We start from the raw sequence: 72,089 nt of genomic DNA on the forward strand, positions 1-72,089 counted from the left end.
ACACATAATCAATATAAAAAATATTAGTGGTATATTTAATAATGCTTTATATTTTCATGTCAAGTCTTGGAAATTTAGTATTTTACATTTACAGCATATCTCAATTTGGACTAGTTCTGATAGGGAAAAATCTGATATACGATGGCCAACAGGACTGATAAGGGAATTTTCAGTCCCTGCCTGAAGACTTCCCTTCCGGGTTCTTCTTCCCACCCTGCTTGCCTCAGGTGCAAAATTACTAATACTGAGGAAGGTGGGAGTAACGGACTGTAAATTGTCCCCTCTGTTGATGCTCTGGGCTCAGACCGCTGGAGAATGATCTCCTCTGAGCCCACCGGTGTAAAATAAACCTCCTGCCTTCCAAGATCTCTGAGTGCCGCTTGGTTCTTCTGCCGAACGATCCAGACCAGTTTCCGTAACAGTTCTATTTCAAACCAATATGGCTAGTGGCCACCATATCAGACAGTGCTAGTCTAGACCATCAAGTAACTTTCAGGCAATTCTAAGGACAGTGACATATGTCCTAGCAACATTGGCATAACACTGAATATTTTAAGTATAGTGTATGTGGAGTACAGGGATGGAAGTAGCATGATTAAATCTTAAACAGATCACTAGCTTCAGTGAGGACAGACAGAAGCAAACAGTTTTGAGAGATACATACATGGTAAAGCTGGCCTACGAGGGATTAAATATCAGGATGCAGTAAATAACCCTTAATTTCCTGAACCGTTTAACAAAAATAAATGAAGATGGTCATGGGAAGAAGATGGAAATAAGTTCAATTTCTGACATGCTGAGTTTTGATTACTTTTAAAACATTTAAAAAGAGAGAGAAAAAAAATTAGTGGCTGGCTATACCAGTTTTAGAAGAGAAACAGTGGGCTGGAGAAATAATTTTATAAGTCACTTCTCAGTGATTGGCAAAGCCACAGGCATGCATCAACTAGCCTAAGGAAAAAGTATAGAGTAAGAACAAAGGAAAAGTTGACTTTAAAAAGAGCTTAAGTGTTTTATATTGTTTTCTTGTCTTCAGCTGCTTAACTAGAAGCATTGTCTTGAATTAGCATTCTCATTAAATCTCCTAGGGTAGAAGCACATAATTCTGAAATGGGGAAAAGAATGAAGGACTCTGAAATGCCATTCTGTTGCCTTCCTTAATGGGGAAAGACGGAACATTCAGCATATGGCTGCACCCTCCACTTCCTTCAAGAGTGATTGCTTATAACTAGTCTCAAAATGTTCTCAAACAAATACAGAATAAATCTCTCGGCTAAGTGCTTTTTGTAGGCCAGGTTAGAAAGAACAGAAAATACAAAACGATTGAAAATAATGGAATTAAGAAGGAAAATGATAGTTTTTATGAGTATTAATACTGAAGTGTGAATGGGGATATTTGTGCTTTTATATTTTGGCAAAATGCAAGTGAATAAAACTCAGGCTACTTAATTTCCATAAATTTCAGCCAATGTGATTCGTTTCTTCTTTGAAAATTATAAACTCCAATATGCCTTAAAAAGATGGATAAATCTAGAGGAGATGATAAGGGGCAAGACTGATGTCCAGACCCCTAGGCTACCTTCCTGGAGGTACCCCATAAAAGATTTCATCTTGCCATGAGGATGATATGGGGAAATACGGGCCATTAGACTATGCTCTCCAAACTCAGTTGTGGCATTTTCCCCAACCACCAACCACCATTGTGGACCCTCCACTTTTTGTAGGTGATTGTTTTCTGTTATCATTCAGATTGCTTCAGGTAAAAATGACAGAACACCTGACCTAAGGCAGCTTATCAATAATGGGAATATATTATTTCACTTAACTGAAAATTCCGGCAACAGGATTGGCTTTAAATACAGTCTGATCACTGGCTCAAAAATATCATCAGGATGTGATTTTTCTCAGTTTCGTATCATGGATACCCCATTTTCAGATCTGCTCTCTCTAAATGGGTGAAATGTTATTGCAGAGACTTCCTGTCATCTTGGCTTCATTTTCACAGGAAGGAGTTAAGCTTTTTCCCAGAAACATGGTGATAAGACTGCTGGCCAGTGCAGAGAGCCCCTTGGCATTTGAAATTTACAGAGGAACTGTTAAGACTCATTTCATTTTCATTCTCTGTTTCACAAAATCTTATTCTTTTGTACTTAATAATACTATAAGAATATATAAGGGGAATGACTTTATGACCTGTGCTATAAACATACTGGCTTATTAAAATACCTTCATTTGTTTCTTTAAGCATGGTACAGGCTAAAGGAAATTAACATTTTATCATTATAAATCTATCACTGTGAGGTATGTGAGGTATGGTCAAAAGTTAATGACACTATTATTCAGATGTGCAAAGAAAATGTAGCATGTCTTCCATAACTGCTCATCTTTTTCCCACAACTCTCTACCATTAGAAAAAAAAAAAAAACTTAAGCTCCCCAATTAATATTATCCCAGCATCTTCACACTTAAGTAATCTATGCTGTGAGTCAGCCAGTTCAGTCTTTTATTTTTTTAAATCTCCCTCATCTGCTTAGACATGGCATCTGAATGCGCGGGAAGAAGGTCGCTATATAATCTCAAGCAGTGGGAAAAAGTAGGTGTTGAATTCTTGAGTGCTTTCTGGAATTTCAATGACCTGTTGAAAGATCGTCCTTGTCTAGTTCCACAAATAGTAACAGTAAGGCATTATGGTCCTACAGTGCATGCCGCTTTAAATAAGGGTTAAGATCACTCCGAGAGAGTCCATACCGCATAGCATTTACTTCCAGTCACAAAGCCAGGCAAGCAAGGCCGCCTCCTTGTCCAGATTCCAGCCACTCTGTAGCTGCTTAATGGCCATGTAGAAATTCTGCACCTTGCGTCCAACACACGCTGTCACAGGAAAGCAGGAAAACCATCTCGGTCTTACCTATCTGGACACCACTCAAGTTGACAAAGGACACATATCTCCCAGAATTCTACAGAGAGCAGTCATAACCCCCTTTTTTTTTTCAGATTTCCCTTCAAGTTACTAACAGTCCTCACTTCCCATCCCCCATTCAAAGAACTTTGGATTAGGGCTGTGTCTTACGCATCTCTTTGCCTGCTTTGCCTCAAAATGGCTACTTTATCCCTTCCCTGAAGCTACCTAGCTAGAAGGCAATGAGCTCTTCACATATTACTTCTCAAGAATTCCTATCAGATCATATGTTCCATTTTCCTTGGTCATGTTCAATCTTAAGGGTGGTGGAGCCATCCTTTCCAAAGTGAAAGAAACATATAATTACTCCATTTGATCTTCTTCTTAATCAAAAGAAAAAAATCCTTTCTTTCTCAAGGCTGTATCTCAACAGAATTTTCACAAAAATGATAATAAAAGAACAGCTCCATTGTTCTTCAGATTAACAAAGTCAGATGGTTTATACATATACATACACATATACACATCATATATATCATAATGAAATATATATTATAAATATTACACATAAATATTATGTGTATATAAGTCCTTATATATTCATGTATATATATATATATATATATATATATATATATATATATTCATACAAATACACACACACATTCATTTAATGCTCTTAACGTCCTTTGGAGTTACTATTCTAATTTTATACATAAGAATCACAGAAAAACACAGGGAGTTTGAGAATCTCGCCCAAGTTCCCCAACAGTTGATATAAAATTGGAATTCTGAAACTTAAAACTAAAGCTATTAGTTTCAAAGTTGACTCCTCCTCTAAACTGCAAAATTTATACAATGACTTTTCCTCCTAACACCATGTGGAAGTTTTTAGGACACCCTAGCTAGGAATGAAATGTGACCCAGGGTACAGAGAAGTGGTTATGGTTGAACTTTGCAGACTCATGTGGAGACTTCAGGGGGTTGATGGCTCTGAAATGGGTCCCATGTCTTACACTCAGAGAGGCCTGGGAAGCTTTATGACCTGGCCTGCATAACCAGGCAATGTGCTTAGAATTCTACTCAGACTACCTCCCAGTTAAATCTTTCTCCCTTTAAAGCCAGTGTTTTTCAAACTGATGTGTTTCTCAAACAACCTTCATGATTCTGTCATCTCTTTATTGGCATAAATTATTCAATTAATATTTTTACTTAAATAGCATTTGTATATTTGAACAAGTTTATTTTTAAGACAAATTAAATATCACTACCACCAAGGGAAAACTGGTAGCATTTACCATAAATAGAAGATAACCATAAATATAAATACAGAGAGAAGAATATTACATTTAAAAAGCATAAATTAAAAAAAAGTAATAATTTCTTTATAATGTATTTTTTCATTGAGAAGAATACAGCTGCTTATAATCAGCCATACATTTATATTTGTTTAGACTTCCTTAGTTTTATTAATAGTCCTGCATTACTAAGAATTTATTACCCTAAAATGTTGATCCTAACCAGAAATCTAACATAGAGAAATTGCTACATTTAAGCCACAAATCTGATTCTTCAGTAATCTTCTCCTGCACTCACATTACCCCCACTTACAAAACCCCTCAAGTCTTTGCAACTCTGCACTGGAGCCTACTGGGTGCCTGAGTTCATGGCTAAAGTGAGGATCTTTCTCCTCCAAACAGGCATACCTCTCACTGCCCGGGCCACACAAAGACACCACAACATCCCACCTGGGAAGAACATTCTCTGGTTTTCTGGCCTGCTGTGCTCCATTTCTAAATGCTAGAGTAGGTTTAGAGGACAAATTCTTAGCTAGACGTGAAATACAGCACTAATTTGGGCCAGAGAATGGTATATGTAAGGTAAAGAGCCCCAGTGCTTTATTGTGACAATCATTTCACAATATATACGTGTATCAAATCATCATGTTGTACACTTTAAACTTACATAATGTTATATGTCAATTATACCTCAAAGATGGGGGGGAAAACAGTATACTGAATAGCTAATAAAACAGAATTAGGATGTTTGTCATACTACCCAAATTACATGGTCTATTAGCAGTGTTGGTTATTCCAACTAAAACCTACTGAAGATTGTATACTTATGGACAATTAATGTTTTCTTTGGAAATGTATGTATGCATATTTGTACAATTAAATTGATTCCACTTAAACTGGGGAGAATGTTTACTCTCTACTTCACAGTAGTAGCATCACAGATGTTAAAGGGAACTGAACCTGGCATAACAAAGCCCCACCCTGGAATGTTCTTTTGGTCATGGAGTGTTATACTTCACTGGGGATTGTCCAACTATGGCCAGTGTTCCCTCACAGAGCCTCCCACATCCTTCTTCCTACTCTGCACTCCATTACCAAAGAGTAAGATGAACTGAGCCATTCTGACCTTCAAGTACTTAAAATTGGTTGCTGAGGAACCAATTGTACCCCAATTGTAAAATGGATTGTACCCCAAGGCCAAAAGCTGAGGATAGGGTTTTTCTCCTGGATCAAGTGAAGATGAAAACTTGAGGAAAAATGAGCCTTCACTAGCAGATGCCTATGAGCGATACAACCTATGAACGGCTAACATGCTTTCCACTTGAACTACTCTTATGTAATATACACTCCAAACAAAGTCTTCCCCTTTTGGGTTATGTTAATTGTCCCCCAAGTTTTCAGTAAAACTGAAGACACTTGAGACACTGTAAAGAATTAAGTCTATCAAAACAAATGTGGCTTGGCCCATATTCAATCACCTGCCAATGCGTTCATGGAGAAACAAAGATTTCAGTCTAAAGTCCAACATAAGTCAAGAGGAGGAGAACTGGGATGGGTGGAAAATGGCCTGTGATATCAAACTGTAGCTGTCCAGGGCTCAAATGCTGCCCACATTTTCCATCTACAAAGGGTGAAAGGACCCACAAGGAGAAGAGAGTTGTTGGAATGACAAGGGAGATACCATGATAGTGCTAAATAATCCACCTTTTAAGTTTAGAGTGCTATATAGCTGCTTTGGGGTTTTTTTTCGTTTGGTTTTTGTTTTTGTTTTTTGTTTGTTTGTTTTTTCCCAGAAACAAATTACGATGTCTGTTCTCTTTCAGGTCAAACAGGTTAACTGTTACATAGTAATACATAGGAGTAACTATTAAACCCTGCGTCTAAGTTGATAAATTCGATTTGGCCTTTATATCTTGCTAAACAAGGAACAAATTTGTGTGGACTGCAGCAAAATATACTTGAGGCTAACTTCTATGAGGTTGATAATTTATAAAAGAAATCCTTCAAACATATTCAAAATTATCGACATTTTAACGATTGACTGAATTCTTAGAAATCTGAGACATTCAAACTTCTGCATCACAGGAAAAGAGTAGAAGTAACCTATTGATGAATTTTTTAAATAAACTTTTGATTTGGTATTTAGAATACATTTATTTTTATCACACTTTAGTGAGAAAGTAACCCAATATCACTTTAATGAATTTGTGGCTATAATTATAAATATATGCTATTTACAAACTATAAATTTAATATGTATGATGCAATATAAATGTAATATGGGAATTCAATTTTCAGTGTAATTTTATTTGGATAGTACAGTAACAACTAAATTCCTGAGATATCAACAGAGCAAAACATTCCAGCAGGCATTTTACTGTTCTTAGCTTTCAGCTGTTGGGAGTTTAAATGAGTAGCAAGTGAACTGTGAATAAATTTTTAATAAACTTTTCATTTAGAATTAATACTGAATTTGCTTGAGTAAAATAACAGAGATTCAGTATAATGCAAAGAACTTCATAAAGAGTCTCACTCTTTTATTAGCAGTACATAAAAATATGCATCAAGATATCTATGCAGACAAAACAACCCATGTTCCCCCTCGTGATCTGCCCCTGCCCACCCACAACCATAAGACTGTCTGAGCAACAAAATCTGCTTGGCTCACCTCACTGCCACCAACAAGACTTCTGTGTTGTGAAGTATCAAACAAATCTATTCTCTGAGACCAAGAAGGCAAGGCCGAAGCAACTTCGAAACTGAATTTGGAAAGAAAGCAAGGCCCCCAGAGGAGAGAGAACATATATGAACTTTTTAAACTTCTGGCATGGTCAGGAAGAAAAAAAGCAACCACCAGGGTATCATAGAAGGAAGAAAGATTAATTAACAAATGTATAAAGGCCAAGTTTAGGATAGAGTAAGAGTTTAAAATTCTCAAGAGCCCAGACATAACGGAGGTATCCACAGTTATTCACCAGCTCTTTCCCAGTGTTTCACTAACGCTCATGAGAAATACTGGAGGCAGAAGACCTAAGAGTGCCATCCTCATTCCCTGGAACAAAAACACAAAGCTCCCCAAACTATATCCTTCTTGCATACAAAGCAGTAACAGTAAGCTACTGGGGGAAAGGCAGGAAAACTCATGGGCTGTGGTCCCAGAGAATAATCTACTACCTCCTGGGGAGGAGTTTCAACAAAAGCTTCCTGGTGCTGGTGAAGCAGGCAGCAGATCCAGGCAAAGAACCACTGCTGCTGAGCAAACATTAAAACAAAAGTTGTCTGCTGCAGGAGGTGGTGGGGGGGGGAATGTATATTTGCAAATACATCTGAGCAAAAGGATCTTCCTAAGAATATAAAAAAAGCTCTGACAACTCAATTCAATAATAATAAGACCATCCATCCAATTAAAATAGTGGTCAAAAATATTTGAATACATATTTTATCAAAGAAGATACATGAGTGACAAGCACATGAAGAGATGAAGAGATGCTCATCATCATTAGTCATTAAGAAAATGCAAGATACACTATATGCCTCCTAGAAGGTTTTTTAAAAAGATTAACTGTATCAATACAAGGATTTTAGCAAGTAGAGATTCTATACTCTGCTGGTAGAAATTTAAAATGGTACCATTTGGAAAAGCTTTGCAATTTTTTTATAAAAGTAAACATAGAAGGTCCAATTCCATTCCAACATATTTATCTGTATAATGAAAATTTGTATCCACACAGAAAGGCCTGTATAGCAATGTTTATAGCTAATTTATTTCTAATTGCCCTAAACTGGAAATAATACATAGATCCATCAACTGGTCAATGTATAAACACATAGTAGTATATCTATCCCATAATACTTATTCAGCAATAAAGAGAACTACTGAATACATTCAAATATGTGCAAAATCTCAAAAGCACTGTGCTGAGTGGAAAGTGTTAGAAACCAAGTGCCACCTACCTGATAATTCCATTTATAAGACATTGAGGGAAAGGCAAAGCTTACAGGGACACAAGTCAGATCAGTAAGGGCTGAGAATACAGGAGTGCTTTGACCACAAAAGGGACATGAGAGGACATTTCATAGTGGGTGAGACATAGGTAACTGTGTAATTACTCCATACATTCATCAGATTTCATTAAACTGTACAGTTAAGAGAGAAAACGTTTTAGTTTATATAAATTATTCCTCAATAAACCTGAAATCGAAAATTAGAAAAGCATCAGCATATGGGACCAGAACAGAGATGTGTCAGGTATCACGAACAGCACAGACAAAAATCCAGAAGTGTGAAACCAAGGCACGTTATGATGCTTCAGCCCACCTAGTGTGGCTGGAGAATGCAGTGTGAAGGTGAGAACAGTGAGGGAGCTTAAAAAAACTTGAGAATTCCAATATTGGCGGCCCTCAAATGCCACGTTAAGTAACTCGGGGACTTCTGTATTTGGCAACGGAGTTATAAGCAGTAAAGAAATATGAAATAATCTGTATTTCAGAACAGTCACTTAAGACTGAAGCATGGGAATAAATTTAGGAAAACAATACTGAGTCACAAGTCAGTGTAAATTAGCGTTTGACTTCATCTTTGATGTTTGCTGACAACTTTCAGGTCTCACCTTTCTCTCTTCCCTCTTCCTCTTTTCACTCACATCTGGGCAAACTGGTGCCAGCAGAGGTATAAACCATGTGAGTAAGCCTGCACTCCTGCATGGAAACGCTGGCCCCAGCCCCACCCCCTCTAAGAACAATAAAATTAGGTCTCCTTTCCCTGCTCTCTGAAGCCATTTTTGTAGCACTTGGGAACCTGCCTCACTCTCCTTAGAAAGCCTCATTATGTGAGTTACAACCTTCTCATACCCTCTTGGCACATATTTCGTAGTTCCAGTCTCCACAGTCAAACCAAAGTTTGAGTTGGGGGGTTTGATTCTGCCCATCACGAGGGGACCAAAACCTAGTTAAGAGACCGTTGTTGCATTCCAAGTGACTATAGTGGAAGAGGATGGGTAGGTAGAGGGCAGAGTTCAGAGATGCTGAAGAAGCAACACAGAGAAAGCAGCATGGGGTACAACAGAAACTTCCAAGAATGTCTTGGGCTGAGAACTCCAGGTTGAATATTATTTTATTTTCAGATACAATAGCAAAGGATGAGGAGCATGATGATATTTAATTAAGTCTGAGACATTCTGAGCTTCAGGGGCCCATGGGATCACTAAGGGGAGATATATAGGAGGTAACTGTATGTTATGGTCTATAACCAGTTAAGTCTGAACACTGTAGCAGCTGGCCCCTGCCCACCTCTCAGATCCCATCTGTGGCCAATCCACTCTTCAGTCACTTCCTTTCATCATCCCAGCTTGTTTCAGATCCTTATGGCCCTTTCGTACATGATGCCCTTGGGAATGCTCATCTTCACACTCCTGTCCCTTGTCTTCCATCTCAGTTTAAATATAATCTCCTCGGGAAACTTTGTTATAACCTGTATTTTCTCTCATCATCCTTTTCACTTCCTTTAAAATATTTATCTTAATTTCTAGTTGCTTTGTTTTTACTTAAGCATCACAAGTTTAGCAATCATTGTCTAGTTTGGTTACTGTGGTATTCTCAGTGTGGACAGAAGGCCTACAACCACCTGGTAGGCTTTTGATAAATATTGGTCGATTGAATTAGTATTAATATTTGACACAGAGCCTAGCTGATACAAGTAATGTAATAAATTTTCAATCAGATTTTTTGTATCATAAGATAAAAGAGGACTAATTTGTTTCTTTTAGATTAAGGTCCATTTTGATACTCAAAAGGTTTTATAAATCACATATATATAGAAATCCAATAATGTGATTATCCTTTAATTAATAATAAGTCCTGGTCTCATGGATATTAGTATGAAACCTTTAAAGAAATCAGTGTCAAGTCTCTTTAAAATTTAAGTTCAAATCCTTGGGCTATAACTCTCAGCCCAGGGCTATATATAAACTTGAAATCATCCACTTGCAACATTCTGAGACAAAAACTGACTTGGGAAGAATAATTCACACTTCTAACCTAACAACAAGATGAATCTGCTCTCCGAAAAGCAATCACAGTTTGGCCATAAAATAACGGTCATTTTTGAGGGTGCCTTTATTTTTTCATGTCTAATATTTCAAAATATATTGCTTTCCAAATAACAAAAATGCACTAATTATTTTATGATGCTTCATAACGTTTTATGCTTTCTTCCAGACACAAATCTAATTAGTACATATTCCTCAGGTCTAAAGTAAGAAACTTTATTAAACACTTTCAAACTTGTTCCTGAACTAGTAGAATAGCGAGCCAAGTGAATTTCAAATGACATTAAAAATAATCACAGCAAAAGGCTTGAGAAAAGATGACACAGTCAGTTTTAAATATGTATTTTCTTACCAAATGCTAATCACACTTGCAAAAGTTGTAGAAATGCTTATTTGGTATCATTACTTGCTTGAACTACTTACTACATTCTTGAAGGTAATTAGTCCTTCATAAAAATGACTTCCACATATTCTTCTATATTAAGAACAGGTGGAATATACTTTTATATCTAGAATTAAAATTTAAAGAGAAATCTCTCTATAATAGCTAAGAAACAGAGATGCAGCACAACTACTGTATTCCATAAATACATTGTTTTCATTTTTAAATGAGTACCCAAACAAGAAATAGCATAAGTAATCATTTAAAAAATCACGGTAGACTTCAATGGCTCAAAAGAGGGTTAAGAAATTCTAAATAACAATAGGTCTTGTCACTTTTAAAGATACTTGGATTCTCTGACATCTTACAGCATATCTGTTCACCTGTCCATCAGTTCAGATGGTTTCATTTCGGTCTCTCATAAGACTAATCACCTTGTATGATCAAGAGAGAATTAAATCCACTAACATACTGTTTTCAATAGTCCTAATTCTGCAATAATTAATCATACATGCTAAAACTTAAGCACACATTGAACATTAATCTCTGAACACATGTTCTCTACACACAAAGATCTCAGAGAGGCAATTACAGAAGCACCTAAAAATAACAGGACAGTTAAAAGTTAATGAAATCAGAAAGAATATGTATAAAGGTTAGAAAGGATTTAGAAGTTGAGAAAGAAAAAGCATAGATTAAGAGCAATGAATTATTCGGCTAGCAGTTTCCTTTGACAAATGTAATTGGGTCTCAGCATCCTTAAGGATTTACAATGAATTCATTAAAAGTTAGTATAAAAACAGAAGCAAAGGCTGAAGTTCAGATTCTTTTTAGAATGTATCAATGAGTCAGAAGTCTTTCTTAAAATGCCTTGAGGAGTCAAAAGTTCTTGATTATATTGATTATTTATTCGTTCTCCATTGGCTCCTTAAATTTTGAGAAGATATTCGAGTAGTATAAGCAGCAACAAGAATTGAATACAATACCTGACTACTTATTTGGAAAATTTTCCTTGTATTACTGTCTTATATTTTTCACCTTAATTCTATTTTATGTGCTTTCATAACTTCCTCTGATTGCCAACAAATAAGCTAATGAGATTTTAAAATATAATCCATTTAATTTGCTTATTTTCCTACACATTTCCCTTTCTATTTCTTCTTTTTTACAATTATTTACAGTTCTTCTAATCTTGTTTTATTAAGCAATTTGAGTCTAAATATTGTTTGAAATAGATGAGTCAGGAGAGATGTTCTCATTTACTCTATAGTGAGTTCCCAGATGTTGTTCCCTCCTAGATAGCTCTAGGCAGACTTGTGAACTATTTCTTTGTCAACCACAATGTTTCTTCCTCATTTTTTAAAAATTTCTCATCCCCAAATCTTTCATACTGATAGCTCCAGTAACATTTGTCCCCACTGCAGAAACAATGGCCTCCTGCATCACATCATCACTTACATATGTGATACCCTCATGAAAGTGTAAGTAAAAAACGCCTAGTAGAAAAAAAAATGTTACTTTTTACCAACTATAGCTACCTTAATGAGGAAAACACAAAGGTTTTAACCAAAGGAACTAAATATATCCTCAATGACTAATTTTTAAAAAAATCAGTGAATCATTTAAGAACTGTTGACGTCTCTTAGGTGTGCAACAGAATGAGGGGAGAGGGGGTGAACACGGAAGTTTAGTGTTGATGAGGATGCTGAAAACATGACTAGTATTCTACTCCAATTCATCTACCTACAAGATAACCCACACACACACTCCTCGGATGTGTTTCTGCACTACTAACAGAGTAAGCAATTACCCCATAAACATTACCATCCCTGTGCCAGAATATCCTATATGCTAGTCATGTTGTGAGTCAGTGAACATTATTTTGTTTGTGTGGGTATTGCTGTTCTCCAAAAGAATCAGCTGAACCAAGAGTATATTCCACTAATACAGAGGGATAAAAGATTACAAGAGAGTGCCTGATATCGTCGGAGCAGTGTCTGAAACACTTCTCTCAGTCTAGTTAGAGAGCTTTGATTTCTGTTGTAGGATATGAGCCCTTATATTCAGTTCTCTCCAAGTGGGATAAAATAAAACATTTCAAAAATTATCAATGGACCATCAACCTTCTGCTCAATGCTCTGAAATATCCAAATGATAAGAGTATTTGAACCAGAATCCATGCTTCCTGAGTCACCTATGTGGTACATTACCAAGTATAAACATAAGAATTCTTATGTTATCCATTAAAAGTTTCAACAAGTCTCTGGAAAAGATTAAACTCACATCAACAATAACAACCTCCCTCCCCCCCCCCACCTACCCCCCACCGCCAATGTTTGCAGATTTTCTTCAAAATCATTTAACATTATGCCAATTCAGGGTGTCTGACTTCAGGCCTTTTGAAATAAATGGCATATTTTTCCATATAGTTTCCCAGAAGTAATTATATTTTTAAGAAATACTTTATAATCAAGTGAAATATTTCACATTCTCTTGGATGTAATTAATTACTGTCTGGATGGCATTAGCTTTGAACACTCCGGGGCATCATTTGTGAAATTACCATGACAATGCATCATTCCCATGTTAGTGACATGAGAATATTAATGTGTTTCTGAATGTCCCTCACTAACCTGGGAAAGCAATTATTCAGAAGCATGATTTAGAAATATATATAGGACTTCAGCATCGCCAAATGTATTGTTTCTGGGAAAAAAACAACACTCAGATCTAAGCTGAAAGTTTAATTGTAAAATCTTGAGAAATAAAGAGCAATCACTGGCATGTTTTCCAAATATCATCTGAACTAGTCGTAAAAATGCCTTCTGACTTTATGAATAATATATACATGATCACTAAGTTTTACTACAACCTAACATCTGCCCACAAATACTATTTTCTGTATTTTCATTTGTTTACATAGTATTTTCATAAATTATAGAAACGTCTTTACAAAATTAGCACTTACAATTTAAGCAAAGCTCTTTCAGATTTATCATGTAATAGCATAATACCCAGAGAAGCACAGAATTCTATCACCACACTTGTATCTTATTATCATGATTTTTGTAGCAAAGATGACCCAATCTTATTCATGGAGGTTTTGTGTCATATCACTTTTCTTAATGATGCTGTTGTGGGAAATGAATTTAGAGTTGTTCGAAACTTTATGAACAGACAAGATTTAAAATTCATCCTTCAAATGCAACAAAGTAAGATGGTCTAAATGAAAATAATTAGAGTATATATTTTTAATTTTTAAGCAATATACTGAAAACCATATGGTTTGAGTGTCCAGTGCTTCTACAGCCTCCACCTATTACAGATAATGACTTGACACAACTGGTTAATAATTTACACGTTTTATAGAGGCTTCCCATCATTCAACCTGAAAATACTCAGACTCAATATTTCTGACCTTTACATAAAAGTAGAAACAGGGGCGCCTGGGTGGCTCCATGGGTTAAGCGTCTGACTCTTGATTTCAGCTCAGGTCATGATTTCACGGTTAGTGGGATTGAGCCCTGCCTCGGGCTCTGTGCTGACGGTGGACAGCCTGCTTGAGATTCTCTGTCTGTCTCTCCCTCTCTCTCTCTCTCTCAAAAATAAATAAATAAACTTAAAAAAAAAGTAGAAACAAAAGTAGATGCTAATGCCATATGGTTGTCCACATACTTCAGGTCAGCTATAGTCTAAGTAAGCATGCAGAGAATAACCTCTAGACAGAGCATGAATTAAGAATAAGACACTTCTGTGTAGGCCTGAAGTTTCCTCTGATTAGCATGGAAATCATAGGCAATACCTACTCTTTTTAGGGTTTTTATCATTTTCAAATGAAATAACATATGAAAGCACTTGATAAATGCTGAAAACGCAGCACAATATAAGGCATTACTATTTACATTCTGTAATTAAAATATATTGCGTGAACATCAAAATAACATGTATATACTCCTGAACTAAAACTTGTTTGATATCGAATTTATGAAAAAGATAAATCAGACACATTTATTCACACATACTTCTATCATCTTCCACATTTTCCAATGAAAAGAAAAATAACTCATAGAGTGCATAGAGATGTGCTGTAATCACATTATTGCATTCCTAAAGATTATTGATTACTGTTGATACTTTCAAACAGCAGAATCTAAATGAGCCTAATTAAATAGAAAAGAGCTCATGGAAATATATTAAGTAGCTTGAGGACTCTCTAAGAGGTCAGACAATTTGACTTGCATACAACTAGCTAGAAATGCTGGCTACCCTAATGTGCAAGCACAATACAGAACTGTTCTATAAACCACCACCACTCCACCCCCACGGTTCAGGACCTATGGGATCTGGGACTGCATAACAGAAATTCACCAAAGCTGCCTTGGGACAAAAGGATGTTACAGCTGTCATGCTGCCAGAAGATCAGGTTTTCCAGTATGTGACTTAATCTCTTTGCTCACTTACTTCTCAACGTGTGCTATAAGCAAATTTACACACAGGATCTGATATACTCAGTCTACACTGGACTATAAATGCACGCTTTCTTTGGCATTTATTTACCTCTTACTCTGTGCCAGATACACTGGTAGGCATTGGTGATAACATGGGAATAACACAAGATCCTTGCCCTTGATAAGCTTACAACCTAAAGGAGACCAATATGTAGTAATTAAAAGTGAAAAACTTCACATGAGCATAGAGCATAAAAGACAGAGAAAATATCAGCAAAACCAAAGGTGTGTGTGTGTGTGTGTGTGTGTGTGTGTGCATGCAAAAGTATCTTCAATACTTACTATTTACTAAAAGTACTGAATGTAAAAAAAAACACATAAACATATATATTTTTTACTTGAGGGAGGGAGGGAGAGATGGCGGGGGAGAGAAAGACAGACAGAGAACGCACAAGAGTGCAAGTGGGGGAGAGGGGCAGAGGGGAAACAGAGAATCTTAAGCAAGGTCCACACTCAGTGCAGAGTCAGATGTGGGGCTCAATCCCACGACCCTGGGATCATGACCTAAGCTGAAATCACGAGTCAGATGCTCAGGTATACTTAACAGTAACTGATTGTAATCATAGACATGTCATATTTATCTGCATATAAAAGGCATACAGATACAACCGGGAACAATGCAAGAGAGTAAATTATCAATGTAATTAAACAAGGTGTTTAATAACTCATGCTTTATATAACATTTTAAAAAGAGCAAAGTTTTTTTAAAAGTACAAATCACTTAAGTTCTTCCAACACATTTATTTTTTAAAGATGGAAAGTTTTGATTCTAAATAGGAAATCTTTACAGCAAGATCATCAGTGAGTAAAAAAAGTGAACAATAAAAGAAAAAATAATTATTTTATGAACTCAGATCTTACCACGTGATAATATTTTTCCATTGAGAGAGACACAATTTGCTGACATAATGAACCATCAATTTTGCAAAGATACAAAAGGATCTTCTTGTAAGGTAGTATAATTTTAACAAGCCATCAAATCTAGAGTATTTGTATTGAATGTAATGAACTCATTAAAAAAAGAAAAAGTTAAAAGAGAAATGGAGAAGGAAGAGGAAGAAAAGGAGAAAAAATAAAGCAGCCTCTGAATTCCAAAATCAGGAGAAATGGATTTTTAGTTAACTCTGACTTCCTCCTTTGCTTTCTGTCCAGACATATTTTAATGGGCTCTCTTCTAAGTAGCAAAGTCTCCCAGGGCACCAACATGTTGCAGCAAGTTGAATAAAACTTTCAATTCATTCTTGGCTCTAATACCCAATACAGTTAGATGAAATATCTATTACATCTCCTGGAAAAATCTGATATTCAGTGATTTTTAAAGTGACACTTAAACTTTTTTAAAAAGTAGAATGTTTCCCTTGTGTTTTTCCCTGACACACAGGTCTGAAGTTTTTGTCTTTCCTGATAAAGCCAGATTTATAGGCTCATTTAAAATGTTCTTTGACTTTAATCATTCTTCATTTTTGGCAAAACTGTAGAGTTGACTATGAATGTAGCACTTTATATTTCAATTAAACACAGTATGTTTTCAGAGGCCATGAATGCTCTTTGCTGCTTAAATCCCCAGTGGGTTTAAAAAGCATATGAAAATATATCTATATGTTTATGAGAACAATTCAGGCACTGAAGATTTTAAATTTGCTAGAAAGGTATATCACTAACCAAAACACATTAGCTATGAATTTAGTTCCTAACAGTTCTTCAATAACATGTTTCTTATATTGCTTTTATATAAATAACATAAATGTCTTCAAGATTGCACCTCCAAAAGACATGTTAGAAAATATTCATTCACATCCTTAAATTATAATCTTTGTGTAAAATTTTATTAATTTCATATAAGTAGGACAAATAAATCCAATTTTATAATATTTTTTAAAAAATTAGAATTCAAGGTTATGAAAGAATTTGAATGATTTAACATTTTGCCTGTTGTCCTCACTCAATTTCTTGAATATCTAGAAGTTGCCTTTATCATTACTTATTGGTTCCTTTTCTTCACCATGCCTACCATGATATGGTTTTCCCTATAGAAAGGTAAAAAAAGCCAGGCGCCTGGGTGGCTCAGTCAATTAAGTGTCTGACTTGCTTTCAGCTCATGTCAAAATCTCAAAGTTCCTGAGTTCAAGACCCATGTCATCTACACTGACAGTGCAGAGCTTGCTTGGAATTCTCTCCCTCTCTCTCTGTCCCTCCCCAGCTAGCATGCTTTCATTCTCTCTCTCTCTCTCTCTCTGTCTCTATCTCTTAAAATAAACTTAAAACAAAAAAAGGCAAGAGGCAAAGTGGAGACAAAACTGTGTAGTGTAAGAAGTACTGACCCTACTAGAACCTTTTTTTTTTTTTTCAACGTTTTTTATTTATTTTTGGGACAGAGAGAGACAGAGCATGAACGGGGGAGGGGCAGAGAGAGAGGGAGACACAGAATCGGAAACAGGCTCCAGGCTCCGAGCCATCAGCCCAGAGCCTGACGCGGGGCTCGAACTCACGGACCGCGAGATCGTGACCTGGCTGAAGTCGGACGCTTAACCGACTGCGCCACCCAGGCGCCCCACTAGAACCTTTTTCTTACAAAAAACTTTTAAAAGCAGACCCTCATTTCCTTTCCCCAGAACTACAATCTCTAAGAATAATTCTTTCAAATTGTATAAAAGTAAGTCTTGGACTACGGGAAGCTAATACTAACTTGAGATAAGAAGATATGAAAGAGCTCATTAATTCCCTTATGGTCCCTTATGGTCATTGAACTTTAGGCACTTTATTTATTTATTTATTTATTTATTTATTTATTTGCTAGAAATAGAAAATATAAAAAAGAAATTATCTCAATGTTAAACTTAGAAAAAGTTTCTTCAAATTAGTAAAATGCTTACTTTAAAAGACATGCGTGCTCTCTGGTTCCAAGCGAAATGAGACTGTTACCCAGAAAGCAACTGAGTCATTCAGGATGAAAACTAATAGGGAAATTTACAGGGGTTGCTGGTAGATCAAAATTTTACTCTTGAATCCAATTCCAGCAGACCATAATCACTCACCCTGCTTCCAATTATGCATTTTAACTATTTTATTTCATTTTATTATTATTTTTTATTTTTTATTTAAGTAGGCTTCACACCCAGTGCAGAGCCCAATGCAGGGCTTGAACTCAAGAGATTAAGACCAGAGCTGAGATCAACAGTTGGGTGCTTAACCAACTGAGCCACCCAGGCGCCCTGCATTTTAATTATTTTTTAAGTAGAAATTTATTTAATAAACTAACTAAACTATTGTTATAACCTAACAATAAGAATAAGGAATGAACAGGGAATCCATGCTGTAGGCAAATTTCTTGTTTCTTCTTCTGGTTTGAAATACTAAAAAATGTGAATTTGTATCTCTTTTCCCCAGACACCCTCAGCCTCAACACACACATAGTATGATTGATAATATATACACTATGAACATTTGAGACTTACTGACATTAAGTCTTCAAATAGAAAACCAAGGAATGGTTCTGAAGAGTCCAGAATAAAAGAATTTTTCCAGCACTTTAAAAAATAATAATTCATCTGTAACCACTGAACATGCATGTATTTACATGACAAGAATATGTGATAATCACCAGGAATACAAAGACCAAAGGCACAATCCATGAACTCAAAGAATTCATGGTCTCTTGAAGGAGACAGACAAGTATCCAGTAATTACCCTGAAGTGTAGCCAAGTGTTATAAAGGATACAATCACAGGGAACTATAATGCTACAGAAAATACTTTATTCCTATGAATGTGTCTGCTTGCATACCCTTTGACTTTTAGCAATCCAAGTGGTATTGAATGACCTGAACTTCAGTATGCCTCTTACAGTCATAATTATCAGTTCTATAATAACCATTTCCTACCAGTAATGAAATTTCACCAAGCCTTGCTTTCCAGCCTTGACCTGCATGGATCTGACTGCATAACATCATGACATGCTCTGACTGTTCCATACCTCTTTTTTTTTTATTGCCTTGGAATATGGCAATAAGCAAACCATAAACTTGAGGGAAGAAGGGTGGCTGAGGATAAAACAAGGTCTACATGGGGCAGTCCAGAATGACTGGGTTTGTTTGATCAGGGGAAAACATCAGGCTTGTAGATTATAGAAGAGGACTGAGTAGTCTAAAGTGAACGTGGTTAGGAGCAGTTACCTAAAAGGAAGGGAAGGGTTGTTGAGACACAGTTTTGTTTAGTTTCAAACTTGCCCCCATACTGTGCTATTATTTATGTTTATTAATACGAGGATTATGTGTAAGTGGTCTTGCATTTAAAAAATATTAACACACTTGATATGTTAATATTTGAGGTTATTTATTATTTATTTTGAGACAGAGATAGAGAGGAAGCAGGGAGGGGTAGAGAGAGAGAGAGGGAGAGAGAATCCCAAGCAGGATCCTGTCAGCACAGAGCGTGATGTTGGGCTCAAATTCACGAACCGTGAGATCATGACTCATGAGCCGAAGTCAAGAGTCAGACACTTAACTGACTGAGCCACCCAGACACCCCTATGTTGATATTTTTTAAATGCAAGACTGCTTACACAAAATCCTCATTTACTTGCAATGTATTATGAGGCAAGGAGAGAACCTACAGCCTGAATTTCTCCCAGACAACTGATTGTTGTTAGAACTACACAATAAGAACTACTATTAAACTCAAAATGTTATCTGATATAATAATACATTATCACATAATTATCTTTATTAGACTAGTTACTAAGTTACCTCAAATGATCATAAGGGAAAGGGGAAAGGAGCTAACACATGGATAATTGGTTCCTCACAGAGAGTTGAGATAGAGACAAAAAGGATCGTGGGAGAACTGGAGTTCAAGCCTCTGAAGTTTAAAATATCTGGGAGTGTACAAAAACAGTGACAGGGAGGGTATTTTTTGCCACAAAATAATGAGACATTTAATTTCTACATACTATTACTTCATTAGACGTTTGGGGTAAAAGCCAGACCATGAAGTCCTTGGCACTATGATTTTTCAGAAGTGAGCAGGCCTCCAAAAGGTCTCAGTAATTAACATAGAGTCTTTTCTCCTTGGTTCGTTTCTTCATTTGCCCGTTCCACTGCCAGAAAGAAATCCCAAGAAAATAACCTTCTGGCCTCAGATAGAATTATGAAGGTGAAGATCAGAGCCCAGAATTCTTTTCATTTTCATTTAAACTAGTTCTGAGGCCCTGATTACAAATGTTTATTGTTATCCAATCACTCTTCCTATTAAAATAAAGCTTAGATTCCAAGTTCAAGATACTTTTAATGTATAAAAATACCTGAATAAGAATGATCAGTTTGGAAGATGGCAGAGTAGGACGGTGAGCTCTCCTGGTCCCAGGATCAAACTAGGTAACACTCACATAAGTGTAAATAACCAGAAAACAACCTGAACACTGGCAGAACAAACCCCACAACTTAAAGTAGGGAAGAAGCCACATGGAAGGAGATAGGAAGGGTGAAGTCGTAGTCTGGGATTGAGGTAGTCCATGGCTGTCCATGGTGGGGAGGGAGGTAGCAGTGTGGAGAAGGGAGGAAAACAGACTTTCACACCAGGAAGCCCATAAAATGAGGACAAATCCCCATAATATTTGCCTCTGAGGGGCCAAATTTTGTGAGTTCTTAAAACTAGCTGGACTTAAAGCTGGAATTTTAAAAATTGGCGGGCTCAGCTCTGGGAGTGTCCAGGGGGTTTTAGGAAGCAGAATCCTTGCACTTAAGAGACAACATGACAGGAGCGCCTGGGTGGCTAAGTCGGTTGAGCATCTGACTTCAGCTCAGGTCATGATCTCACAGTTTGTGGGTTTGAGCCCCGCGTCGGGCTGTGTGCTGACAGCTCGGAGCCTGGAGGCTGCTTCTGATTCTGTGTCTCCCTCTCTCTCTGCCCCTCCCCTGCTCATGCTGTCTCTCTCTGTCTCTCAAAAATAAATAAATGTAAAAAAAAAATTAAAAAAAAAAAGAGACAACATGACAAATGGCCCATGCAGATGCACCTTATAACTAGCAGTTTGGAAAACACCAGGGGCAGACCAGAGGGACAGTGGTTTCTTCATCTCGGACCGTGAGTCAGAAAGACAGGGATCATGGGAGACAAGGAACAAATGAGCTGGCAGGTGACATTTCCCTCCCCTCCCCCCCCCAAACAATGGCCAGCTGTGCCAACCAGTCTGGGGCCAATACTCCTTACCCCTTACCACTTGCTGGCCCCAAGCCACCACTGCCCTTGTCTCCTAGCTTCAGCAGATCTGCCTTTCCCAGTCACACTCTCCTCAGTCTGGGCACTGTGGACCCCTCCGCAAATCGAGTGGCTCTGCCAACACCACATCTCCTATTTTGGGCGGGGTTTGGGGGGCCTTAGTTCCAGGGGATCAGAAACGGATCTTGTTTTGCAAACACACATTATTAAAACATACGGTACCCCTGCTGGGAACCAAACACTGCCCACAATCGGCAGAGAAAGCCTTTGCAGACAAGTGGACGGAAGGAAAAAGAAGCCAAGACTCAACAGCAGAGCACACACACCACACAGGAGACACTCCCTCGAGAGCCAGGCCCTAGGGAACGAGCAACACTGCAATGCAGGGCACCACAGGACCTCTCCTTCTTAAGGCTATTAGTGTGAAGAGCAAGAGAAGCAGCTGACTTTTCTAACTCACAGAAACACATACATGACAGCAGACAGAATGAGGAAACAGAGAAACATCTCCCAAATGAAAGAACAGGACCAAACCACAGCAAGAGACCAAAGTGAAATAGGTACAAGTTATACGCCTGACAGGGAATTTGAAGTAATGATCATAAAGCCAGTGGATTTGAGAAAAGACTAGAAGACATACATCAGTGCGACCCTTAACAAAGAGATAAAAAGGAACCAATCATGGATCAGGAACACAATAAAAGAAATTAAAAATACATTTGATGAAAAAAATAGCAGGCTAGATAAAGAAGAGGAATCAGTTAGCAACTTGGAACACAGAGTAATGGAAAGTAACCAAGATGAGTAAAGGAGAAAAAAGAAAATTATGCAAATCGAGAATAGTTTTAGGAAACTCAGTGACTCCATCAAATGTAATAACATCCACATTAAAGAGACCACAGAGGAAGAGAGACATAAGGTAGAAAGTTTATTTGCAGAAATAAGAGCTGAAAGCTTCCCCATAATGCAGGGAAGATCAATGAGACACCAGAGAGTGCCTCAAAAATTCAACCCAAGGAGTTCTGCACCAAGACACATAGTAATTAAAATGCCAAAAAGTGGAAATAAAAAAAATTTTAAGTCACAAAAGAGGACAGTTACATATAAGAGAAACCCCATCAGGCTATCAAAGGATTTTTAGCAGAAACTTTGCAGGACAGAAGAGAGTGGCATGATATATTCAAAGAGCCTGAAAGGGAAAATCTATAGCCAAGAGTACTCTATCCAGTAAGGTTATCATTCAGAATAGAGAGAGAGATAAAGAGTTTCTCAGACAAAAAAAAAAAAAAAAAAAAAAAAAAAAAAAACCCAAAAAAACAAAAAACAAACAAAAAAACTAAAAAGGTTTATGATCACTAAACCAGCCATGCAAGAAATATTAAAGGGGACCCTTTCAGTGGAAAGGAAAAACCTTAAGTGGCAATATGAAAAATAAAAAAACACAAAGACAGTGAAAATACTATTTCTGGAAAAAGCAGTCAAAGTTCTCAGAAAATAAAAAGGATATAAATATAATACTATATACCTAAAACGTGGGGGGAGGGGGTGGGAGGGAAGTAAAGAATGGGTTTCAAACTTAAGCAACCATCAATGTAATATAGATTGCTACATACAGAAGATGTTCTATACAAACTTCATAATAATCACAAATCAAAAACCAGTAATAGAACAAAAACAGTAATACATATGCAAAGAATAAAGAGAAAGAAACCCAACTATATCATTAAAGAAAGTCAACAAATCATGAAAGAGAGAAAAGATCAGAGAAAAGCTATAGAAACAACCAAAAAACTCATAACAAAATGGCAATAAGTAAATATTAATCAATAATTACCAAAAATTTAAATAGACTCAGTGTCCCAATCAAAAGACAAGGTGACAAAATGTATACAAAAGCAAGACCCATCTATATGCTGCCTATAAGAGACTCATTTTAACTAAAGACACATGCAGACTGAAAATGAAGGGATGAAAAAACATTTATCATGAAACTGGATGTCAAAAAAAAAAAAAAAAAAAGCCAGCCTAGCAATAATTAGATCATACTAAATAGACTTTAAAACAAAGATTATAACAAGAGACAAAAAGGACACTATATAAAGATAAAGGGGACATCCAACAAGAAGATACAAAAACTGTAAATATTTATGCACCCAACATGAAAGTGCCCAAATATCTAAAACAGTTAATAACAATCCACAGTAATACACTAACAGTAGACGACATTAACACCCCAGTTAAATTAATGGACAGATCATCCAAACAGAAAGTGGAATGATTTTCCAAACAGAAAATGTCTTTGAATAATACATTGGACCTGATGGATTTAACAGACTTATTCAGTACATTCCATCCTACAACAGCAGAATACATAGACTTTTCAAGTGCACATGTAACATTCTCTAGCATACATAACATATTAGGCCACAAAACAAGTCTCAACAAATGTAAAAAAACAAACAAACAAAAACCACGAAGTCTTACCATGCATCTTTTCTGACTACAACACAATGAAACTAGAAATGAACCAAAAGAAAAAATCTGGAAAAACCACAAATACATGAAGGTTAAATAACATGCTATTAAACAATGAATGGGTCAACCAAGAAAACAAATTAAAAATCAAAAATTATATGGAAACAGAGGTGCCTGGGTGGCTTAGTTAGTTAAGCATCTGACTCCTGACTTTGCCTCACATAATGATCTTGTGATTCATGAGTTCAAGCCCTGTATCAGGCTCTGCACTGACAAGAGGCTTCATGTGCATGCATGCACACTCTATCTAAATAAATAAATAAATAAATAAATAAATAAATAAATAAATATTTTTTTTAAGTCATATGGAGACAAATGAATATGAAAACACAATGGTCCAAAACCCATGGAATGCAGCAAGAGTGGGTCAAAGAGGGAAGTTTACAGCAACCTAGGCCTACCTCAAGAGGCAAGAAAAGTCTTAAACAAGCCAATCCTACATCTAAAGGAGCTAGACACAGAACAAACAAAACACAAGCCCAGCAAAAGGAGGGAAATAATAAAGATTAGAACAGAAATAAGTGATATAGAAACTAAGACAAAAAACAAAAACATAAGACTGATCAATGAATTCAGGAGCTGCTTCTTTGAAAACATCAATAAAATTGATAAATCTCTAGCAAGTCTCATTTACAAAAATAGAGAGAGAAAGGACCCAAATAAACAAAATCAGTAAGGAAAGAGAAGTAGTAACAACACCACAGAAATACAAACAATTGTAACAGAATATTATGAAAACCTATATGCCAACAAATTAGACAACTAGAAAAAAATGGATTAATTCCTAGAAACATATCACTTAGCCAAACTAAAGCAGGAAAATATAGAAAATTTGAACAGACCAATAATCAGCAATGAACTTGAATTGGTAATCAAAAAAGCTCCCAAAAAACAAGAGTCTAGGACCAGATGGTTTCACATGTAAATTCTACCAAACATTTAATAACAATTCTATTTTTCTCAAATTAGTCCAAAAACTAAAAGAGGAAGGAAAATTTCCAAATTCATTCTATGAGGACAGTATCACCCTGATACCAAAACCAGATAAAGACACCAGAAAAAAAGAGAGCCACAGGCCAGTATCTCTTACGAATATAGATACAAAAATCGTCAACAAAAATATTAGCAAACTGAATCCAATAATACATTTAAAAAAATCCATACACCACAATCAAGTGGAATTTATTCCCAGAGGCAAGGGTGGTTCAATATGCACAAATCAATATGATACGTCACATCAGTAAGCGAACAAATAAAAAAAAAGTATGATCATCTCAATACATGCAGAAAAGCATCTGACAAAGTACAATATGCATTCATGATATAGATGCTCTCCAAAGTAAGTCTAGAGGGAACATATCTTAACAGAATAAAGGTCTAATATAAAAAACCCACAACCAACATCATCCTCAATCATGAAAAACTAAGAGCTTTTCCCCTAAATCTTGGGATAAGACAAGGATATCCACCTCTCACCACTTTTGTTCAGCATAGTTCTGAAAGTCCTAGCCACATAATTTAGACAACATAAAGAATTAGAAGGCATCCAAATTGAGAAGTAAAATTCTCACTATTTTTAGATGACATGATGCCATATATATGGAAAACCCAAAAAACTAGTAGAACTAGTTAAAAATTCAGTAATAATCCCAGGATACAAAATCAATGTATAGAAATCTACTGCATTCCTATATACTAACAATGATGCAGCAGAAAGTGAATTTAAGAAAACAATCCCTTTTATAATTGCACCAAAAATAAACAAAAAAAATATTTAGGAATAAATTTAACCAAAGAAGTGAAAGACCTGTACTCTGAAAACTATAAAATATTGATAAAAAAAATTGAAGATGATGCAAAGAAATGAAAAGACATCCCGTGTTCATAGATGAGAAGAACAAATATTGTTAAAATGTCTATACTGCCCAACGTGATACACAGATTTAATGCAATCCCTGTGAAAACACCAACATTTTTAACAGAATTAGAACAATCATAAAATTTGTATAGAACTAGAAAAGATCTCAAATAGCCAAAACAATCCTGAAAAAAAAAATGGAGTTATCACAATTCCATATTTCAAGTTATATTATAAAGTGGTATACATTAAACTCTATGGTACTGGCATAAAAAATAGACACATAGATGAATAGAACACAAAACCCATAAATAAATCCACCATTATATGGTCAATTAATCTTTGACAAAGGAGGAAAGAATATGCAATGGGAAAAAGAAAGAAACTGGACCACTGTCTCACACCATACACAAAAACAAAATCAAAATGGATTAAACACCTATATGTGAGTGCTGAAGCCATAAAAATCCTAGAAAGGAGCACAAGCAATTATGTCTCTGACACCAGCCATAACAACATTTTTCTAGTTATCTCTCCTGAGGGAAAGGAAATAAAAGCAAAATAAATTATTGGGACTACATCAAAATAAAGAGCTTCACAGCAAAGGAAACAATCAACAAAACTAAAAGGCAACCTATGGAATGACATATCTAATAATGGGTTATTATCCAAAATATATAAAGAACTTATACAACTCAACACCCAAAAACCAAATAATCTAATTATAAGTGGGCAGAAGGAATGAAAAGACATTCCTCCAAAGAAGACATCCAGATGGCTAACAGAGACATGAGAAGATACAAAACAACTCATCATCAGGGAAATGCAAACCAAAACCACAATGAGATAACATCTCCTATCTGTCAGAATGGCTAAAATCAAAAACACAAGAAACAACAACTATTGGTGAAGATGTGGAGAAAAAGGAACCTTCTTGCACAGCTGACTGGAATGCAAACTGGTGCAGCCACTGTGGAAAACAATATGCACATTCTTCACAAAATTAAAAATAAAATTACCCTATTATCCAGGATTCGCACTACTGGGTATTTACTCAAAAAAACACATGATCACTAAAAGGGATATATGCACGTCTGTTTACTGCAGCATTATTTACAATAGCCAATCTATGGAAGCAGTCCAAGTATCCATCAATAGATGAATGGATAAAGAAGAAGTGACATATGTCTACATATACACACTCACACACACACACGCACACACACACAATGGAGTATTACTCAGCCATAAAGGAGAATGAAATCTTGGCATCTGCAACAACATAGAGCTAGAGAGTATAATGCTAAGCAAAATAAGTCAGTCAAAGACAAATACAATATGATCTCACTTGTGTGTGGAATTCAAAAAACAAAACAAATGAGCAAAGGGGAAATGAGAGAGAGGGTGGGGCAAACCAAGCAACAGACTCTTAATTACAGAGAACAAACTGAGGGTTACCAGAGGAGAAGTGGGTCGCAGGATGGGTGAAATAGGTGATGGGGGTTAAGAGTACACTTAGCATAATGAAAAAAAAAAAGAAAAAAAAAGAACAAGCAACTTATTGTTTCAAATTTAACGTTAGCTTCTGTGGTAATGTCAGTGTTTAGCTATGCAAAGTGCTATTAAGTGTGAGTTTGTTACAAATATTTCCTAAAGGACAGAGGAGAAATACTAAAATTCTTCAAGCTAGGAATCTAATGGAAAGGCTTTTACTTGCTGATCAGCTTCAGGTACAAGCGTTTTTTTTCCTTAGTTAATAGTAATAATAATAATAATAATAATAATAATAATAATAATAAAAAGCTCCATGGTATTGGCTTCGGAATTGTGCTAAATATTAAAAAATAAAATTAAGAAAATGAATAGTTTGATGCAAATACAGCCTTCAAATCTCTGTAGGAAGCTGAACTCAAAATCAAGACATGAAATCATTTAGGGGACATTTCTGACAAGGGTAAACCTTCAGGACCACAATTCTCTGACAGAAAGAAGCACCAAGTTCAATTTGCAAACATCCACTCAGGTGTGAAATGTGTCTTTCTCCCAGAAACTTCTATTTCAGTGGTACAGAGCTCAGGCAGTATCCTGTATCTTGGCATCACCCCAAGCAAAACAATAAAATGTGTGCATGTTCTCTATTTTAAATGTATCCAGCCATGACTACATTAATTGTGAAGCTTCAGTGACTTTATTTTAGCTTTGAATTTTTTCAGGTGTTTTTATTTGGCAGTTCTTATTAGTGATATACTTAAGCATAAATCATTGAGAAACGCTACTTTCAGAGAGAAAATGGCCTGAATATCTCACATATTTACTCAGCAGCCAGTTGACAGGTCTAGTAATTTCATTGGTATTTACTGTATACTCTTCTGCGAAGAGACAAAATAAATTTGTTTTCCTCATTCACTATAATTTAGTTTTATAAGAATGCAGTCTTATGAAATAATTCAGAGCAGTTCATGGCAAAAAGTACAAAGGAAAGTAAACCTTTCCTTACTCGGGCATATTAACTCTCACACACAAAATGATTAGGTAAGAGTTTCTATTCAAGAAGAGGGTGAAAGAGAAACAATGCAAATTCATAAAGTGTCCCAAGTTGTTGGGTGAATAACAAAAAAAGGGGGACAATTTGTTGGGTAAATAACAGAAAAAGTCAGTTGTATCATCCCATAATATAATAAAATATGATATAGGAAAACAAAGTAGTACAGCAAATCAGAAACCCTAGGTTGGATAACAGCTTCAACACCATCTAGAAGGACCCGAGAACAGCATACAACTTCAGTTGGGTTCAGCTTCACTATTTGTAAAATGTTAAAGTATCTGTGTTTTAGGGATGCCTGGGTGGCTCAGTCAGTGAGCGTCCAACTCTTGATTTCAGCTCAGGTCACGATCCCAGGGTCATGGGATTGATCCCTCTATCGGTCTCTGTGCTGATCATGGAGCCTGCTTAAGATTCTCTCTCTCTCTGCTCCTCTCCCTCATTTGCGCACTCTCTCTAAAATGACTGATTGATAGATACATAGGAAAAGTATCTGTGTTTTAAAAAAAATATAAAGCTTAAGGGTGCCTGTTGGTTGAGCGTCCAACTTTGACGCAGCATGATCTCACAGTTCATGAGTCCGAGCCCCACATCAGGCTCTCTGCTCTCAGCACAGAGCCTGCTTTGGATCCTCTGTCCCCTCCCCTCTTCCTGCCCCTTCCCTGCTGGTTCTCTATATATCTCAAAATAAATTAATACACTTTAAATATAACATAAAGCTTAAATGATTATCTGAGCACTACAGCCTGGAACATAATAGTCTCTCAATTAAACACATAATGAGTATGAGTAATATAATGAGTAATGAGTATTTCACTTCTAATCTTTTCTGATTTTATTTCATTTTTCCCCTATTTCAGTAATATGCTATGTACCAACCAATGCACTTAAGGTTAATAGCTGTACACTGGAAACAACTACAAACAGGACCCTACACATGTTTTGTGTCATCTGTAATCATTTTTTCCTAAGAGCTCTCAAGTGAATTATAGTCACTCATTCCTGTCAATTAGCTTAGATCTTAAAAGTATAGTGTTTATACTTTTGTAAAACTTGCCAGCTGACTAGGCACAGAAGATGCTATTTGACTGCAGAAAAGTACAAATCTTTATTTAAACAAAGAAAGAGTTCAATGAATATTTGAATATTAGCTTCCTATTAATAGGCATTAGCCAAGCTACTAAGCCACATAATATATCTGAGGAAGGAGAAGGGAAGGCAGGAAAGAAAATCAAGCAAAAGTCAGGATTCATGTATATGATTACCATAGGAGACTATTTTCAAAATGAGATCTTGTTCGTGAATTGAGGATTACGGTCGTTACTTACTAAGGCCGTAGGTTGTGGGTGAAATACCACACTCTAATGGTCTAGCCAAGTACAAACACTCTCCTACAATGCTCTCATTTTACTGTTCATTTCTACAACCAGCATTGACCTCAGGCAAAATGATGAAGTACTTCCCCTTAAGTGACTCAAATCTTTTTCCACTGGAGGTGAACAAGCTGTCATACCATTCCTAGACCCTGACCTTTCAGTAATCACTCTGTGTCCCCACAGTCAAAAGTCTGCCTAGTCTTCAGTCAACATTTATGGAACACCTATTATAAGCCAAGCACAAAAATGGCCAAAACACCTGCCCTTAACATACCCCAATAAAAGCAGAGAGGTACCTGATGTTCTAGGCTGAGGAGACTTAAAATCAAAACTAGATTTCTTGAGCATGACATTAGAATATGATACCATCCATACAAAACCAAGCCTTTTCTGCTCTACTTCTCTGATATCCTTTCATAACAAACAACTCTCCAGCCTGTGTTTCTTTATACTTGTAAGGAATTTTCAGTAGATGTTGGGTCCCATTTTAGCCATAGGGACATGTATTCCTGCTATTAGAAAAATGTATTTGGATGCCATGGAGAAAAAGAATAATGTAGATAGAAAAGATCTGTAATAATATTTAAATGGCTGATAGTGACAATCAAGGTAGGTTCTCAGTCATAAGAAGGAAAAAAATGTCTGGGAAAAGCATTAACACTGATAACATGCCTTTAGGGACATATTTTCATTTCATAAACTTAAATTTTGCAAACCCGAAGTTAGAAAGATACGTTGAATTCACTAATTTTTTATTCATAGGACACAGGAAAGAAGAATTCTGGATAGAAGTATCTGAGTTTCTTTAGTCATCACCAACATGACAACAGCTCTGGACTTTAATTTAGCTACTATTTAAATGGCAAATTTCAGAAAACTGTTGTATTATACAGAGAGATACAGGAAAGGAAATATTTCAGTGTGAATTTCCCAAGGACTTATTATACTAGAAAGGCTGCACATCAATGGATAAATGTGAGAAATTAGGGATGGATCCCAAGTGACAGAATGATTTAGGAGAATACTAAGCTGCTTTAAAGCTTCATAAACTGAGTAACAGCAAAACATAGGAGCTGTGAATCTTAAGGGAACTAATCCAGTGTCATGTGAAGAAAACTTTAGCATAAAAGGATACATAAATAGCTAATTAATCATCTTTGATTTAAAAAAAAGATTACCATAGACTTCAAACGCTTGTATAGATTTATTAAAGGATTGTGTTAACTTCATTGTATTAGTATATATATTTTGACTTTATTAAAAGATTAAGAGCTCAAAGAATATTGATGAAAATTAGCCAAGCATATTAGACAAACCTTAAATATATCATAACCTAGACTTTAAAAATTAATTTATCTTCATGCATTGGTATACTGAGGGCCATATATATGAATCTATGTAGCTTTGCAAATACATATAAATGCAAAAATTAAAAATAAGATTTGTGATCAAAATATTACTTTCAAAATATTTAGCATTAATTCAATGGAATTTTGAGATATGAATGATATATTTACTAAGTAAATCTATTTACTACATTTGCTCATTTCCTTCCTAATTTTAATGGTATTTTTTGTCAAAAAAAAAAAAAAAAGGAAATATATGTTCTTCTTTCATTTTATTTCCTTATTACAAACAAATTAAGATATAAGATTTGGTTTCAAATATAGTTTCACATAACTGGGACTATAAACATAGCAAGGAAAGACAGACTATTGCTATGAATTGTAACAGTTAAGATATATAGCTTAATACAGATGTAATGAACAAAAGAGCTGTTTTAGAATCTATACCAGTAAGGATTATTCTAGCTTGTTTATTTTGTTTCCTTTTTGTTTTTTTTTTTTTTCACTATATATATTCTCCAATTCTTTCTGAGATCAAAAATATTTTCAATATAATTGTCCACAGAATTTAGGAATAATTCTGTCTTCATCTCTCAACGTGGAATTCAGATCACTAATGAAAATTTAATTGTTTTTTTTTTTTTTTTACATAAAAAGCCCATTTAAGATTTTAGAAATCCAAATTTCAACATTCCCCATTTTGACGGATTCTCATCTTTCTTCTCAAAGTTAGGAGGTGAGGCTTACTGACCATGAGGCATGATGGAGGTGTAAGCCTGTGAGGCTTATGTGGTCTGTAGCTGTTCCTTTATGAAACTCCTGGCTGCCAACATTTGTAGACTATTCTGGTATCTGGGGCAGACTGATAAATGGCAATCACTTCTATTGTCCTCCCTTCCCACTCCTCAAAATAACCATTACTTTAATGTTTCAGCTGTGCTTACATGTGAATAGCACATCTGATTTATCCACTCGCTTGCTTCTGCCAACCTCCTCATTACCTGGACAGGCAAAAACATTCATGTCTATTCCATACCATTCTCAGGCCCAAGGGAAGCTTCATAGGAACCTTGTGCTTCTATCCTGTTAGCTCTTTCTCTCACATTAGAGCTGCTGGACAGGTCTACAAGGCTTCTGTCTTCACGCAGCAAAATCCCAGGATCTTGATACCTCCTTCAGCTCTCCGACATATATAACCTTTTTCTATTTCCTCTCTTCTATTCCCTGCCCTCCACCTCAAAGACAACTGGAGGCAGGAAAAGCAGTTAGCTTACTTTTCTCCAAAAATTCTCTTCCCAATTCCTTCTCCTCCTCTTCCAACCTGAAACTCAGTCATACCATATTCTGTGTTGTGGTAGGGGAAGCAGCTTTCTCCTGTTTTCATATGATCCCCAATCTTTTTTATCTCACACTTGGTAGTGATTTACTTTCTCTTGACTTTATTGAGGTACAATTTAAGCACAATAAACGGCTTGTATTCAAAGTAGAAAGATTTACCCATGAAACAATCAAGCGGTGTTTTCTAAACAACCCATCCATAATCCAGCCTTTTTATGTCATTGGTCAACATGAGAGTCATTCTGAGAATAGAATCCATCATGGAATGTCTTATATATTAAATCTTTCACGATATTATTTCTGGGCATCATTCCATCTAGATAGTGTAAAAATGTTTTCAAAAAGTCATTCATGTTCTAAAGGTTTCAACTGCTTGGGTTTTACCCTTTGGGCAATAATCCTCAAAACATTTCCTAAAATAAACCGGACAAATGAATTCATATGTTTTCAGTGTAATCACAGCACATCTGTGTGTTCTTTCCCATATTAAAGAAATATGTTTGAGGAAGCAATTCTACTCAATTTTTTTTACAATCAAAAGCTAATTATAGCCAAACAGTTCAAGTTTCTTCTATATAGAATTCACAAACAGTTCTAAAAAGGTAAAGTACAAGTTCTTCACATCTAGGATTGGGATCGTTAATTTTTACTTTTGTTCTCCTAATGAATTATTATTAAGTCCTCAGAAAATTGATTCTGTTTCACCAAATAGTGTTACTCAATGGTGATTACGAACCATGTGTGTGTTTGGTTAAAGAGGCCAATGTACCACAAAACATACTTTACAAAGAGACCATGCTTTTGTTTTTGCTTTCAACATCTAGACTACAACTATTACTTTACAAGAAAGAAATTTTTCTGAAAATTACGTTACCTGAGCTCAAAAATCTTTGTGCGATGGAAGAAGTATTTATGAAATCTAATCAAAATTAGCCCCAAAATATGGTTAATTGTCATTGAAATCTTACATTTGTCTTCATTTTACTGAATTTACTCTTGGGGACTGGAAATCAACAGAACAGGAATGTAGTTAATGACCAGTTTATTTCTGGTCTCTAAAATTTCTAAAGCATAAGGAAATGAGTGAGGAGTGAGGTCTTCTGACATAAAAATTGACACCAGTTCAGGAAGGAATTTTTTTAATTCTGAAATGTCAATTACTTGCTACATATATGGCTTTTAAGTCCTCATAGCTCCTAATGTAAATATTCCTTCTGTCGTGATTCCCCCGCCCCCCCAAATTAACAATTATTTAAACTACTGGTCAATATTCAAGTGTCTCTCAGCTTACTGCCTGAGATTACACAACTACTGCTTCACCTCTATCCTCTAAATATTTGTACCTTTTGAGTTGAGTATTATTTATCTTCAATATCAGAGAAGATAGAGAGGAAGAATAGGTAACAGACACAATTCAGAACCTTATTCTCTGATGAACATTTAAATGATAATGATGATGGTAACTACCATTTATTAAATACTTATAATATTCCAAGAATTTGTCTTACTTCATTTTAACCACAATCTAAAGAATTAATTTTATTCCACTTACCTTATAAACAAGATAGAGAAGGCTCAAATAGCTTAAGTATGTTACTTGGTGTGTATATGTTTGAACCAGAATTTAAACCCAGACCTACCTACAGATGTCCATAAATTTGTTACTGGGAATGCTATACATCTTCTCCCAGGCTAATTTTCCACTTTATTGGTGTTCACTGAAAAGGAGAAAGTCAAACTTCATGATTAGACTTATAATCTTTTCACTCTAAGCACAAACTCTTTAAATTTGTGATTTTACTTAAGAGAATATTTCTGGAAGGCAAAATTTAAAATTTCTAGGGTTTACTTAAATGATATCTGTTCAGTATTCTTTTCCTGCCCTGCATACCATCTCATATACCCAAATTTAGTCTCCTAGGAAGCTTGGTAGACATGCTTTAAAGCATAACATGCTTAACATCTGGAGCATGCGAGGCACCAGGTCTCATTGACAGAATAACCTTTCCTTCCTGTGAGCAGTGACATGAGTGACACAGACAATACTACTGGGAATGCTCCATGCAAGACAGTTGGCACATTTTATTCTTTGGAACTGAAAGTCTGTAACATAAGGAATGATAGAAATGTGAAGGGCACCATAAAATTCCTGGCTGTCTTCTACAGTGAGAACTTTGTTCTTCAGATAAACCTAATAATGAAAAGCTGCATACTAGAAAGCACTTCTAAATTCTTTCCTAATACACAAACCATTAGTCCTTCCAAATATATGCATGGCAAATAAACTTTCCTTCTATTTATTTAACATTGCTAAGATAAAACAAAGGAAAAGACTTATAAAAGAGACTAAAAAAAAAAATGGCTGATACCCACAAACCAGTTTTTCTCATGATGAAGCAATGAAAAGGAATCTTTATTCCTCCATAATTTGTAGGAGCAAAAAGTGCATGTTTCTCACACGGGCCATGACAAAATAAAAGCCGGAAAGGCAGAAAACCAGCTAGCCTCCTGACATTTTACATCACACTCAAGAGGGATGGCTTGAAGTAACATACCTCTGAAGAAAGAAACTGGAAGAGTTCTACCACACGTTCCCTGGCTAAGAGATGTGACTTAGGATATGAGACAGAGAAACTTATCCAAAGTAACTGAAGACATGATACCTCCAGCAGAGGTGTTTTTATTTTTGGGGGGCGGAAGGAAGCAGAAGAAATAGAATCAATCCTGCCATACCTAGGGAAAACCAGTCACACATGAATTCAAGTTAATGGAGCCCACTCCCTGACTCCTATATCCCTTTCCTTTCGTCGTTTGGAATCCTGGAGAAGTCTCAAGTAACCTAATGCACTGGGACAGAGCAGTAGAAATGCTACATGGGAACATGCATAGGAAGTCTACGATGTCTTCTTCCCCCTCCACAGCTTCCTAGCCTCCAACAGCCGGGAGAAGAAAAAAACTTAAACTTTAAATGAAGAAGGAGTTTATTTTAGACTGAACTATATATGATAATTGCTAAAGTGGTAATTTTCTTATAGAATAACCAGAGAGCTGTTGATTATCTGCAAGAGAACCCCCAACTCCCACAACCACCACCACCCCAAACACAAGCACTGGGTATGCCCAAGGGCAGAAAAAGAACTAGCCACAGTCAAACGAATTAAAATGGACCAGAAGAAAATGAAAGTATTTTCTGCCTATAAACCACATGTCCTGTTATTTATACTTGTAAGTCTTGAACTGCCTTTAGGACATTCTTAAAGTCCTTTAAAGTCTATCTTTTCTGGAATCCTCTGTCACACAGCTGTCATCTTTACTTTTGGGGGACGTTCTGCCTAGACATGCTTATTTTGAACTGGGGCTACACCATGTTTTGTCTGTATCTTTGACATTTCCTATTTTATATATCCCAGGTGTCATGACTTCTGAATGGAAGAGTAGCCCGCAAAACAGGGAACAAACTTTAGCTCTGCTGCCAATCTCGTTCTAATTAGACATCTACAGAGCTTCATGTTACATTGAGGGAACTGCCAGAGGATGGAGGAAAACCTCTGCCCTGCCATCAAAAAAAGAAATTAAAAGGAATCTGTGGCGGCACCTGGGTAGCTCAGTCAGTTAGGCGTCTAACTTCGGCTCAGGTCATGATCTCACAGTTTGTGAGTTTGAGCCCCTCAGCAGGCTCTGTGCTGACAGCTCAGAGCCTGGAGCCTGCTTCGGATTCTGTGTCTTCCTCTCTCTCTCTCTCTGCCCCTCCCTGACTCATGCTCTCTCTTTCAAAAATAAACAAACATGAAAAAAAAAAATTTAACTCATTTACAGTTACACAACTTTTCTTGTTTTAGGAGAAAGCACAGTTACATCCTTTGAGACACATCTATTTGGAAAGAATAATGGGAAAAGTAAGAAGTTAAAATGAAACTCAAGGCACCTGAAGCCTGCCCTAGGTTTGTCCCTAATTAATTTTCTGACCTTGGAAACCATATAATGTTGCTATGACTCTCATTTTATTGAATCTACTTTTATAAGATTATTCATATGCTCTAGAAATGAAGAAATTAAACAGTTCTTACACTCTCAAATTAGGATAGGTATATTCAATCTTGCCCACTTCATAAAGCTATTATGAAGGTCAGAAATACACGTGAGCAAACTTCTAAAGGTATGAAGTGCAAAACAAATGGTAGTAAAGGCTAAATTCTCAGTAACATTTTGAATACATTTTGCAAATGCACTTCACAGGACTTATTTTATTAATCCTCACAATAATGCAGGCCCAGTACTTTCACAAGTCTAATTTCACAGAATACAGAACTATATTAAGATGACATAAACAATAAATAAGTTGTCAAGTAAACAAAAGCAGCAAGCCCTAGAAAACTTGACCCCAGAAATATCTTTCTGAAAAAAAAATAGTGTTTTCAAAATTTGAAGTTAGGGCATTAACTGAATTTAAAATGCATAAAAATTTAATATACCCTTAAAATTTAAAAAAGAAATCTGTGTTCTTCTTACAGTCAGCTACATTTCCTTTGGAGTATCAAATGACACAAATGAAAATAATCGTGTGTTCATTAAGGGGGCAAACCATAAATTTACTATTTCCAAATCTGTAATATAAAATATAAAATTCCAATATATCTGCAAAAAGAGTACTAATGATTAATACAATAGACTTGATAGTGAGAAATGTGAAAGAGGGGTACATCAACCATTTGCACAATTCTGAATTTGATCAGAGTAGTTGGTGATGTGGAGGATGTCAAACCACAGGAAAGTAGGAACTGAAAAATCCAAGACCAGACATCCTGCTGCTGCTGTTGGCCATAAATAGTGTCCATATTCTGATATGCCAGTATCAGAGTGATCTTCCAGAATGGAAATACAGATGGTTCTTTTTTTTTTAGAATTATGATTTACCTAATGGGTTATTGCCATACTTCCTCAAGCTTGGTTTGGTAATGTTTACAAAACCTTCTAAGGATTCTCTTAAAAGTCCATAAACTAGTAAACTAATCCCTAAATGACTCCTTTCATAACATTTTGCAAACAACTTGACTAAATTTCTTCATTTGTTTTCCTTACCACTTATACTACCAGAAAAATCATCGTCAAAAGAGTTTCACATTTTCAGAAAGAGCAAAATCATCATACTTCCCATCTGATGAAGAGTTCACAGACCCGCAAAAAACGAAGAGCTGAGAACAATGGCCTGCTGTTTTGAAAATTGTTTATGAACCCCAAACAAGGACTACCATCTGATCTTGTCTGCTGTAGTGGGTATTCTGCACAGCTCTGATACAATCCTGGAGTTCTTTTTGTAACCCTTTCTTTCACATTGATCTAGAACACTGACTTTAGTCCCATGTATTCTTATACAATCCATGTGCATATGGTTGAAGGAATTTAGTAAACCCTGATTGAGTTGAATACAGGTTATCACGACATTACAGTAAGTACCAAGAAAACTCAGTAAGTACCAATGACACCAATAATAAAACCATGCCCATGAGGATAATGGAATTATCTATTTGCAGGTCAGTATCTTGATTTGAATTAGAGGAACATGGTAATCCTATTGATCTTGACTCACTTAGAAGACAAACAAAATTAACAGAGCACAGAAATTGGATTGACTTGTTTAAGTCAACTTAGCACTTCTTACTAAAATGTCAAATACAGTATCTAAAAGTTCTAAAGATCCTGTCATTTTCTTTGTGGATTTCATTTCATCTGTGTTACTAGTTTTAGGCTCATAATAATATTGTAGCAGTTGGAGATGCGTTATTATCACCCAAAATACATTTCATAAAACCTCTCTGTAAAAGTTAATTATTAATTGCCAGAGGCTTACTACCTGGACCTTGTTGTTTTATATCACTCTGAAGAGAGAAACAATATATTTTATAAGTATATTTAAATTTAAGTTTCAAAAGAGTTTTCAGAATAAACAAATATAAATGAACAGATTTCTTCAAAGTAGCATTTAAGAATTTTTGTATCTCTCCTATTGACATTGAAAATATGTGTGTAACAAGTGGTGAAGACCCAGAATCGCACAAAAGCCCAAAATGTAATTCAGATATTAAAGCTCTCAGCCACAGAAATACATACACCGCATAAATATTAGAAAGAGTTATTAAAAGACTGCCCACTTCATTCAGAGGATATAGCTTCCCCTTACTTCCTAATGTAGAGAGGAGAAACCATGTATCTGTAAGCTCTATGAGTGAACTGGCAGGACATGAACTATTCAGCTGGCTGATGGACCTATTCAGATCCTGCACCTTTATTCTCACTCCAGTCCTCACACAACCAGCAACAACACATTGATAGAATAAAGCCAACGTGAAACTGGTGAGAAACCTGGGAAACGAAGATTCTTATTCTCCTTTGTAATAAAAGAGGGTCCAGTGACACTTTCTCCAAGAGAAATAAGAGACAACTGCTGACAAATGTCCTAGGAGAAATAAATAAACGATATCCTAGTTGGAGTCACAATAAATTACTTTCACAAAATCACTTATGGACAAGCACGTTGTAATAACCCACTTGGTTTCAGAGTGGTTTTTAAGGCAAGATTATGATGGAATGGAGTTGGAACATGAGAGAAATAAAATGGAAGTGAGTATAATGGAAATAAGGGAGGTGAAGGGGACTCCTGAGTTTAGATAAGATAAATAGGCCTGACTTCAGGAGATTATGCATGTGTGTGTGTGGGGGGGGGGGTGTTTGTTTGTTATGGGGTTTTTTTGGTCTACTTTTTTTTTAAATCATAATGGCATAATGAAATCTTTTTTTTTTCCTTTATTTTTAACATTATCAGTTCTAGTTCCGAAAAATACTCGTACATTACTTCAGGAAAATGTGCAGCATCATTGATCACCTAAATAGAATCAATGAATATATGCGATCTAGGTCAATGTCTTTGACATGTAATAGATGCGAAACTAAAACAAACCCATCTACTAGGCTTCTGACATACCATTATATCAGGGGAACTTTGCATACCTAAAAATCCTGAGAAATGTTTTCTTCTAAAGCTTAGAGTTTCTATGTTTCTATGTGTACTTTCATATATCATTTGCAATCATACCATATGATATATATATATATATATATATATCATTTATTCTTCACAATGGCCTTATGAAAATGACTATTAGAGTTTTATTATTAAACAAATTAAAATTACAAATGTATTTATTCAATAAAAAACAGTTGACAATTTGCTAAAATGAAACTTTCTCTTAGGTCTGTAAAATAATTTTCTATTTTAAAATGAAAAACATGGGACACCTGAGTGGCTCAGTCAGCTGAGCACTTGACTCTTGATTTGGGCTCAGGTTCCTGAGATGGAGTCCCACGTCAGACTCCACACTGAGGGTGAAGCCTGCTTAAGATTCTCTCTCTCTCTCTGTCTCTCTCACATGCATGCTCTCTCTCTCAAAAAATAAAAAAAATAAAATGAAAACATAGTCATAGATATACACATCTCTTTTCTCCTATGTCTACTGTTATTCTAACTGCTCCCTTCATCTTTGACTCTAAACTCTTTCCTTGGACAAGCAATATTTAATTCGCATGAATTAGGAGTCAGTACCTCTTTTAGAACATTACTATTTCCTATTCTATTAGTTAAGTTATGAATGATGTAACCTGGTTATTTTTATTGTAGTTGATTTGTTAGCAGAGATATTTTGCTACATAATATATAAAATAATCTCAGTGTATAAATAAAACCAAATGAAAACCAAGGAGAGGAAGAGAGGAAATGTTTCGGGAGCTGGGATTTGTGTGTGTGTGTGTGTGTGTGTGTGTGTGTGTGTGTGAGTGTAAGAATGTAAGTGTTGGTATGAGAGTGAAAATTTAGACATGTTCCACCTTTTGCATAGCTTAGCAGAAATAATAACATTTCTCTGCAAGAATGTCTTTTTCTTTTAATAGTGTCTCCCAACAACCATACCAAACTTTCATTTAAACATCTTTGTGTTGCCATTGTGCTATTTTTTCTTCACATAAAAAATTCATTGTATTAAGACTATGTCTCCTATATTACAGATGATCCCATATCTATAATTCTATTACAAAAATGCACTGGTGTTTTTATGCCAGTGGCTTTTAGATAATTATGTTTTTAACACAAATTTATCAGCATAACAACCCATTCCACAAAATAGAAAAGAGGCAATATTTACATCAATGGTGCTTTGAAACTAACATTTTCCCTCAGGGATTCATAGCCACATAGTCTCTAGTCTTTTCTCTTGACAGGTTATAAATATTCTCAGAAGTAACTGTTTTGATGTTGCCTTAAAAGCAGGGGGTAGAAAGTAAAGAAAACTGGGGCTACATGCATTTTCACATAAATTTCTCTATCACATTTGACAGTTTAATTATATTGTTGTTATTTGCATTTCTCATGTTACTTCAAACTTTAGAGTTCCAGCTAATGGATTTCCATAAAGCAATACTTCATAGTGTTCTTTGCTGAATGAAATCTTATCTTAGTTTCTTGTTGTGCTAGATAAATTCAATCAACAACAACCATATGTTAAGAACTTTGAAGTTTGTTTGTTAGAATCAACAATTTCTGAAAGCCTTAATGCTTGGCTATACATAATACATGTCCTCAAATAAAATAGCATTCCATAACAGAAAGAATTTTAAAAAATGACTATGGAAATTTACTGGGGGGCGGGGGGGGGAAGATTGCGTTCATATTTCCACACAATTTGGAAACACTTGTATACATTCCCTCTGTAGCAACAATTACCTAAGGATTAGAAAAATTCCTGCCATGTCTCACCTCTTCTCAAATTTTCCATACTGGAATCGAAATATAACTTATAGAAGTATGAATTATTTAAATATTATTTTGTGCACTTTAATAAATGCTGACTTCCATCAGACTGCAATTAATACAGTAACAGTTTAGTCTTGTTAAGGGATAAGTAGAATCACCCCTAAGTATCTGATGGAACAAAACAGAAGAACCTAATCTGAACTGATAAAGTTGCATTATTTAGTTTTACTCTGTGATCAGCCATGCTAACTGCATTTTCACCATATTTTCCTATTTTTTTTGTGCGATATTGACAACATGGCAGCCATCTAAGAATAGGGCCTTCCAGGTCCTTTTTTTCCTACCAAGAAGAAAATACCAGGTTCTGAACCTTGAGCATGCATTTAGCAGCACCTGGAAGACTTGTGAGAACAGATTCCTGGGCCCTGTCTCCGAATTTCCTGAATCATTAGCTCTGGTTCAGGGCCCCAGAAATTGTATGTCTCACAAGTTCTCAGGTGATGATAATGCTGGTCTGGGGAACCACACTTTGAGACAACAGAATGAGAGGAATCCTGGGCAGAGAACTGGACTCTTCCCAGAAACAGTTTGGCTAATTTCCTGCAGGGGAGGAAAACCTTCCCTCATCCCTTCTAGATTGTTTAACTGGTCTAATAATTAAACTGACATAAAGCCAATTGACAGGAGAAAAATTTAATTTCATACACACAGGAGCTCATAAAAATAGGGAACAAAGAAGTGACCAAAGTTAGCAGTTTTTATACTTTTAAGACAAAGAAATGATAAATTTGTTGAAGAATTGTTAAGACGAAAAAGTCTGCGTTGGGGGTAGTTTATTAGTGAAGTGACAGGCTTTGTTTATGTGGCCTGCTTGGTCCGGAATTCCCCATCTCTGGTGATAAGGATGTCTTCTTGACCTCCTGCTATGAGAAAGGGTACCTTTCCCATAGGAGATTTATTTCCTGCTTTCAGCAGGACAAAAGAGGGTCAAGAGTGTTCTTCTGGCACTGGCTGTTTCTTAAGTTAAACTTTAATTCAAAATAATCAATATGCCAAAATGGCATACTTTGGGGTGATATGCCCTGAATCCCAGCATCCCTCATGCCAAACTAATTAAGTAGATCATTTTTATTAGTAACTGTGTTCTCCCACCCCTTAAAATGACTCCAAAGAAAACTGAAAAATCAAAAATTTTGTTTTATTAATTCAAGAGCTCAACATTAGTAAAGAGACAATTCTCTTTTCATGACAGATCAGAATAATTTTTTGTTTATTTATTTTTGAGAGAGACAGAGGGTGAGCAGGGGAGGAGCAGACAGAGAGGGGAGACACAGAATCTGAAGCAGGCTCCAAGCTCTGAGCTTTCAACACAGAGCCCAAAGTGGGGCTTGAACCCACAACCCATGAGATCATGATCTGAAGTTGGACACTTCACTGACAGAGCCACCCAGGTGCCCCCAGAATAATTTTTTAAAAGAATGGATAGATGGGAGGAAAAATAGAAGAAAGGAAGGAAAGGAAGAATGAATGGATGGAAGGAAGAAATCAGGTAATTTCCAGTTATCTCTAGGGAGCCAGTCCATCTTATCGTTACAAAAGTTAGGGTCATACTTCGCTTTTCTCACTCTAGCACCTCATTGTAGGTATGACAGATTATTCAGAACCTTGTATTGTTCAGGCCAGGGATGGAGGATCTAAGGAGGGAGGGAAAGAAGAGAGAATGAAGTAAACAAAGAAAGTAGCTTCAAGGGCTTTACAGAGAAAGTGGTCTCAAATAATAATGATAGCAAATTAAATGCAATTTCCCCTAAAAGGACAACTTAGGAAGAACACCACAGAATCTGCCAATTTTAATAATTTTACAAAATCCAATATATTGTCCTCAAATACTTTTATCTTTAAATTCTCAGCTGCCACAACTGAGGTCAATTAGGATAATTTGTTGATAGGATCATTAGTAATTTCATTTGGGGGACTCTGGTTAAGTTCCTAACTCTGGTTAAAGTAAGAAATTTCTAAAAATCTTATTTCAAATAAACACTCCCATCAATGACTACCTATGAAACCGGTCAATTTTAAATAGAATATTTTTGTAAGTTTAAAACATTTTGCAGGACACTTTCCTAACTATTAATCTTGTTTCCTTCATGAAAGAATAATTGAAACAAAAGTACTCTAGCTACTACAAATAATGGTTGCCTGGTGCACAGATTGAGCAATCTCACCTTAAAATTGTGTTTCAGACATTACTGAAAATATGTAGACGTTTAAACCAGATTGCCACAGAAACCAGACTCTATTAGTGATCTCCCTTCCAAGCCACAGTACTTTTTCAGACCATAGTGATAAAATGGAATGCAGTATCACCCACCTGTTGGCTGTTTATCATGTGCCCAGCAACCCCTAGACTTGACACAGTGCAAAGAATGTAAAATGGAGTCTCGCACTTAAAAAGATGACAATCTATGGAGAAGACAAGGTAACTACATAAAATCAGGAGGGAACAGGTGCCTACATGTCATAAAAAAATAGAAGTGGAAAAACTGGTATGGGTAAGTAAGAAAAAAACCTCACTTTAATTTGAAAGAACAAGCCTCTGGGACACAGCTGGCAGGGAGTGAGGGGTGTTCGGGTGAGATGCAACCCTACTCATCTGAAAGGATGGCTCCATTGGGGAGCTAGCCCACCATTACACCAGTTAAGGCCATGGTTTTCCCACCTTGGTATCTCATCATAAATATGGAATATTATTCTTCAGTATTGTCAGGCTCTAAGATGTTAATGGTGGAAAAAAATAAGCTCCAGATAACTGAATATTAGAAGTACAGTGAGACCTTAAAGAAAATTTAGGTCTTTGTCGTTGAAAATAACAACTATTCAATATTAAAAAATGATCCCTGTGTAGTTCAAATTAAATATATTTGTGTTTCTTTATTTTTAGAGCATTTGCTACCTTCTTCTCAAAAGCCTGTGCTTAGACTTTGCAGGCCTTATGCTGTGTGTTTGTTTTCTTGTCGAGTGTGTTACTATTTTGTCATGCTTTGTTTTGGGCAAGGTATTGCCTATTCATTTACATTGTGAGTATTAAAATAGGTTTGTATAAATTACATAGCTAGCTCAAAATTTATTGGCAGAATTATTCTTTCTGGGTCATCAAAATGTAAATACCTCTCCGGATCCATAATTGTGCAAGTGTGCATGTGAGAAAATACACACCAATGCGACTCAGTTTTGATGATGTTTAAGAAGCAGCTGTCAGTCAGTCTGGCTGAGCACCTGGAAGTTTCTATACAGATGAAGAAGTCTGAATAACCATTGGATATTTTTCACGGAAATGTTCTGCAGATGTTGGCAAAGAGATAGAATCCCTAGAAAAGGACAAATGTGCATTTTCAAGTGCATGTAGAAAGATGAGGCCTCAGGCAGGCATAGCAATGAAACAGTCTTTCAAAGAAATAACACTTCTATTAGTTCTGCCAAATCCAGAGAAGAAGTGAAAAATACCCCGTAAACAAAAATTTAGCTCCTAAAATGACGTTCTTTAAGCATGTCTTCTATAGGATATGCATACTTTGTTTAGAAAAAACTATACAAGAGCTAGAAAAGAAACAGTATGTGCCTACATATTAGCATTTCAAAAACAGAATCCATAGGTTTTAAAATAAATTAGGAAATCTTTGTATTTCCAAATCAGCTCATCACAGATATTTTAGAAGCTGGAAATCTTCCAAAGAAACATAATTCCAGAATATATGATGATTTTACATAACCTATTCTAACACAGAATCTGAAATTAAGACAAACACATTTATTACTAAATACCATTGCAAATGTTAGTCATATACGTGGTTCCAATACTATGTCACATCACCAAATCAGAATGTAGTTAGTACAAAATACCTGTGTATTATAAAAATCTTTTACCTAAGATTTGAGACAATTTCATTGTCTTGGAATAATGTAAAAACATTTAAAGACAGGTATCGTGATTAATTTCTACTCTCTTTTATTTACTGGCTATGTAGTCATGTGGAAATCACTTCAGGTACCTGAGCTCAAATTTCTTCACGATTACACATGAACAGCCCCTGCCAGCCCTATTTTTTCAAGCATGATTTGAGATAATAGATGCAAAAGTAATTTGTAAAGTGTAACACACTAGTCTAGTTTAAAAAAAAAAAATCAGTGGACTTAAAATCAGAATGGCAGGTTCAAATCCCAGTTCTTTTAACTGTTGTGTGAAGTTGGAAAGGTCATTATTTCCCTTCAAGCCTTTGAGCTTCTTTGATCTTCCATACCTATAGTTCTCAAAGTGTGGTCCCTAACGTACAGCATCAGCATCACCTGGAAACTTGTCAAAAACACAAATTCCCAGGTCCTCCCGCAGACCTCCTGAATCAGAAATTCTAGGGGCAGGACCATCGTGCTGTGTTTTAACAAGCGCTCCAGGTGATTTTAATGTATGTTAAAGTCTGAGAGACACTAAACAATGGAAACAAAACGAAATCTCAAAAGCTGTTGTGAGAATTGTTAGAATCCCTTAGGATATATATGTACATATATACACGTGTGTGTGCACACATACCGGCCCACATATAACACTCTGCCCACCCAGACTAATTAAATCAGGATCTCTCAAGATACAAACCCAAGAACCAAGATTTTTTAAAAGTTCACAGTAATTTAATTTAGGTAGTGCTAGTTATTTCCATAGATGTTACAGGTGTTCAAACTGCCTGGGGGTTCACTCTAGTTACTTTCAACTGGCTACTGCAGTTATGTCCATTGTCCAAGGTCATGGATTCTCTGGAATTTGTGTATCCAGGATTTTTTGCCAAAATAACCAGTAAACTGTATGAGGAGTCTGAGGATTGTGGAGACAACAGTAGAGCAGAGTAGTCCCCCTTAAGTGCAGGGGGTGTGTTCCAACACCCCCAGTGGATGCCTGAAACTGCAGATAGTACCAAACCCTATATATCCTATGATTTTTCCTATACGTATTTATGATATAGTTTAGTTCATAAATTAAGCACAGTAAGAGATTAACAACTACCAACAAAACCATTAGAAAAATGTGCTGTAATAAGGTATATGAATGTGGTCTCTCAAAACACCTCACTGTATTCACTCTTGTGATGTGACTGCCTACATGATGAGATGAAGTGAGGTGAATGACGTTAGCACTGTGACATAGTGTTAGGCTACCAGTGACTTTTTGATGATACCTCAGAAGGAAGACCATCTGCTTCCAGACAGCAACTGACTGCAGACAACTGAGACCATGGGAAGTGCACCCACGGATAAGGGGGGCTACCATAGTTTCAGTGCAATGCACAGCCTTCCTATCCCCTACCCCTGTCAAATTAACCACTGACCCAGAACCACACAAGAAAATGGGATTCTTCTCTCCATAGCTGCTTCCACCATTTTCTTTAGCAACTCAGGCTTTGGGACCTCAAAATTCAGACAAGCACTTTTGATCTTCAAGGAGTGTCTACTTCCGTTATGGGATAAAACTCCTATTAGACAAAGAAGTATAAAGCCTGGGAAGAGCAAGCACTTGTTATCACACAATAAATTATGGCCAAACTCTAGTGTAGGGTACACTAGTTTAAAGCAAATACCTACAGAAATTTTGTTTTTGTTCTTCATCTAAATATGCAGAATTTGACCCAGAGCATAACTGAACAGTCTGAATGTCATACTGGTTTTTAAATTTTTTTGAGAGATGGAACACACACGCATGATCAGGGAAGGGGCAGAGAGAAGGGGGATAGAGGATCCAAAGCAGACTCTGTGCTGACAGCAGAGAGCCCAATATGGGGCTCAGACTCACAAACCACAAAATCATGACCTGGGCTGAAGCCAGATGCTTCTGATATCACATAAATATTAATCTGATATTATATAAATGCCATGTAAAACTTAACATAAAATTGATGGCACTTATTTTTTTAATGTTTGTTTATTTTTGAGAGACAGTGAGAGACAGAGCTTGAGCAGGGGAGGGGAAGAGAGAGAGAGAGGGAGACACAGAATCTGAAGTAGGTTCCAGGCTCTGAGCTGTCAGCACAGAGCCCAGTGCGAGACTCGAACTCATAGATCACTAGGCCACTTAACCAACGAACTAACCAACCCAGGAGCCCCAAAATTGATGGTATTTAGATGGTGTTTTTGAGAAGTAAGTTTACTAAATAATATAAACCAACATGGCTCCAAACTGAGCCACTCAGGCTCAAATCTATTTTTTAAATCAAATCGTTTTATTTAATGATTTAGTAAATAGAAAAACGAAGTGTTAGCTCTATACCTAAAAAGGCTTTGACTAAATCAGTTAAATGATCCGGTGAACTATCCATTTATGCCACCTAACACCCTTCTCACGATGTGGGCTTATATATGGCAAGGATCTGAAAAGTCACACCAAAAAATGGCACATTATACTGGAGCATCAATTTTATGCCATGATGTGAGCAGAAACATATCTAAAACAAGGAGATAATATGAACTATTACAAGTATTTCAAAGTTTAAATGAATCAGAGAAAGCTCGTGCTTGCACAGGTGAGCTTTGCCACCAATCCATCTGCACAGACACCCCCACCTCTGTGTGCTATTAAACTTCTTTTACCAATAACAGAATAAAAACAGGAAAATTTGAGCACTCTATTTAAAAAAAAAAGAAAATGAAGTAGGGGAGTAATTCAATTACAGAGCTTATCCAGGCTATAAAAAATACTATGTATGAACTATCTGCATAATTGAGGTCAAAGAATTATAGTAATAATTGCTTAAAACCTTCAGCTCGCATGCATGTAAAATAAACATCAATTTCATGAATGTCAATTCCAATCTGTTAGTAGAATACCAATGTTAAATGAAAATGCTGTCTCATGAAAACGAAGATGACACTGGTGAACATATTTTTTCAAGAAGCCAAGAATAATGTAAACAGTGTTCACTCTACACAAGTACGTAGACACACACACACACACACACAGTGCTCCAAATGCATTTTTACCAAGTAAAAATTAACATGCTTTCCAGCTGATAGCCACATACAAATGAACGTGACTCACGAGAACCAAACTTTCATTCCTGCAACAATTCAATATAGTATTCAAAACTTTGCACCAAGTACCTCAAATATAAATCCCAATTAATATACTTTAAATTAGTGTTTAATTTTCTCTAAATGAAATTAAGAACATTTTAATAGCCAAGGAATGATTAAGCGGTCTGATATTATAGAAACACCATGTAAAACTTAACGTAAAATTGATGGTATTTATTTTATTTTTTTAATGTTTGTTTATTCTTGAAAGACAGAGAAAGAGAGAGCTTGAGCAGGAAGGAGCAGAGAGAGAAGGAGACACAGAACCTGACGCAGGTTCCAGGCTCTTAGCCGTCAGCACAGAGCCCAATGCGGGGCTTGAACTCACAGACCGGGAGATCATGACCTGAGCTAAAGTCAACACTTAACCAACCAACCAACCCAGGAGCTCCAAAACTGATGGTATTTAGATGGTGTTTTTGAGAATTATGTTTACTAAATAATATAAACCAACATGGCTCCAGATGCATGTGATGATATTGGGCATGTGGTATACATAAGTTATTAAGGATTATACACAAAATAGTCAAAGTCAAGCATCAAAAGAAGTTATACCTTTTGTTCTTGGTAATACTGTTGTTTACCTACATGTCCCCTAATCTTAATATGTTTTTATTCTGAATGATAATTAATGAAATACATTTATACCTGTAAGATTGGAAAGCCAAAACAGAAATGTGATGGTGCACAATATTGGCAGGGTAAGGAGAAACAGGTGGGACTGTCAAATTTGACACTATCTGTATAACACAATTCAGTAATATCTGTCAAAAATACACATGCTGACATAGTAATTTTGCTATAGTTACTTATCCTGTTATATATATACTGACATACATACAACATGAAATATGTACAAGGATATTCATTCCATTAGTCACGAAAGGAAAGAATGGGGTGGGAAGGAACTTTACTGCCCCTCAGCGTGCTACTGGTTAATGATTTATTCACTAAAAAGAAATAATATACGGCTATTAAAAAGAATAGCTCTAAACATACTACCGTGAAATATCTAATACATAACATGAGGTGAGAACCATCTTTAGGACAATATATATTAGATTTAACAATTTTGGTTGCAGAAGCAAGTACATAAAGTACGTTTGTAAATTTGTAGCTGTATTTGGAAATATACTTAAGAAATTTTGAGGTTCCTCTTGGAAGATATCTAGATGGTATGGGAACAACCAAAAGAAGGAGGGAATTTTTCAATTTATACTCTTGGTAAATTTTACATCTTATACATTTACATGATTACATATTTTTAAAAATTAGGTATAGATAGGAAGAAAACTCCAGTTTATTTTTCCAGAGTCACCAGAGAAATGGAATACATTTGTGACGAGAACCTGGCATTCTTCTTCATACATCTGTGTGTGCTATGCATTTTTTTTAACATTTATTTATTTTTGAGAAAGTGTGTGTGAGCAGGGGAGGGGCAGAGAGAGAGGGGGAGAGAGGGTCTCTCTGCAAGTAGGCTCTGCACTGACAGCAGAAAGCTAAGAAGGGGCTGGAACCCACAAATCATGAGATCATGACTGAGCCGAAGTCGGACATTCAACCGACTGAGCCACCCAGGTGCCCCTGTTATGCATGTTTTAACTAGATCCTGTCTCTATTTTTGCAGACGAGGAAACGGAAGTTCAGCAGGATTCAGTAATCATGTCAAGTGACTAATTGTGTCCCAGCAATTAAATGGCAGCACCCAAAGGGGCGATCAACTCCATTTAGTTCTCAAAGTTTGTGCCCTTAACCACCATACAGTACATGCTCTTTAGAGACTGGTTACAACTAGGTATCTTTAAATGTTAGTTTTGAACTTTTAAATTGATATTCAATGCCAAATTGCCAAATTTAACCTTACATTTTCCCAAGAATGCACTATCATCAAATAATTTAGTGTCTTTTACAGTAAATTTTAAACTTTATTTCTGCATCAAGTAGAAAGTTATAGCCACTATCACACCTATTTAGAAGGCCTTTCTGAAGCACTGACCCTTTTACTTTCTGAATTATGCTAATTTTGCTTTAAATAAGAACCTCAAAAACAACATGTTGATCATTTTGGTTATTAACACACAAGAAGAAGAAATGAGCCCTAGTTGATAGTGCTAGAAATTAATAGTTTCAAATTCTGAACTCAGTTCATAGCTTCACAACTGCTTTTGAAGTGTGACTTCTTTCAAGCCTCTTTACCCCTGGAAACTTCATCTCTAAAAAGGGTAGCTGCAAAATGTACCATCCTCCGTGGGATATTATGAGCTGTCATTAATTAATGTTTTGTAGAGCACTCTGAGATTTCATTTGAATGGTGCTACATCAATGCAAAGTATCAGTAAGCTACTTAAAAATTAAATTGTCACCTGCTCCAGAGACTCAGGCAAAGCCTGTACTTTGCTGATAATGAAGTTGGCTCTTGTGTGTTTTTTTTGAAGCTAGTTGGGGTGGAGTTTACTAGAGCATCATTTTAAGACTATTTGTGAGCCTAACAGAATAATAGAGGTGTGTGAATACTGTTAACTCTCAACTGCATGGGCAGGGGTCTCTTTACCTTCCCACTGCTGCTTAATGGTCAGCCAGAGGCTGACTGATGATGCTTGAGATACCTGGTCAGAAAGCAGAAAAGGGGTGGAGCCACATAAGGAGCCCTCTGGCTGACATTGGGAAGTCTGGACTACCTAGATCCCTTATTCTCTCTCTCTTAGAGAAGGCCAAGGCCAGAGGTTTGGCTTTGATACGTATTACGTGTTCAGGAGGAATACTTGATCTCAGTTTGTCCGTGACTACTAATGCTGAACACTTCTCCAAAAATGATAAATTCCCATTAGTCTGCTGTGCCTTATTTAAAGTAAAACCACAAATTTGCTAATCCACCCCAACTATGTCCTCAGAAAACAGTGTTGATTTTATTTTAGCCAGTCGTCCATGAGATGTGATCTCAGGTCCACAAATTAGTAAGACTTCACAGATGTTATTACTAACAGCTAACAGAAGAATATACTCAAATTATTTTGAGAAAAAAAATTTTGAGGCAATTGTTTTCAAGAGAAAATACTGATTCATAATCTCCAGTGTGCTGCTCTTTTCCCTGGCATTTTGTTAGTATGTATGGCACAATTGTTAAACAGTTAATTTCCTGCTAACTAAAACAACTTTGTCATAGTTCTTGTGCTCACAAATCTGGCTTTGCAACCACAATTGTTTACTTTAGTGTACTCATTGTTTATAAATTAAGGAAGATAAGTTTAATTTAAGAAAATTAAGACAAAAAAACATTTAAAAATTGTTTGGGGATCACAAAAATAATATGTTGCCCAATATCTTATAAATACTTAAGAAAATAGTTGCTAAAACTGCCTGCCAACATGTAAAACATAGCAGGAAACAGGGGCAAAAATATATTCAACCTCAAAAATTAGGACATTGTTTTAAATTTGTCAAATATTGTGGCCTGGGTGGCTCAGTCGGTTGAGCGTCGACTTCGGCTCAGGTCATGATCTCACTGTTCGTGAGTTCGAGCCCCGCATCAGGCTCTGTGCTGACAGCTCAGAGCCTGGAGCCTGCTTTGGATTCTGTGTCTCCCTTTCTCTCTGTTCCTCCCCTGCTTGCACCCTGTCTCTCTCTCGCTCACGCCCTCTCTCTCTCAAAAATAAACATTAAAAAAAAATTTTAATTTGTCAAATATTAAAGATGCATTTCTGGTAAAATTATTTTAAAGAAATCAAAGAAAATTACTTTTTACATGAAGGTATTTTATGTTATTAAAAACTTTTAGTCTGAGAAAATTTGATGTTTACTAATACAGTATAATTAAATAAAATTAACTTTCAGAGGTTCAGAAATTTCTATAGTGGATAGTATTTTCTATTGAAGAGACTATTGATAGTATTAAAAAGCATGACAGGTTTTCTGGAAATAAAAAACTGGCAGTCAATATCAAACCAAATTCTAGTTGTACTATTTCCTACATAAAGAAAAATTCTGTAATATGACCAAAGACGAGGCTTACCTATATTTTTCTGTGCTTTCTGTCAGCAAGGATGTTGGCTAAATCTGAGAACAAAATTGACATTTGTCCTGAAATTCTGTACAATCAAGTACCAGTGAATCCAAGCAACAGAGATAAAGTACATCACATGGAATTAATGTTCCAACACTGAAACTAGTTCACAGGACAGTGTTTAAAAAATACAAATTATTTTTAAAAATATAACAAAGGAAAGTTTAAACACAAATATTTTTAAAGAAGAAGGAAAAGGAAAGATTAAAATTTAATGGCCAAAACAAAACCAGGAAAATTTTGACCATTTTTTTATACATATAAAGCAGATGTACTATCAGACAAACTAGACTTTAAAGCAAAAATCCTTTCAAGCTATGGTAGGCAGACTGAAAACATCTCCACAATGGGCTGCCAACTCCTTCCATCAACAGAAGTCTGTTTCCCCACACCTTGAAACTGGACTAGATTTGAGTCTTGCTTTGACCAATAATCTGCTGAAAGCGAGGTTGGGGAGGCTGCAGAGCTTAGGTAATTATAGTCTTTTTGCACTCTGCCCTCACTTACTTGGAACTTCAAGACCACAACGGCGCAAAAACTCCTAATCCAGTTTACTGAGGGATAAAGTGCTACACCTAGAGAAGATCCACACTGTTCCAGCCAACAATCTGCTCCAACTGCCAAACAGATTGTGAGGCCTTCATGGATCCTCCAGACCCACTCAAGCTGTCAGATGACTCCAACCTCATAAGTTCTCCCAAGCTAGAAAAACAAAAAACCTGAACATGTTGCCAACCACAAAAATCACAGGAAACAGTAAATCATTGTTATTTTATTACGTTTGAGGACAACTGATTTGTCTTAACTAACAGCCAACATCAACTGTCAAACAGATCAAGTGAGATTATCTTGGGCCCTCTAGACCCAGTTGAGCTGTCAAATGGCTGCAACCACAGAATTGTTCCAAAGCTAATATAACAGAAGAATCCCCTCACAAAAATTTTGTGTATGAGCACCAGAAGACAGGCAAGAGAATATTTATAGCTGTACTGTCCAGAAAAGCAAAAGTTAATAAATACATAAGGCAAGATGTCTGTCATGGTGGAATGGATAATTGTATTTATAGTCCAATGCTAGCATTTGATTCACTCCATAGCAGTGAAAATGAATAAATGAAAAAAGTTATAGCAGTTGATGTCAGCAAGATGGCAGCATCAGAGATCTTAGCCTCATCACTCCACAAAACACAACAGCTGGACAACCATCCATGAACAAAAACATCTCTAGAGAGTTCTGGAGTCTATTCAAGAAGGTATAGCAACATAGTAGGGGGGCGGGGGAGAACCACAACAAGAAAAGGGTAGAAAGAGAAATGTCATTTCACCTACATCATTCTATCCCCTAGGCCAGCACGGATCAGTGCCAAGTGGGTCTTCACCCACAAGTTCTCCTAGGAGAGGAAAAGGAAACCAAGATGGGCATCAGACCCCCTCAGCTTTCCGGGTGCTGCCTGAAGGACCTGGGGCAGCTTCACCCTATCCAGATCACTGGGGAGTTCAGCGTGGCTCAGACAGCTAAAAACAAAGAAGGGCAAGGCTATTAGTATTAACTACATAGCAAATGACACCACAGGCCACACTACCCTGATCTGCAGAAGACCCCAGAAGCCTTCCCCATGTGGGCTTGAAACGTAGCCACCACAGATGCCTGTGACTTTTACAACCAAGGACACTAGTGTTCACAGCCGTGGACACCAGCTACCTGCTTGCAAAGGAACCCAGCATCTTTCACCACCGAGGAATCAGCAGCCATCACACCTACTGGAGATTCTCCCTAAAGCTTTCACCACCAAGTGTGCCATCATTTTTGCCTTTAGAGATTTCAGCTGCCTGAGCTGGAACTAATCCCCTCTCTGAGCCGAAAATGCCCCAGCAAGCACCATCACAAGAACCTCGGGACTGAGTTCCAGGGCAGGTGCAAATGGCCCCAGCTGTAACCACTGTCTGGTTCTCTAAACACACTCTCACTATACCATCCAGCAATCATGCTCCTTTGTACTTCCCCAAAAGAGTTGAAAACTTAAACTTATGTCCACACAAAAACCAGCACATGGATGTTTATAGTTTTATTCATAATTGACAAAATTTAGAAGCAAACAAGATGTCTGTCTATAGATGAAGGGATAAACAAACTGTGAGACATATAGACAATAGAATATTATTCAGAGCTAAAAGGAAATGAGCTATCGAGCCATGGAAAGACATGAAGGAAACTTAAATACATATTACTAAGTGAAAGAAGACAATCTAAAAATGTTATGTACTGCTCAACATCTCTATTCATCAGGGAAATGCAAATCAAAGCCACACTGAGAGATCACCTCGTACCAGTCAGCATGGCTATTATCAAAAAGAAAAAAGTTAACAAACATTAACAAACATTGACAAGGATGTGGAGAAAAGGGACCCCTTGTACAGGAGTGATGTAAATTGCTACAGCCATTATGGAAAACAGTAAGGAGGTTCCTCAAAACATTAAAACTCAAACTACCATATGATCCAGCAACTCCACATCTTGGTGTATACCCAAAATAATTAAAATCAGTATCTTAAAGAGATACCTGCACCCTCACGATCATTGCAGTATTATTCACAATAGCCAAGTTATGGAAATGACCAAAGTATCCATCAACAAATGAATAAAATGTGAGATATGCATATGTATACATATACATGTGTATGTTTATGTATCCCCTGCTACTCAAAAGTTTGTGTCACATCACTTTACTTTTACAGAAGACCTGTATTAATACCTGTTTTCACTAACAAATCTGAAAATGATTTTCACTTTTATGCTAAAAGGCAAAAAGTGAAAACAGCATTTGCCTACAGGAGGTTACTTGCTGGGTCTGGGAATGCTCAAATATATTTCCATGTAATTAATGTTACTTGTTCCTATACTTTATGCCACCGTGGCTTATGAAAGGTTTCACAGGGACACTCTACTTTTGGATAACAGGGGAAACGTGTATATCCAATACAGTACTATTCATGTTTAAAAAAAAGAAATCCTGCCATTTGTGAGAACATGGATGGAACTGGAGAACATCATGCTAAGTGACATAAGCAAGACACAGAAATACTCATGATCTCACTTTGCAGAATGTAAAATAGCTAAATCCATAGAAGCAGAGTAGAATGGTGATTGACACGGGCTAGTCACAGGTTAAAATTTTTCAGTTATGCAAACTAAACAGGTTATAGAGATGTCATATACAACATGATGATGATAGATTTAGTTTTTCCTTGAAATTTATAAAGGTGATCTTAAGTTTTCTTGACACATGCACACAAAATGGTAATTGTGTAAAGGTGATATGCTAATTAGTTTGATTGTAGTGATCTTTTCACAATGCATACATATATCAAAACATCAAGTTGTACACCTTAAATATTTATAATTTTTATATGTCACAGATACCTAGTAAAGCTGTTAAAAAGATTCTAACTAAAAAAAGGGTTTCAGTCATTAAAAGGCATCCTGAGCAACCAAAACATGTAACAATTACATGTATTACTGTCAGATATCTTTAGGGTGCTCAAACTCCAAAAGGAGAATGACAAAATAAGTGACATTATAGATCATGTATAAAAAACTATTTAACTGCACATCATCATTTCTATTAATTTCTATTTAACATGGTACATTATTAAAATGTTAAAGGTGGTATTAAAGGAAGAAAATAAACAATCACCTTTAATCCTCACCCAGAGATAACTTTTAACATTTGAAATTCAAATGTATCCTAATTTAAAAAAGAGAGAGAAATAAAGAATGAAAGTAGGGCTATATGGATAACTAGAGATAATTATCAACAATATAGTTGTTAGCAAGCCACTTATAAAAGAATAAATATAGTATGGGTTCACGAAAGTGGCAAATCTAAATAATATATTGTGTTGGATGTGGGTATATTTCTTTTTACTATTATTTAGTCTCTCTATATATATATCATATATATATATATTCATATATATATACATATATATTCATATATATATATTTTGCAATATAAAGCAACAAAGCATTTTGAAGGGAAAAAAAACAATCTCCTGAGACCTTGATATAAATTGATTTATTTTGACTTACCAAGAATAGTTCTGCCTAATATTCTCTACTTGAAAGAAGAGAGCACCATCAAAAGCCAAACTTATATAAATAATAGTTTTAATGAATAAGCTTATCATGTCCTAATAGAAAATAATTCAAAAGATATAAAGTGACCTTAAAGAGAGACCTTCTCATAAATTTACTCACTTTTCTGTTCAAATCACCTAATGACTCTCCATTCCCTTCAAGTTCAAAGCTTACAATGGCCCACCAAGCCTCCCATGATCTGTGTGCCTAGTGTTTCCCCTCGGTCCCCTTGTATGCACTATCCTTTTCTTCTGGTCACTTGGCTCCAGCTGGACTTTGCACTGGCTGTTCCCTGCTTGCAGTGCTCTTCCTCCTGGAATTTGTATGGTTTACACCTTAAGGCCTTCAAGCATTTGCCTGACTGGTTGCCACCTTCTTAGTGAGGCTTCACTTTGCCACTTTATTTAAAAATACAACCTGTTCTATCTGCCCTCTTCTCTTCCAATTCCAGGCACTCTTCCTGGCCTGTATTATGTCCCCTTTTTTCCATATCATTTTTACCTTCTAATGTGCTCCATGATCTAGTATGTGCTATGTTTTATGTTTATTGTTGCCTCAGTTCTAAAGAGTTAGAACTCTTTAGAGTTGCCTCTAAAGAGTTCTAAGAGGGAAGGAATATTTTACCATTTCCCTTGTCTCGGAGATATATGCCAAGTACCTAGAACAGTTTGTTACAAATAATAGATGTTCAATAAATATTTGTTGAATGGATGGATGAGATGTCCTAGGCAATTAAGTGGAGAAAACAAACAAAAAAAAGGAATTTAAAGATTGGCAGAGAAAAAATATTTCTAAGAAATGATATAATAGATCATGTAGAAAAATTAAACACAGAGAGAGAAATTTTTGGAATTAATGTGATGCTTAAATTACGAGCTGGATTTTAAAAAATCAGCCAAAATAAATAAAATTTTCCCCACATTCCAGCAATTCACTTTTAGGGACAAAATGACAAACATCAATATAGTTTAAAGTAGCATTAGAAATATAAAATTCCTGGGGCTCCTAGATGGCTCAGTTGGTTAAGCACTGAACTCTTAATTTCAGCTCGGGTCATGATCTCAGTCATGAGATTGAGTCCAGTGTCAGGCTCCACACTGAGAGTGGTACCTACTTGGGATTCTCTCTCTTTCCTTCTCTCTCTCTTCACCTTCCTCACTCATGCTCACGTTCATGTGTGTTCTCTTGCTCTCAAAATGAATAAGCATTAAAAAAAAAACATAAAATTTCTTAAATCTAACTGAACATGTGTCATGTCTTTCCTGATAAAAGTAAACAAAACAAATGAGCAAGGGGGAAAAAAAGAGAAAAGCAAACCAAGAACAGATTCTTAACTCTAGAGAACTGATGGTTACTACAGGGGAGGTGGTTGGAGGGATGGGTAAAATAGAGGATGAGGATTAAGGAGTGCACTTGTCGTGACAAACACAGGGTGATGTATGGAAGTATTAAATTACTATATTGTAAACCTGAAAGTAAATATAGCACTGTACGTTAACTGGAATTAAAATAAAACTTAAAAAAAAAGTAAATGACACTGACAGACAGCAGTATGCCCCAAAATCAAAGAAAGCAGGTTATGAATATAATATTAAAGTAAGATTCAAGACTAAAACCATTAAGTTTTTTAAATATTAACTTTAAAGAGGTCATTTTCTATTGACACAAAGTTCAACCTGTAGTAATTATATAAAATTAAGAACATTTTAAATAGGAAAAATGTATAAAAATTGTCTTTGATTCTCAGATGTTGGATTTAACAAAACCCGTACTTATTTTCACACTGACATCCTGAGTCCCTATTTTCAGCTTTCACACAGTAGCTCTCTAATGATAATTTTGATCTATCCCAAAGTGGCATTGCCTGCCAGCCAACGCTTTAGGGATTCCAGTCTTTGCCAAGATAGCATGAGTGTTGATAGGTGAGCACTATTAATGGCACCAATTTCTGGCAGAGATGAGATGGTCCCCTTGCCACATGTAACATTTTCGAATCACCTCATTGGTACCCCATGTGAACTATCAATTATCCATAAGAATGAATAGAAAGCATAAAAATTATTTAGAAACAAAACTTTATTTCAGTCCACAGATTGTTGGAATGCTGTTCTTTTTTCTTTTTTTCTTTTTTCTTTTTTTAACAGTACTCAGGACAACAATTTGCTAAATGCTAAGTTGAGGACTTGGGTAAAACAGTCTTAGGTGTTTATGCTTAAATAAAAAGATTCTATTTGCAGAAGTAGTCATTTGGAATATAAGTGTTAAGTATGTAAGATAAAAAGCCCAAGGTATTGGACTATTATGCTCCATTGGTTCTCCTACCCGTAGGAGGCTTAAGCTTTTTGTGCTGTGTACCTCAGTCATGGCTGTGTAAGTTGCTGTCAAACTAAGCACCGGCTGTCAAAGAAAGGAGGGTGGAAAAGACTCTGTGTCACTTCCCAGCAGACACTGTAATAGCCAGTGCATGTTTTGACAATTTCTTTTCTCCCTCAACTATAGTTACTGCCAATGTTCAGATTGATACATTATTCTGGATTCCAGAGTGAACACTATGATGAAATAAAGCAGAACCCCCCAGGCCAATTCATCACACATGCATATGGCATGTGCAAGAAACAAATTTTAGTTGTTGTTTTAAATTTATCAAGACAGCTAGAGCCTCTATTTTGAATAATAAACCGAACTGGGAAAATTGGTCCCGAGTTCAGACTACTGAAGACAGCTGACCCTTTCCGGCATCCCATATTATTCACAGCAATTGAACGAATGCCAAAATGCACTTCGATTTGTAGACAGTTTTAATTGACACAGCACTGCTTAGAGTGGTTTTGACCTATGAGAGCCCTAGAAAACATTCATGAAGCACTAGGGGAAATATACACATTCACATCTTACGCTTCACTTAGTCTGTGGTTTAAAAAAGTTACAATTTGCTGTGCCCAGAATGTAAATTCACTTGAAATGACAATATTACTTTTTTTTTTTAAGGAGACTCCACACCCAGATCAAAGCCAAAGCAGGGCTTGAACTCACCACTCTGAGGATCGAGACCTGAGCTGAGATTAAGAGTCAGATGCTTAACTGACTGAGCCACCCAGGTGCCCCTAAACAACATTTCCACTAGGCTTCCTTTCGATTCTTATCTTCAAATCTTCTAATTTTTAAAATTTCACTTTTATTCTTAATTACTTATTTGACCTGCCACAATTAAAATTTTTAAAAATCTGGAAAGACAATGGTTGCTTGTTTTCTTATCTACCTTAGGTGTTAAAAAAAAAAAAAAATCCCACCTGTAAGCTATCCAAAAAGGAAAAAATGATGTGCTTTTTGTTTAAATTTTCGGTGACTAAATTGTAAAATAATCAGATACACATATCTTACAAGATCAAAACAAGGTAGCCAGCTATTCTAATGAGCTAAACAAATTAGGTGCTAAAGAGATACATGATGTATCAGTTTCATAGATACTACAGTCCTAACTTCCTGGGTGACCAAGTTTTTCTTTATATTACTGTAACATTTTCAAAGATGTTTGTTCCCTTTCATCTTATTCTCAAGACAAAATTGTGAAATGGTTGTTATATTATTACATAAATTTTCACAAGAGAGATAAGATTTCTTGGCCAAGAATACACTACATATTGGGGGCATAAAGGCAACATCATAGATTTTTTTTAAGATTTTGTTTTTAAGTAATATCTATACCCATCATGGGGCTCGAACTCACAACCCAGAGACAAGAGTCGCACGCTCTACCAACTGAGCCAACCAGAATATCCAACATTACAGATTTCTAGTCTAGTTCTTATGCCTTAAAATAGCCATATACTTTATATCTCTTATTTGATTATCCAATTCCACAACTGTTTTGAAAATTTTCAGAATCACTGGTTATCAACTTGCACTTCACTTTCTTATACGCCCTAAGCATCTGCAACAGGCTTACCTGAATAGCAGTCGGGGGGGGGGGGGGGGGGATGTTTTATTGTGTAGGAAATATTTAGTGGTCCAAGCATCACTGGAAGCCTGAGTCACAGACTCCTAGTTCTTTTGGGAAGTACAACTCTTCCAGAAATTTAATGAGCTTCATATCTAGCTAATACCAATCTTCTTCATATGCCTATAATCACACTCAGAATTCTGTTTTTCTTTTGTATAGATATACTAAGTTTCTTTAGTCTCTTGTTTATGTTTCTCTCTGAAATTAACGGAGAGGCACTTTGAATTTCTGGCCATCAGTAGAACCAAAACCTTAAGTTTTTGCCCTTAAATTATTTTATCTAATTAAGAACTTTTATTTGGCCCCATTGTCTTAATGCTCAAGTTCATTTGCCTAAGGCACAATAATACAATGAAGATAATTAACAATAGGTGTTGAAATCATATTCTTAATTTGGTCTTTGAAAAAAGGGTGAGCTTTAATAGGAGAAGGTCACTCAAAGTTTTCTCAAGTGGTTCTCATACTCCCTTACTATTTGGTGAAAAAACAGTTGCCTTTTTCAAGCCCCAATGCTAAATGTTCTGTATTCCTTTTCATCCTTGCGTATACACTGGCGGATTCTAATTTCATCTCTATGACCTATGTTAAATCCAACAGCAAACAAGATGAACAAAAACTATTATTCTTTCACCTTTTCCCCAAAGCCAGAAATGAATTTCATACATGACCTGCTGCCGATATTTCTAGAAATAACTATTTTGCCATATGACTTGCCACTGAATAACATGAGAAAACATCGATCATGCCTTCTGGTAAGCTAAAAACCTATATTTTAATTCTGTTGTCACAACACCCATAACCTAGTACTAATTTTTGTGTCAGTATCAGAGTAACTTTTTCTTTTTTTTAATTTTTGTTTTTACATTTATTTATTTTTGAGAGACAGAGACAGAGCACAAGTGGGGGAGGGGGAGGGGCAGAGAGAGAAGGAGACACAGAATCAGAAGCAGGTTCCAGGCTCTGAGCTGTCAGCACAGGGCCCAACGCAGGGCTTGAACTCACAAGCCGTGATATTGTGACCTGAGCAGAAGTCGGACATTCAACCTACTGAGCCACGCAGGCACCCAAGAGTATCTTTTACTTAATGAATTGTATTTCTTAATAATTTTGGAATATGAGCCTATTATATGACGTATCCTTTTTACTTTTTAGTGATGTCTTTGATGAAGTGGAGCTTTTGGTATCAGTGTAACAATGCACTTTAATTCACTTAGGCCAATGAACCATTATAAATTACATGAATCTAGAAATTTGAGGGTAGAACTCATAATCACTAACAGAAATTGGCTAGTTAATTTAATCAGACATCAAAACATCTATGCTGGTACAACTTTTCTCTATTCACTCAACACCCAATTCTTAGAAGAAAAAAAATTTTTTTGGCTTAAACAACAGAAATTTATTCTCTCAAAGTCTGGAGGCAAGAAGTTCAACATCAGTTTCATTGATCCAAAATCAAGAACCACCCATTCTCTGGAGGCTGACGGGGCCACAATCCCATAGGAAGCTGTAGGGAAGAATACGTTCCTTGACTCTTCCACCTCTAATTCTTTGGTTGTGACCAACACACTCAAATCTCTGCATCCACTGTCACACTGCCTTCTCTTCTGTGTGTGTAATCTCGCTCTATCCATGTTTTTCCCAACTTTATCGGAATTTTGTTAGGGATTGCACTGAATCCACAGATTGCTTTGAGCAGCATAGACAGTTTATTGTTACTTCTTCCAGCCCATGAACAGGACATATCTTTCCATTTATCTGCATTTTCTACATTTTTTCATCAGTGTTTTATAGTTTTTTATTGTATATATCTATCACTTCCTGGTTAAATTTATTCCTAAATATACTATTTGTTTTCTTAATGTCTTTATCATAGTTCATTATTAGTGTACAGAAACACAACTGATCTTATGTGTTAATTTATATCATGAAACTTTACTGAATTTATTCGTTAGTTGGTTTTTTTGTTGTTTGTTTACACAGTCTTTAGGATTTTCTACATATAAGATCATAATTATCTACAAACAAAACAGTTTTACTTCTCCTTTTCTGATTTCCATGCCTTTTATTTATTTCTCTTGCCTAACTGCTATGGCTAGGATTTCCAGTAATAAGTTCAGTATAAGTGACAAGAGTGAGCAACCTCGTCTTATTACCAACTTTAAAAGAACTTTCTGGGGGTGCCTGGGTGGCTCAGTTGGTTAAGGGTCCGACTTCGGCTCAGGTCATGATCTCGCAGTCCGTGGGTTCGAGCCCCGCGTCGGGCTCTGTGCTGACAGCTCACAGCCTGGAGCCTGTTTCAGATTCTGTGTCTCCCTCTCTCTCTGACCCTCCCCCATTCAAGCTCTGTCTCTCTCTGTCTCAAAAATAAATAAACGTTAAAAAAATAAAATAAAAGAACTTTCTGCTGTTCAGCATTGACTATGAGGTCTGTTCTCCATGGCCTTTACCATGCTGAGGAACATTCCTTCTATATATAATTTCTTTTGGTTTTTATCATGAAAGGATGTTAGATTCTGGCGATGATATTTTGGCATCTATTGAAATAATATTTTTATCTTTCATCCAGTTAATGTGGTATATCACTTTTATTGATTTGTATATGTTTAGCCATCCTTGTAATCCAGGGATAAGTCCCACCTAATCATGTTGTATTATCCTTTGAATGTACTGTTGAATTTGGTTGGTAGTATTTTGTTGACGATTTTTTTTTTATCTATGTTCATCAAGGATATTGGCCTGTAATTGTTTTTTCTTGTAGTAGCCTTACCTGGCTTTGATAATCAGGGTAATGCTGGTCTTGTAAAATGACTGTGGAAGTGATTCTTCCTCTTCAGTTTTTTGGAAGACACTGAAAAAGATCGATATTAAGTCTTCTTTTAAATTTTTGAATTTAAAAATAGTATTCACTAGTTTTCACCAAATACTGGTGATAGTATTCACCAGTGATGCTACCTGGCCCTGGACTTTTCTTTGTTGGGAGATATTTGATTATGAATCCAATCTCTCTACTTGTTATTTGTCTGTCCAGGTTTTCTATTTCTTCATGATTCAGTCTTGGTAGGTTTTATGTTTCTAATAATTTATCCATTTCTTCTAGGTTATCCAATGTGTTGACAAGAATTGTTCACAATAGTCTTTTATGATATATTGTATGTTTTTGCTATCAGGATAATGTCTCTTTTTTCATTTACAATTGTGTTTATTGAACCTCCTTTTATTTCTTGGTTAGTCTAGCTAAAAGTTTGTCAATTTTATTTATCTTTTTAAAAAACCCTTAGTTTCACTGATCTTGTGTGTTGTTTTTCTGATCTCTATTCCATTTATTTCCGCTCTGATCTTTTTTTTTTCCTTCACATTACTTTGGCGAGGCTTATTCTTTTCTCATTCCTTGAGGTATAGAATTATGTTGAGATCTTTCTCTTAGTTTAATGTAGGGCTTTACAGCTATAAACCTCCCCCCTTAGAATTGCTTTTCTCTGCTCCCTATGTTTCAGTGTGCTGTGTTTCCATTTTCATTTGTTCCAAGATTTTTTTCTATTTCACTGATTTCTTCTTTGAACCATTGATCTTTTTTGACTCATTGACTATTCAGGTATGTATTATTTAATTTCCATGGATTTGTGAATTTTCTAGGTTTCTTCCTGTTACTGGTAGCTACTTTCATGTCATTATACTCAGAAAATGTACTTGTTTATTGTTAACGACTTATACCACCATTGTTTTCTAACTGTTTAGTATTTCTTTCTTCCTCTCATGCTTTGTGATTGATGATTTTTCTTTAGTGGTATGCTTTCTTTCTCTTTAGGTTTCAGGTTAATTACTATAGATTTTGCTTTGGGGTTACCAGGGGGCTTACCTAACACATTTTGTAGTTATAATAGTTTAAGTTGATAACTTTGGTCACATACAAAAACTCTACCCTTTCACCCCCCCCCCCAATTTTATATTTTGATATCAAAATTTGCATCTTTTTATATTGTATATCCACTAACAAGTTATTGTAACTGCAGTTATTTTTAAGACTTTGGCCTTTTAACCTTAAACTACAGTTACAGGTGATTTATATACCAACACTACAGTATTAGTGTTTCAAGTGTATATACTTTACCTTAACTTTTACACTTCTACGTTTTACACTTCTACATGTTTTTATGTTGTTATATACATTCATTGTGTTCATTTCCAGAATTTTTTTTTATTTTTATTTTTTTTTAACGTTTATTTATTTTTGAGACAGAGAGAGACACAGCATGAATGGGGGAGGGGCAGAGAGAGAGGGAAACACAGAATTGGAAGCAGGCTCCAGGCTCTGAGCCATCAGCCTAGAGCCCGACGCGGGGCTCGAACTCGCGGACCGCGAGATGGTGACCTGAGCCGAAGTCGGATGCTTAACCAACTGAGCCACCCAGGCGCCCCTCCAGAATTTTTTTAATAACTTCTCATTTTATTCATAGACAACTCAACAAAATCTGGAAAATGATATAACTATGTTCTCTCACAGATCTCTGCCTTCCTCAAGTAATTATTTTTAAATCCTTGTTGGGCATAGATATCCCTTTCTTTAGGGTTAGTTGCTGGAAAATTGTGTTCCTTTGGTGGGATCATGTTTTCTTGATTTTCAGTGTTAAGTGAAGTTTTGCATTGCTGTCTTTGCATTTGAAGAAGCAGTTACCTCCTCCAGTCTTTACTGATTAGCTTCACCAGTCAGCCCAATTTGGGACTCTGAGGCTTTCTCAGACCTTTTCTGTGAATGTGCATGCTCCACACCTCTCCTTACCTCTTTCAGGAAAATCTTTAAGATTGCATGCCCCCTCCCGATCCTGCAAAGCCAGGCCAAGTATTGAGAGCCTTCTATTTGTTTTCCCTAGGGCAGTTCTCTAGGGAGCTCAAGTTTTTGTGTTTTCTCCCAAACCTGCAAAGTTGAACATGCTTTTTGCACATGCTCACTATCCATCTGCAAATATTTGCTCTCACCATCTGTGGGGGTGCATGCAGAGTCAGCCACGAGGTAGGACTTGATGAATCATGTGGAGAAATGGGGTGCCCATAGGCCAGTTGGGAATTCCACAGAAAAGGTATCCCAAATAGTTCATGGGCAGCCTTCTTGATGGAGACCATAATACTTCCATCGTCTTCTAATGAGTTCCAAAATCCTGGCTGCTATGCTCCCAGCCTCTCCCAACCTCTTGGCTGTGCTGATCATCTCTGTATTCTCAGTGGGGCAAGAAGAAGTGGGCCTTTTGGTGACTGTTCTGCACATCTGGAGAAGACAGACACTCGCATTCTCTATCCTTTCAATTTCCTCTGAGGGAGAATCGTGGGCCAAGAGGGTCTTGAGCTGAGTTGCCTTGGGAGAGGAGTGACGCAGGAGAAGTAAAACTATTCTCAGACTCTTCAAGGTGTCTTTCTTGGGGTTTTACCCCAACAATGTGCTATGACTTCTCCACTAGACTCCTAGACTCCCACAACTGTACTCTCATCTGTAAGTGGTTGACAAAATCAATGTCTGTGGTGAGATAACAGTGACAACTCCTATTCTACCACCTTGCTGACATCACCAAAAAAAATCTTATTATAAAAAGTTTAGAACACTCAAATGCACATATATTACAGGTGTAATGGCAATGTCTTTACAATTCAACATCATTATTAGAACTCTACTATTTGTAAGCTCTCATTTTTAATATTACACATAAATATGAATTATGTTTAAAAAACTCAAGGTACTCTTTATTTGCCAGTTTCTAATTCCTTATTTCTTTAAACTGAATAAAGAGAAGTACTTCAAAAGCTGTGACAGACATCACAATCAATATTTAGACATTATCCAGTTCCTATCAGGCACTGTTGTCTCATTAACAGGCAACTTCATTACAGGCTTTAGAAATCAAGTATCTGGGATCAAACTTGCCAAGGAACCTTCTTTAAGACTCAGAAATAATAATTGGAAGAGAGGAACCATATAAACAAATGTTGAATAATAAAAACTTAATGGCATTTTTACATATAAAATCTGACATCAGGATGAATAAGAGGACAGCATTAAATAAATTCTTAAATTAAGAACTGAAATTCACACAATCTTTAAAAAACAACATCTTAGTTTCCTTGCCATAATATTCACCTTTTCCAACCTTGAAATTTTCCTTTCCAAACTTCACATTAAACCCTCAGAGTGCCTGAGACAGTCTTTAAACCCATATTTATTTAATGTGAACAGAAATCACTCTATCCTTTCTCTTTAACCTTTTATTGGAATAATCATCTACCCAAAATATATACAAAATCTGCGAAAACTTTGTACAAAACAGAAATATAATTATTTTCAAGTGCAGTTCTTGATAGCCTATAAAATATTTAATGCATCAGTAGTACATTTAAATGTGTGAATCTCAAAGAACCCTGAAAAAACAATATTCGTCATCAAAATAAGCAGTTGAAAATAAAGTAACCAGAAAAATATAAAAGTCATGTAGTCTATTTCTGTTTGACACCTTTTTAAGCCCTTTACTGAAGTCAGGGGGAAAAAAATAACACTTTAATAAGAGAATATTTAATTCTTATTTCAGTATTCTCAAATTTTCAAATGACTACTTTGGATGGTTGACTTGCATTCCATTCTGTTTTAGTTACAGGTGGAAGCACTCACATTTCACAACAGCTAAATAACTAGTGTTTACAATTAATAGATCAAAAATACCTGAAATTGTCAAATAATTTCAAAAGGTATGTTGGCATAATGCTAAATGTTTAAAATACTTTTGAATATCACATTTTATAGAAAAAATCAAAGAAATATAAATTAACCTATGAAGGCAGGAAAAATATTGGGAGGAGGAAAAGGAGAAGGAGAAGGGCAAGCAAGAAAGCAGGAGTAAAGAAAGTATACAAGGGAGCAAAGGAAGGAGGGTCGGGGTGAAGGAGAAGCTAGGAGGGAAAAGAGAAAGAGTAAGCAGCCTCGAAGGCAGAGTGGGTAGAAGGAAGGGGAATAAAGGTAGGTAGCTCACTGGGAGACCTGAATACCATCTGCCCAAGAGATAATTATGCTTTAAAAATATGATATTCACTGACTGTAATATATATCAAATAAAAATTTCAATCTTCGCATAAAATTAAAAGTCTTACGTTATCTGACTCCTGTTCATTTTTTACCCTCAACACAGCATTTTCCAGTATAAGCCTTCAACTTTAACCACACCAAGTTAGCTACATTTGGCGACTTTCCCCAACATTTCTCAGACCACTGGGCACTTGTTATTTGATATTTCCTTTTTCTCCCCATTTCTCTTCCTTTTCCATGGTCCCTTCTCTAAACTCCTAGTCCTACTATTATTCTTCAACTTCAGCTCCAATCTTGACTGCTCCGTTAAGTGTTCTCTGACCTGTCCTGCTCTTCAGGAAATGTGTCCTTCCTTAATGCCCACTTAGCAACTTGAAAAACCTTTATTCTGGCATCTAACACCTGCAACGTGCTGCACAAATATGAGCTTCATGAGTACTAGAACCAAGTCTTAACCATCATCATACCCTTAGTGATGAATACCCATCTAAAGTCTTAAAAAGCAAAAAATGTTTGAGAATTAGTAGACATTATGAGGCCAAGTGAATGAATAAGTCTAATTATGAATTAGATTCCCTTTTGAAGAAAGACAAATTAATTACACTATTCATTTATATTGGTCAAATTTGCTTGATAATTTCCAATTCTTCCTTAAAGTGTGTTGATTATAGACCAGGACTAACATTTAATTATTGCAAAATGAACTTTTCATAAAGTAGCCTGAATGCTGTGAATAAGAAGTCTACAGAGAGTCACAAAGTTCAAAAACATGCCAATTTTGTACAAAATAAGGTCTGTGGAGCTCAGGGTGCCTTTGCTGCTGAGCTTGCAGGAGTGTTTGATAATTAATCTGAGCTTTGGGGAATTTTCAATGTTGGCAAACATGTTTTAAATTTTAAATCTGATGTTTGATGGGGCATCCCTGAGTAGAGGTCATGCTATGGGAGAAAAAGATGTTTAAGCCTAACTTGCGCTTTTTATTTGGTCCAATGAGCACAACAAATATTTGTGGAAATATAGTTTGATTTCAAAAAGCTCGCTTGAGAGCTCTGGTGAATACAATACGAAGCATTTCTGTATAATGGTTCATTATGCATGAGTTAGCTACCCGTCATAAATTTTTAACTTTCTTACACTGGATATTACTTGGTTTTATAATATTATTCTAGGGTTCAATCTAAGTTCGTTTGGGACCATCCGTCATAGAAATGCCAGTCTATCTGTGGGTATTGACTGGGAAGCTACATAACCCTTTCTGCAGTATAGGATCAAATATTACCAAACCAAGCAACCACAGGGAAAGAAGCAATATGCAAAATACATGTTATGTGCAAATGAGCTGAAATGCATTCAACTGGGCACCTCAAAACCAGGAAGCTAGAAAAGATCTGGAGGAATTTCAGAGAGGCACAGCAAAAATGACTTTGTGAAGAATGAGTGATTTATATATTAGATTAATCCTTAAATATGTATGGCTTGAGTGAAAGACAGCTAAAGATTAAGAGCGCCTGTTACAAATACTTGAGAAGTATAAACATCAACAAGAAAAGGAAAAATGGTTATGGTCATAAAGTGTAAACCATTTAAGATGTAAAAACTGAACTTTGGCAGAAGGACAAACTAGACCAAATAACAGTCCTTCAGTATAACTTATAAAAATTTCTGAGTAGAATAATGTAAATCAAATACAACATTAATATATAATTCTAGTTTAATACAGGATACAAAATTATAGCTGTTTATTTTTGGAAGGGACTTTGAAGGTTATCCTTTCAAGGTCATATCCAATGCTTAATAGCTTGAAACTTCCAAAGATAAAATGATAATATACAAATTATATTCACTGGGGGGCAGGGACTCTATTTACTACCACTTTTCTAAGCTCTAGCAATAACATATTAAAATAGATACATAAATAAATGGTTACAATACAATGAGAAAACCCCCACTTGCCCTTCAGGATGCGAGACTTCTTCCTATGTCACTCCTTATCTGCCAAAAACACAGAGAAAGTTAAGTGTTCTTTGTCTCTTCACAAATAGTTCTATGCTTATTTCTACCATAGCACTTTCCACACTGTTAGGTAATGTTTGACTGCATTCTGAGTGTACCTCTCTGAATGTAAGCTGTTTAAAGACTTTATTTTTATTGGGGTGCCGGGATGGCTCAGTGGGTTAATTATCTGACTTCAGCTCAGGTCATGATCTCATAGCTTGTAAGTTTGAGCCCCGCATCGGGCTCTGTGCTGACAGCTCAGAGCCTGGAGCCTACTTCAGATTCTGTGTCTCCCCTTCTCTCTGCTCCTCCCATGCTCATGGTCTGTCTCTGTCTCACAATAATAAGTAAGACATTAAAAAATATTTTTAAAAGACTATATTTTTATCACCCTATTTGTAGTATATGACACAAAGCCTGGAAAACCATTAGTTACTCAATAAATATTTAAGACTACAAATATGGGAGTTTGGAAGGATAAACTCATTGGAAATTACAATATTTGGGTAGCATTAAGGAAATATTAGGGCTTGCACAGATTCATAGGTGTAGACTTCAGATAGTTAGAAGTGAATGAGGACACTCAAGATGAGGAAATAATAAAATATAGTCAGGTGTCTGAATTTTCTATGGCATTTTCTATCTTTAGCTACCATTAGCAGAAATAACTATCTAAACTTTGGATACTACGTTAATCTTTAAAAGGCTATGTAAGCATATATAAAGTATGGCATAGGAAATATAGTGAATAGCATTGCATTAGTGCTGTATGGTGACATGGTAGCTACACTTTTGGTGAGTACAGCAGAAGGTTATATGCCTAAAACTAACACTATGTGCCAACTATACTTCAATAAAAAAAAATTACTATGTTGTATGCCTAAAATTAAAGTAACATTGTATGCCAACTATATGCAATTAAAAAAGGCTATATACGCATAAAGAAAATTTTTCTGAGGATTCAGAGAATTAATTTTCCCTATTTACAATACAGTAAGCACAACTGGAAATTTGGCATGATATTTTCCATGTCCCCCTTTACCAACCATCCTCCCCGTTAAAAACATGAATAAGATTAACATGGGTAGTTGACAACTTATGCAAATACTAATTATTTAGTGAATAACTTATTTAACTATTGTATATAGTAGGTTCTCCTCCCTTCCACACACACACACACACACACACACACACACACACACACACAGGAAAAAACGAAAAATGAAAATCATAAGACAGGTCTAAAAGGAAACCCAGCAAAAAAACAAAACAAAACAAAACAAAAAACACCTCATTTAGCAACCTCTCACAGGTCCTGGGTATCTTGACTGCTGGGTCCTGGGCTGCTAAGAAACATTCTTGTGGGAGGGCCCTTCCAGTAGAGCACCTACTCATATACATTTCACATGTACATTTTTTGAATCCAATGCATTCTTCATACTTTTGCAATGCGAGTAAAAAAACAAATGTTTCAATAGTAGAAAGCACATGAAGGAATATAGGTATATCAAGAAGAAAGATATATACATCAGGTCAGGTGGGGGTAACAGATTAATAAAATTGGGAGAATAATTTTATCAATTATTGGCAATCACCATGATGCATTTTGGGGCTCAGCATAAGGAAGATATTACTAATAATTAAAGCAATTCAAGATGAAATCATCTCAGAAAGTAATGAACTCCAATGACAGGAAGTGCTCAAGCAAAATCTAAATGACCATCTGTCAGGGATATTGTAGAAAGGAGACTTTCATTGAGCAGGAGGTTATGCTAAATTATCTCTAAGGCTATTTCTAACTCCTGAGATTCTATAACTCAATGAAGTAGAGCTTGAAGAAAACCCCAAAGAACTATTAACTAACTCTGTGTACTCAATATATATACATATATATCAGCAGTTAATTTCAAACCAACCATTAACTTTATCTAAGCATTTAATCTGTCTCAGAAATTTGAAGAAAATGGTCATAAAACAGGAAACAGAAAAATCCCTTACCTGCATGGATGATCTACTTAAATGATTTTCAAATTGGGCTCTTCAGATTTTTGGTAACAGAGAGAAACCTTGGAGCTACTTCAGAGGCAGCCTTGTGGCAGGAAAAACTGGAGGGCAGAAAAGGGAAGCTAAGCAGGTGAGTTCTTAGTTCCCCCAAATCCACTATAACCAGGGCAGCTTAGCCTATCTTCATATATGTTACTTGTGAGTAACATACATTAGGAGAATTTATAGCTTAGGAATTTTGATCAGAATATAGTTAATTCCAGTATTACACAATCAGCATAGGAAAAAAATAGCAAGTAACAGAATATTACAGATCCACTGAAAGTTCTAGAAAGAAAACAGTTCTTCCTGAATAGGGCCAATTTAAATATACTATTTAAGAGGCTATTTCAATAATCAACATTTTGTTGATCCACACTAGAATGTGTGGATCACATGTTAGAGCATCGACAATTATGTATTTTGCTCATTGATATATTCCTGGAATCTAGAAAAATCTAGATCCCTGAATCTTGGTACTGAGTCAGTGATCATTAAAGTTTATTGACCTAACAGAAATGTCCATGTTCTTTC

This window comes from Panthera tigris, chromosome F3 (genome assembly GCF_018350195.1).
Source record: "Panthera tigris isolate Pti1 chromosome F3, P.tigris_Pti1_mat1.1, whole genome shotgun sequence".
Classification (NCBI taxonomy): domain Eukaryota; kingdom Metazoa; phylum Chordata; class Mammalia; order Carnivora; family Felidae; genus Panthera; species Panthera tigris.